At 42.9% G+C, this 69,188-nt stretch overlaps 1 protein-coding gene and 12 non-coding genes across 13 annotated transcripts; all 13 read left to right on the top strand.

Annotated features, from left to right (window-relative positions):
- The first annotated feature begins 16,458 nt into the window (after positions 1 to 16,458).
- spib (Spi-B transcription factor) lies at positions 16,459 to 30,297 on the top strand. The gene is given in 6 exon segments (NM_001145984.1): positions 16,459 to 16,500; positions 21,497 to 21,521; positions 22,205 to 22,292; positions 24,131 to 24,333; positions 25,047 to 25,209; positions 28,704 to 30,297. Coding segments are annotated over 6 exon segments (822 nt in total). The 5' UTR covers positions 16,459 to 16,477; the 3' UTR covers positions 29,024 to 30,297.
- A 1,897-nt stretch (positions 30,298 to 32,194) lies between these two features.
- trnac-gca lies at positions 32,195 to 32,266 on the top strand. Its single transcript has one exon. It is a non-coding gene; the product is annotated as a tRNA-Cys (tRNA).
- A 1,004-nt stretch (positions 32,267 to 33,270) lies between these two features.
- trnac-gca lies at positions 33,271 to 33,342 on the top strand. The gene has a single exon. It is a non-coding gene; the product is annotated as a tRNA-Cys (tRNA).
- A 327-nt stretch (positions 33,343 to 33,669) lies between these two features.
- On the top strand, positions 33,670 to 33,741 carry trnac-gca. Its single transcript has one exon. It is a non-coding gene; the product is annotated as a tRNA-Cys (tRNA).
- A 1,257-nt stretch (positions 33,742 to 34,998) lies between these two features.
- trnac-gca lies at positions 34,999 to 35,070 on the top strand. The gene has a single exon. It is a non-coding gene; the product is annotated as a tRNA-Cys (tRNA).
- A 5,050-nt stretch (positions 35,071 to 40,120) lies between these two features.
- On the top strand, positions 40,121 to 40,192 carry trnac-gca. Its single transcript has one exon. It is a non-coding gene; the product is annotated as a tRNA-Cys (tRNA).
- Positions 40,193 to 43,755: 3,563 nt separating this feature from the next.
- Positions 43,756 to 43,827, top strand: trnac-gca. Its single transcript has one exon. It is a non-coding gene; the product is annotated as a tRNA-Cys (tRNA).
- Positions 43,828 to 44,409: 582 nt separating this feature from the next.
- On the top strand, positions 44,410 to 44,481 carry trnac-gca. Its single transcript has one exon. It is a non-coding gene; the product is annotated as a tRNA-Cys (tRNA).
- A 3,042-nt stretch (positions 44,482 to 47,523) lies between these two features.
- On the top strand, positions 47,524 to 47,595 carry trnac-gca. Its single transcript has one exon. It is a non-coding gene; the product is annotated as a tRNA-Cys (tRNA).
- Positions 47,596 to 49,821: 2,226 nt separating this feature from the next.
- On the top strand, positions 49,822 to 49,893 carry trnac-gca. Its single transcript has one exon. It is a non-coding gene; the product is annotated as a tRNA-Cys (tRNA).
- Positions 49,894 to 50,466: 573 nt separating this feature from the next.
- On the top strand, positions 50,467 to 50,538 carry trnac-gca. The gene has a single exon. It is a non-coding gene; the product is annotated as a tRNA-Cys (tRNA).
- Positions 50,539 to 52,606: 2,068 nt separating this feature from the next.
- On the top strand, positions 52,607 to 52,678 carry trnac-gca. The gene has a single exon. It is a non-coding gene; the product is annotated as a tRNA-Cys (tRNA).
- A 4,411-nt stretch (positions 52,679 to 57,089) lies between these two features.
- trnac-aca lies at positions 57,090 to 57,161 on the top strand. The gene has a single exon. It is a non-coding gene; the product is annotated as a tRNA-Cys (tRNA).
- The last annotated feature ends 12,027 nt before the right edge of the window (positions 57,162 to 69,188 follow it).

The raw sequence follows: 69,188 nt of genomic DNA, 5'->3' as shown, positions 1-69,188 counted from the left end.
ATAGTGCCTGCGTATAGTGCCTGCGTATAGTGCCTGGGTATAGTGCCTGGGTATAGTGCCTGCGTATAGTGCCTGCGTATAGTGCCTGCGTATAGTGCCTGCGTATAGTGCCTGCGTATAGTACCTGGGTATAGTGCCTGGGTATAGTGCCTGCGTATAGTGCCTGCGTATAGTGCCTGCGTATAGTGCCTGCGTATAGTGCCTGGGTATAGTGCCTGCGTATAGTGCCTGCGTATAGTGCCTGCGTATAGTGCCTGGGTATAGTGCCTGGGTATAGTGCCTGCGTATAGTGCCTGGGTATAGTGCCTGGGTATAGTGCCTGGGTATAGTGCCTGGGTATAGTACCTGTGGGATGAAATCTGCAGCAAAAGTTGAGAGTTGGTTCTCAGGTAAAGTTACAGCTGCAGATTCTACTTTTCAGTCTTCATTTCTGTTTCCAGTTTACAAAATCTCCCGATCCCTGTGTGCATCTGTGCTCTGATTGGTCAATTTTACTGTCTGTCAAGGAAGCTGTGCTCTGATTGGAGAATCCACAAGAAGAAAGATCCAATCGGAGCACAGCAAAACGGGCTTGAGGAGACAGTGCAGAAAGGAGTAAGGTTTGGTTTTTTTTGCTACTTTTCCAGGGGGGGGCAAGTGCCCCCTCTTGCCCCCTTCTGTGGACGCCCATGATCGGTTGGGCTGTACTGCCAAAAGGGAATCTGGGCAAATGCAGACATATTTGGGGTTTATAGTATGTAGTAGAACTAATTCTAAAGCAACTGGACTTTCTGAGTCTGTACTTTATATACTGTACCAGTAATGATCCAGGACTTAATTGTTGTACACAGGACATATTTTTTGGGTCAGTGACACTGCACATGCTCAGTGCACTCCGGCAGCTGGTGAGAAGCTATGTTTTAGGGTTGATGGAAATTAGGTTCTTATGTCATAGAATATGTTGCTGCATCACTGATTATTACATTTGGGTGCAAACTTCACTGGTTCCTGAGCTACAGGTACCACACAATGTGAATCTGAATCAATCACTATTTAGCCTTATATTGTGCCATTTATACTCTATATATACAGTATATTGTGCCATTTATATTCTATATATACAGTATAGTGTGCCATTTATATTCTATATATACAGTATAGTGTGCCATTTATACTCTATATATACAGTATAGTGTGCCATTTATACTCTATATATACAGTATAGTGTGCCATTTATATTCTATATATACAGTATATTGTGCAATTTATACTCTATATATACAGTATAGTGTGCCATTTATACTCTATATATACAGTATAGTGTGCCATTTATACTCTATATATACAGTATAGTGTGCCATTTATATTCTATATATACAGTATATTGTGCAATTTATACTCTATATATACAGTATAGTGTGCCATTTATACTCTATATATACAGTATAGTGTGCCATTTATACTCTATATATACAGTATATTGTGCCATTTATACTCTATATATACAGTATAGTGTGCCATTTATATTCTATATATACAGTATATTGTGCAATTTATACTCTATATATACAGTATAGTGTGCCATTTATATTCTATATATACAGTATAGTGTGCCATTTATACTCTATATATACAGTATAGTGTGCCATTTATACTCTATATATACAGTATAGTGTGCCATTTATATTCTATATATACAGTATATTGTGCAATTTATACTCTATATATACAGTATAGTGTGCCATTTATACTCTATATATACAGTATAGTGTGCCATTTATACTCTATATATACAGTATATTGTGCCATTTATACTCTATATATACAGTATAGTGTGCCATTTATACTCTATATATACAGTATAGTGTGCCATTTATACTCTATATATACAGTATAGTGTGCCATTTATACTCTATATATACAGTATATTGTGCCATTTATACTCTATATATACAGTATAGTGTGCCATTTATATTCTATATATACAGTATAGTGTGCCATTTATACTCTATATATACAGTATAGTGTGCCATTTATACTCTATATATACAGTATAGTGTGCCATTTATACTCTATATATACAGTATAGTGTGCCATTTATACTCTATATATACAGTATAGTGTGCCATTTATACTCTATATATACAGTATAGTGTGCCATTTATACTCTATATATACAGTATAGTGTGACATTTATACTCTATATATACAGTATAGTGTGCCATTTATACTCTATATATACAGATCTTCCCTGCTAAAGGGCTGTGGCCCTTCTGGGCTAGTAAAGAACCCCAAAGCATAATGTGTAGTGGTTTTAGCCTACTTTAACTTTTAGTTCTCCTTTAACTTTCTATATTTAAAACACAATAGATATAAAGCCATAAATTACTTGTAAGCTATATGTTATGAATCCTGCTTTGTGGCGTTGTTTGTGTCACACAACTCTGAATCCTGTATATTATGAGAAATATTACACCCCTGATGTCACCTTAAACTTCTATGACCCTTATAAAAAATGTAGTTTGTGGCCTTTTAATTGTGGCGGATTTCTAATATCTTTCTAATTTACGACCAAGGGGTGGAACATATTCCCTATATAAAGTAGGACTGTCCAACCTATAGTCTTACAAGTACAAATAAAATAAAAAAGTCAAGAAATATATAAAGGGGCGTATTTATTATGTTGTGTAAAACTAATTCGCCGAAAAAATGGAGTAAAAAGCTGTGTAAAATAAATCGAAAGGATCGCCATCTGAACGCCGGATATTACGCTGTTATTTTCCATACGTTCCGGTGGAAGAAAAAACGTGTAAAACAATTAGGCGATTTTAAGCCTGGAGATGTGTGGGGAATTTTCTCGCCGTTTTTTACACAGCATAATAAATATGCCCCAAAATGTGTCTTTACGTTGTCCTGCTGCCTCCTCCTTGCTTTGCCATGCTTGCTCTCCCCCACTTTTCTGCAGGCCAAACCATGTGCGGGTCTTAGGGCAGGTTACATTTTACTTTTTTTTTTAAACTCTTAAAGGAGTGGTTCATCATTAACTTTTAAAGTGCTATAGAATGACAAATCCTAAGCAACTTTTCAATTGGTCTTCATTTTTTTATCTTTTATAGTTTTTTTAATTTTTTGCCTTCTTCTGCCTCTTTCCAGCTTTCAAATGACCCCGGCAGCCAAAAGCTATTGCTCTGTGAGGCTACAGTTTTATTGTTATTGTTACTTTTTATCACTTATCTTTCTATTCAGACCCTCTCCTATTCATATATCAGTCACTCTCTCAAACCAGTCCCTGGTTACTAAGGTAAATTGTACCCTAGCAACCAGAAAACTGCTGAAACTCCAAACTGGAAAGCTGTGTAACTAAAAGTAAAATAATTAAAAAAAAAAAACCCACCAATAATAAAAAATGAAGACCAACTGCAAATTGTCTCAGAATCTCTACATCATACAAAAAGTTAACTTAAGGGTAAAAAACCCCTTTAAAAATGTTCAGGTTAGGTTATACCAGGCAAACCTCAGTGACGTCTGGAAGTCGTTGTTTTAATCGAATTCCGGAGGTTCTACAGTGAAGAAGGGAAGGAAATCAGATTAAAGTGTATTTTAACTGGCCTAATAAACTGACAATGATGTCTTTTGAATACAGATCAGTGTGTGCACCATACCAATATATGTAAAGATGTGTGTAAAACATCTGAATTACATTACATTAACATTTATTTATTTATAAAGTGCCAACATATTCCGCAGTGCTGTACAATAAGTGGGTTACATACATTGGACATACAGACAGTGTCGGACTGGGACCCCAGAGGCCCACCAGAAACCTCAAGACCATGGGCCCACTCTCCAACATATTTTTTCCTCCTTTCCTCACCCAACCTCTTTATTATCCTATTATTTTTATTTACATTCTAGCATCTATTCTATCTATTTCTCCTCTTTGTTCCCATTCAGAAGTAGGGAATGACCATGAAGTAGGCCAAATGGTCAGAAGCAGGAGGGCCCACTGACCCCTGGGCCCACCGGGAGTTTTCCTGGTATCCTGGTGGGCCAGTCTGACACTGCATACAGAGTAACATATAGCAATCAGTAACCGATACAAGAGGTGAAGAGAGCCCTGCCCAAAAGAGCTTACAATCTGAATATAATCAGAAAGAATGTGAAGGAAAGCTTTGGACCATACCATTGCAGATGTGAGGTGGGGACCAATAAAGGAACACAACGTGGGGGGGATTAGGGTACTGCAGGCAGAATTAGGCACCCGCTGAGGAGGGTGCTGGGAGTTGCCCAACCGCAACAGGCCATTGGTTGCAGATAAATGATCTGTATAAATCACAGGGACCCATAAAATCTATTTCTTTTTTTGTCTTGGATCCTGTCACAACTCAGCCCAGCTATCACGTTATGAGGGACTGTGGTAGCAGAAAATATTTCTATGTGTATTATTCAAGGGTAATTCTAATTTCAGTGTGACTTGCACAGTGTTGGATCAAGGAAACTGATGCCCTGCTGAGACTCAGGTGAATTCCCTCCTGGGCCTGAAACTGGCTTTATAACGCCAGGTGTCCAACGGCTTGAGCAAACATTGTTGAGAGGCCCAGATATGTGCTGCAGTAAATCTCACCATTTTTCAAGTGTGCCATAAAAATCACTGAATGCGGCTGCACTGGAGTGATTTCTGGCTTTGAAAAGCAAAGGGTGCCTTGACCCCTGTGTGAATAACTGCCACTTTATGTAAAGCTTCAGCACACCGACTGCATGAAACCTATGCCCTTGGCAAACATGGAGGGGTGAGCTTCTCTCACAGATTTACAGAGGGGTCCAGTCTGTGTCTCCGGATGATCTGTAATGTGTAGCTGGGTAGAAGAAAGCCAATGGCCCCAACATTATTATAAAGGCAGAGCCATGACAATGTGTCCCAGTATAATACATGTATGAGGGCAGCACCATGTTGGCAACAGGGCACCATTAAGGTACAATGGACCTGGGCAAAATTTAATTGGTGTCCCCCCAAGAAATTCATGACAGAATAACCCTCAAGCACATGAAGTTAAATAGAGTAAGGCAGGCAGTGGTCAGCGCTTACTGAAGTAGGCATGATCCCCAGGTGTACAGCCCTGGGAGCAGAAAAATTATAAAAAGTTGATGCGATAAAAAAAGGCAAAGGATTTAAAAGAATCATGCTCTAAGCCCCTTCCAGTTGATGAGGTGTCTGTCATCCCTGCAGGATGCTTTTCTTAAAAGTTATCTTATATGAAAGGTAGGCTAGTGGGCAACCTATCCTGGTGGGCCCTGGGCAAGTGCCCCTTTTGCCCATTTAGCGAAAACATTGGGGTACAATGCATTGGGGTCATTGGCACTATTCAGCCTTTGTAATGTGCTGGGGACCAGGGCCATTTTAATAAAGAATTGTGAACAAATCAGCACTTTCTTGACGTGAAAACAATTATATATTTATTATAACATGGTGAAATACAAAAATCCGAAGTTTTGGTCTCACCTGGAGAAAAGGCCCCCAGGTAGAATGGAAACGTCGGATTTTTGTATTTCACCATGTTATAATAAATATATAATTGTTTTCACCTCGAAAGAGTGCTGATCCATTCACAACTCTATATCTATCTATCTATATATATATATATATATATATATATATAGATATATTGGTCAAAAAGATCGATTAATTTATTTATTAATTTATATAAAATTACTGCCAAAATTGCTTCCAAAAACAGATAGGCAAGTTATTGCTCCTCAGACTCCCGTGACCCTTTCACTAAGGGTGAAGACACACAGAGCTACTAGTAGCAGCTACTTGCAATGACTACTAAAATAGACAATGCTGATCTTTTACTGATAACTGTCTCTATGTGTGTTTTAGCAGAGGCAATTCTCAGTATTGTCAATGGCAGGGGATTTTCTGGAGTTCAGAAGCCATGAAAAATTAGCTGCTACTAGTAGCTCCGTGTGTCTTCACCCTAAAGCTGAACATTAACTCTTATTGGGTTGATGTCTCACCCCTTGAAAAATGCCCATGCATGGATACTTAGAAAGCTGCATTGTCTGCAACAGGCATTTCTATTGTGCGATTTAGTCAATGGATTCCGTATGTGGCCAGCATTAAAACAACATGCTTTCATCATCCTCGGTTAGTAAAGGGCACAACTGTAACACAAGGGGTCTTTCACCAACCCTGGGCAAATTTGAAGTGATTCATTTGGTTGCCATGGGTAACTACAGAGGTGCACACATGCCCAGTATTTTATAAATAAATCCCATTGTGCCTCAGCTTTCATGCTGAGTATGTGGTACATGTACCTTCCCTTCCTTGCTGCAGCCCTGCCTGACTTCCAGCTGCTGAAGTGACTGTAGGTCACCTGACTGGCACCGTAGTTGCCTTAAAAATGGCAGTGCTGGTCACATGATCAACACAATTCAGACAGGAGCCTTATAGGGTGGAAAATCAAAATGGTAGCATTCTATCCACCACCCTCAAGTAAATGAGCATTGGTGTACCTTAAAATAATTAACCTTTATTCAAGTATTTATTTAGTGACACAGAAAGCCCCTGTATTTCTCTTTTGCTGGATTTTATACAACACTTTCTTTGTTTGATTCCTGACTTCTCCTTTAGCCAGTGAGTCCCAAGTCATTGTGGCACTCTGCTTTGGATTTTGCAAGAACACAAAGTTTTATTTATGAAGAGAAAATGGGGGTTCTGTAACTACAGGAAGGCTAGGGCCCCCCTCTGAGAGGAAAATTCCACAAATCAGGGATCTGTAAGGTGCAGCCCTCCATTTACTGTTAGGCTACAGCTCCCAGCACCCCCTCCAGCTCTGGAACTTGTATGAGCTGCCAGCTAGAAGAACAATGAACCGATCAAGTCACCATACTGTAAAATGGCTGGGTAGTTACTGGACTTTGCCCACTGTGGGATTTTATATTAGTTATAAATAACACAGTCGCTTTTTATCTTACACACATAATCGATTCCCTCCGGCTTGTGAGTGCCAACGGATGCTGTGCCCTGGGCTTGATGGGAAGAAATGGGTGATTATCACCACTTAGTTAAAAGGCCTGTTTCCTTTAATAAGAAGACTATTGGGGAAAAAAATGAACATTATCTAAACAAGTGCAAAAAATGTGGGGCTTATGGTTTACAGGTATGGGATACCTTATCTGGAAACCCAATATCCAGAAAGCTCAGAATTATGGAAAGCCTATCTCCCATAGACCCCATTTTAATCAAATGATTTAGATTTTTAAAACTGATTTCCTTTTTCTCTGTGAAAATAAAACAGTGCTTTGTATTTGATCCCAACTAAAATATAATTAATCCTTACTGGATGTAAAATAATCCTATTGGATTTAATTAATGTTTTATTGATTTATTAGTAGATTTAAGGTATGAAGATCCAAATTACGGAAAGACCCCTAATCCGGAATACCCTTGGTCCCAAGCATTCTGGATAGGAATGAAATTTTGCTGCAGTTCTTATCCCCTATAGCCAGGACTGACAATTTGTGAATTCTGGCAAATGCCAGAGGGGCTGCTGTAAGATGCCATAGACAGTCACTATTTATTGGGCCTGTGGGGGCTGTTTGGGCCTCTATGTACTTGAAAGCCTCTGGGTCTGTTTTGAGTCCCACTCAAGGCCTGTCTATAGCAATCAGCAGAAGCATTTCCACGTCCCCTGATCAAAACCACACATCTTATTGTGCTATGGGCTATTGCACCTGGGTACATGCTTTTATTACATATGGAGGTTTACCTTTATGCAAACGCCAGTGCTAGTTAAACATTGGTAAAAATGAAATTTTATAAAAGAAATATGGAAATGATGTTGTGGCCGAGTCCATTAAAGGAATACTGTCAGGGGAAAACACATTTTTTTCAAAACACATCAGTTAATAGAGCTTCTCCAGCAGAACTGTGCATTGAAATCCATTTTTTAAAGGCACAAATAGATTTTTTTAATTTTCAAATCCAAGTCCTGCTTGGGACTCCTCCAGTTACATGGTACAGGTATAGGACCACTTATCCAGAATGCTCAAGACCAAGGGTATTCCGGATAAGGGATCTTTCCGTAATTTGGATCTCCATACCTTAAGTCTACTAAAAAAAATCAATAAAACATTAATAAAACCCAATAATGATTAATTATATCTTAGTTGGGATCAAGTACAGGTACTGTTTTATTATTACAGAGAAAAGGGAATCATTTAACCATGAAATAAACCCAATAGGACTGTTCTGCCCCAATAAGGGGTAATTATATCTTAGGTGGGATCAAGTACAGGTACTGTTTTATTATTACAGGGAAAAGGGAATCATTTAACCATGAAATAAACCCAATAGGACTGTTCTGCCCCCAATAAGGGGTAATTATATCTTAGTTGGGATCAAGTACAGGTACTGTTTTATTATTACAGGGAAAAGGGAATCATTTAACCATGAAATAAACCCAATAGGGCTGTTCTGCCCCCAATAAAGGGTAATTATATCTTAGGTGGGATCAAGTACAGGTACTGTTTTATTATTACAGAGAAAAAGGAAATCATTTTTAAAAATTAGAATTATTTGCTTATAATGGAGTCTATAGGAGATGCCCTTTCCTAATTTGGAACTTTCTGGATAACAGGTTTTCGGATAAGGGATCCCATACCTGTAGTAGGAGAAACAATACGTTACCTGAAAGCAGTTCTAATGTGTAGCACTGGCTTCTTCTGAAAGCTCTGACTTACACCAATATTACAACGAAAAAAATATATTTGTTGGTTCAAGAATAAAATTTTAAATGGCAGAGTGAATTATTTGCTATGTAACAGTGTAATTTAAAAGTAAAAAGTATACCATACAAATCATGACAGAATCCCTTTAAGATTTCCCCACTGCTCCAAGTAAGAACAGGATGGAGGGAGGCTGCTTATCTCTGCTCATTAGTGTGGCTGCCATGACAGGAAATTACAATTTAGGGCCTTAGTTTAATCACCAGCACAAGCTTAAGCTCTTGTGTAACTTATCATGTAGGTGCATGTGGCATTTGTGGTTGTTATCAATGATGTGGGCCAGTAGGTGCCTCAGTGGCCATTAATTATCTTGCCAGCAATGGTTTCCTCTCCCCCTTTGATGAAGGGCTACTTTTTGGGATTTGGCTCTTGTTTCAGTTTATCATTCCCCTGCCATAGTGCAGAAAGCATTCCCCCTAAGGATCACTCTCACCCCATGCCCCCGTAACACTTCAGCTGGCCGGGAATATTGTGGGGTTTTTCTAGTCTTGTGCCCACCAGTTTGTGATTGTGCTATTTAGAGAGGATGAGGTGGCAATAGATATAATAGGGGCCACAGGAGGAAAGCTCATCTATCACTCAGCCTGACACAAAACATATAAATACATATAAGACTAAAACTTTAGTGGTTGCCATGGGGTACAGGGCTCCCTGGTCGATCTGGTCCTGTCTCTAAAGGCCCCCATTCAGTCCCTTAGACCAATTCAGCAGCTTATCAGCCCTTGTAGGGGCACCAACGATGGGTCTGCCCAACTGACATATGGCCTAAAATCGTCCAGATATCAATCGGGCAGGTTAAAAGATTTAGTCGGATCGGGAATTGCATCTGCTCGTTGATGCGGTCCCAGAACCGACTGCGCCCACTGCCGTCATTTTAATTCGATCCTTTGGTCCCAGGGCCAAACGTCCGAATTAGCCTTGGCGAGGTCACCAAGCGAGCGGCTCTTCTCCTGATATCCCCATCTACGGGTGGGCAATATCGGGAGAAGGTCTGCTTGCTTGGCAACCTCGCCAAGTGAGTGGATCTTAACGTGTATGGCCACCTTAATTGTATAACTTTGCCTTAGGAGGTGCAGTAGGGAAAGCAAGGTCCTTTCATCACTGAGACCATTAGGTCTCATCTCATTTATAAACACTGGGCAAATTTGCACCTGGGCAGTAACTCATAGCAACCAATCACTCCGTTTTTTTTCAGGTAGCTGCAAGTTGAACATTGAAAGGAATCATCTGATTGTTTACCATGAATAACTGCCCAAGTGCAAATTTGCCCAGTGTTTATAAATGAGAACCAAACCTTGGACATCACTTTACCAGGAGGAATAAAGTTTAACTTTAATAGACAAACTTCCATTTTTTATACCTACATTCAGCTTGTGAAACAATTGCACTCTCTGCCAGTGGCATAACTACCATATAGTAGATCCTATGGAAGTTTGTCTCTTAAAGTGGTAGGAAAGTGATGCCCGAGGCATAGTTCTCATTTATAAGCAATGGGCAAAAACAATCAGATGATTACTTTCAATGTTCAACTTGCAGCTACCTGAAAAAAAAAAACTAATGACGGATTGGTTGCTATGGGTTACTGCCCAGGTGCAAATTTGCCCAGTGTTTATAAGGTGTTATACTTTACCAGGAGGGTTAAAGTTTAACTTTACGAGACAACTTCCATTTTTATTCTTAAATTAAGCTTGTGAAGCAATTGCACTCTCTGCCAGTGACATAACTGCCATATGGCAGATCCTGCAGCCGCAGGGGAGCATGGGAAACAGGCAACCAGTTATAAGGTAGTCCCCGAGCTGGGCAGGACCAGGGGCTGCAAGGAGTGACATGCTGAGACCCCCAAACATTTCTTGCTGATGTTGCCCAGTGCCTTCCGGTTATGCCACTGCTCTCTGCTATAGTGACACAGCCCCCCTCTAAGCATGTTGGGGCGAGGGTGGCAGAATCAGGGCTGCTCCCTCAGGTAGTTCTGGCCCCAATAAACCCCTGGCCATTGTAGGGAGCATGGCTGCTGCGCTTAGGGAGGAGAAACTGCACAAGGGCTTTATTGCAATGGTTGTTTAGCTTTTTTAGTTCCACTTGAAGTTATAACTTTGATATGCCCCCCCAACCTCTTATCTCATAAAATGAATATAGAACCTCTCTGTGCATCAGTCATTCAGCCACGAATATGAAGGACAGAAAATACATATTTACTCCATATCTCACCCTAACTGACCCTCAGGATGGACATTCAGGGCAGTGACATTAGTCAACAAATCTCCCTTGTTGCGGGCGACTAATCTCCCCACAATGCCATCCCACCAGCTAGAATGTAAATCGCCGGTGGGATGGCATACGTTTTGCTGAGATGTCCCAAATTTTCCTCTCAAGACGACTTTGGGCAACTGTGGGACATCACAGCGACGCGTATGCCATCCCACCGGCGATTTACATTCTAGCCGGTGGGATACATTGCGGGGAGATTAGTCGCTTGCGATAACGAAGATTTGTTGTGGGGCAACTAATCTCCCCGCGATCCACTGCCCTCAGATATACAGTGGTGTGAAAAACTATTTGCTCCCTTCCTGATTTCTTATTCTTTTGCATGTTTGTCACACTTAAATGTTTCTGCTCATCAAAAACCGTTAACTATTAGTCAAAGATAACATAATTGAACACAAAATGCAGTTTTTAAATGAAGGTTTACGTTATTAAGGGAGAAAAAAAACTCCAAATCTACATGGCCCTGTGTGAAAAAGATTGTTAAAAAATAACTTAACTGTGGTTTATCACACCTGAGTTCAATTTCTGTAGTCACCCCCAGGCCTGATTACTGCCACACCTGTTTCAATCAAGAAATCACTTAAATAGGAGCTACCTGACACAGAGAAGTAGCCCAAAAGCACCTCAAAAGCTAGACATCATGCCAAGATCCAAAGAAATTCAGGAACAAATGAGAACAAAAGTAATTGAGATCTATCAGTCTGGTAAAGGTTATAAAGCCATTTCTAAAGCGTTGGGACTCCAGCGAACCACAGTGAGAGCCATTATCCACAAATGGCAAAAACATGGAACAGTGGTGAACCTTCCCAGGAGTGGCCGGCCGACCAAAATTACCCCAAGAGCGCAGAGACAACTCATCCGAGAGGCCACAAAAGACCCCAGGACAACATCTAAAGAACTGCAGGCCTCACTTGCCTCAATTAAGGTCAGTGTTCACGACTCCACCATAAGAAAGAGACTGGGCAAAAACGGCATGCATGGCAGATTTCCAAGGTGCAAACCACTTTTAAGCAAAAAGAACATTATGGCTCGTCTCAATTTTGCTAAAAAACATCTCAATGATTGCCAAGACTTTTGGGAAAATACCTTGTGGACCGACGAGACAAAAGTTGAACTTTTTGGAAGGTGCGTGTCCCGTTACATCTGGCGTAAAAGTAACACAGCATTTCAGAAAAAGAACATCATACCAACAGTAAAATATGGTGGTGGTAGTGTGATGGTCTGGGGTTGTTTTGCTGCTTCAGGACCTGGAAGGCTTGCTGTGATAGATGGAACCATGAATTCTACTGTCTACCAAAAAATCCTGAAGGAGAATGTCCGGCCATCTGTTCGTCAACTCAAGCTGAAGCGATCTTGGGTGCTGCAGCAGGACAATGACCCAAAACACACCAGCAAATCCACCTCTGAATGGCTGAAGAAAAACAAAATGAAGACTTTGGAGTGGCCTAGTCAAAGTCCTGACCTGAATCCTATTGAGATGTTGTGGCATGACCTTAAAAAGGCGGTTCATGCTAGAAAACCCTCAAATAAAGCTGAATTACAACAATTCTGCAAAGATGAGTGGGCCAAAATTCCTCCAGAGCGCTGTAAAAGACTCGTTGCAAGTTATCGCAAACGCTTGATTGCAGTTATTGCTGCTAAGGGTGGCCCAACCAGTTATTAGGTTCAGGGGGCAATTACTTTTTCACACAGGGCCATGTAGGTTTGGATTTTTTTTTCTCCCTAAACAATAAAAACCCTCATTTAAAAACTGCATTTTGTGTTTACTTGTGTTATCTTTGACTAATAGTTAAATGTGTTTGATGATCAGAAACATTTTGTGTGACAAACATGCAAAAGAATAAGAAATCAGGAAGGGGGCAAATAGTTTTTCACACCACTGTATATAGGATTGCAAATAGCTGTTCTTTCCAGTTTTCAGGTGTCCCCACCCCCAGGCTTGCCACATCTCCTACACCCCCAGTCTCACAACCACTAGCTCTCCTGTATATACATGCACCATAATCTAGATCTGCTTTTATATATTATGTGAATGTAAATATTGTCTCATTAATGGTGGTATTTAGTTACATTTATTTGTAATATTCTAAAATAATATTTCTTTTTATATATATATATATATATATGTACTGATAAATATTTATCATACATGGGTGCCTCTATGACAATTAGAGGTATCTAAGCAGATCTCGCCCCCTCTTTGGGCATAAAGCAGTTTAAACCCAATAGTTTGAAATTCAAAATTACAGTCACCAGGAGGTCAGCATTTTCTAGGACCAACCACAAAATACATACTGTGTTGCAAAATGCCCGGCTGCAGAGGTGTTAACCTGCTAAATGGACTTCCTCTGTTAATAAGTTATTACAGCTTAATGCAATAGACAGGAGGATGGCACGCATTGGAGCAACTGAAGAACTCTACTTAGAATAGACTTGAGCAACTTTCTAAGAACAGTCAGTTCAAATGCTAAAATGGTCCCACTAATCCTGCCCTGACCTGAAGATAGATGATAACATAACTAAGAATTGTCCAATCTGCAGCCGTCTGGCTGAACTTACAGAATCCTGCCCCATCAGCCTTTGGCCCTACCTGACCAAAATGATACACATGGGCCATGTATACATAAATACATTGAGTATAACTGAGAGATCCCTGTCTGACAGTATCAGCGGGGAAAGGGGGTTTTGACTATTGCAGATGTTCAATGGAGGCCCAAAGCGGTCAAAAGCCATGTGGGCTCAATGGTCAACATTCTTCTCTTTGCTGGGAATGTTTATGAATGGTGCCGGTAGAATTGGATGTATAATTGCAATTAAAAGCAGCATGTGTACCTTTCTATTGTCTGCACTGCTTTCATATATGATCTGAGCTCACTAGGTAAGCAGCAGGCTTGATTCCAAGTACAGAGAGGTCCAAACAGCCCCCACAAGCCCAATAAATAGTGACTGTCTATGGCATCTTACAGCAGCCCCTCCAGCCTGGTAAGCAGTATGACAGTCCCAGTCATATATATAAAGCAGAAATGCTCTGAACACAAGTCTCATCTTTCATACATCACTGTTAAAGGAAATACTGCTTACAAACGGGGCAAATATTTGGCAGGTAAGCGGTAGAAGCAGGTCAGCATGGTTTGCGGGTTATGGGTAATGACATGTCGCAAAATAGACTTCTCTGACTCCCTCCCATCCTTGGATGAAGTAACATCCTGTTTTATGGTGGGTAATGGCTAGCTGGTTGGGTAAAGCTGTTGCGGGTTGGGTAAAGGTGCCAATACACGCACCGATATTATAGTACAAAATGAGGTATTGAGTGGGCGAATGGTGGGTTGGTGTGGAACCGTTGTCGGCAAAAACCTTCGACATAGGTTGTCCCCTTGATCGGCCAGGGTGCAACTAATGCCAACAGAGTTTGGTATTGTATTGTGTATGGTCCCCTTTACAGTGCCAGGGGGTAATTAAGTTATGGGTCTGGGATGAAGTTTGACAGTCAAGTGCAGGGTCCACTGGATTACACAAGAGCTATTCTAAAAATTAAATGTAAGTAATTATAGAATAGAAACTTATATTCACGATTCACATTCCTTCACTTTCCCTCCATGCCTTTATTTAGAGTTTGCTCATAGTTATTATTTTTTAAATACAAAGTGTAGGTTTTTTAATGCCCCAAGAATTCCAGGTATCTCTGGGTGCTCCGGTTCCTTCCCACAGCCCAAAATCATACAGGCAGGTTAATTGGCTCTTGATTAAACTGACCATAGTGAGTGTGAATGTAATAGGGGCCTTAAATTGCAAACTCCGGTGGGGCAGGGACTGATGGAAATGGGATAGGGACCTTACTGGGACAGGGACTGATAGGAATGGGGTAGGGACCTTAGATTGTAAGCTCTACCGGGGCAGGGACTGATGAGAATGGGATAGGGACCTTAGATTGAAAGCTCTACCGGGGCAGGGACTGATGGGAATGTGATAGGGACCTTAGATTGTAAGCTCCACCGGGGCAGGGACTGATAGGAATGGGATAGGGACCTTAGATTGTAAGCTCACTGGGGCAGGGACTGATAGGAATGGGATTGGGACCTTAGATTGTAAGCTCCACCGGGGCAGGGACCGATGGGAATGGGATAGGGACCTTAGATTGTAAGCTCTACTGGGGCAGGGACTGATGGAAATGGGATAGGGAACTTAGATTGTAAGCTCCACTGGGGCAGGGACTGATGGGAATGGGATAGGGACCTTAGATTGTAAGCTCCACAGGGTCAGGGGCTGATGGGAATGGGATAGGGACCTTAGATTGTAAGCTCCACTGGGACAGGGATTGATGGGAATGGGATAGGGACCTTAGATTGTAAGCTCCACTGGGGCAGGGGCTGATGGTAATGGGATAGGGACCTTAGATTGTAAGCTCCACTGGGGCAGGGACTGATGGGAATGGGATAGGGACCTTAGATTGTAAGCTCCACTGGGGCAGGGACTGATAGGAATGGGATAGGGACCTTAGATTGTAAGCTCCACTGGGGCAGGGACTGATGAGAATGTGATAGGGACCTTAGATTGTAAGCTCCACTGGGGCAGGGACTGATGGGAATGTGATAGGGACCTTAGATTGTAAGCCCCACTGGGGCAGGGACTGATGGGAATGGGATAGGGACCTTAGATTGTAAGCTCCACTGGGGCAGGGACTGATGGGAATGGGATAGGGACCTTAGACCTTGAACCTTAGTAAACTCTACCTGGACAGGGCCTAATAGGAATGGGATAGGGACCTTACTGGGCAGGGACTGATAGAAATGAAGCACGTTCTGCACGTTCTGCACTTAAGTCCAGAAAAGGATAGTTTCATTACTGTGGGGTGACCATGATCCCCTATAATACAGTAACATTTCTCAGTAAACAACAATCATTACAATAAAGTGCCTAATTAATTCAAAATTCATTGGGGGAAAAAAAAACAACTTTATTTGAGATGTTAAGATTCGCATAGGCCAAGCCAGGACCGGACAGACAATGAAACAAATGAAAAGATTTAAAAATAATTCCGTTTCAGCTGCAGACAGGAGAATCTTCTACACTGATAAGTCTCCAAATTCTTATCTAGCTCTATGAGTGCAAGGCAAACACAGTATTTAGTTAAGCAAACATAGCTGGGGCTTGGCTTAATCCACTAATAACTAGTAGGAGACCCCTAACCCAGCTGCTAGTAGCCTGAAACAGGTCCACATAGCATTTCTCAGGTTGACAAAGAAAAAATTTAAAAAAAGGCAGTCGCTTGTCCTATTGTGAAATCGCTGGCTCCGCCCATCATAGGGAAATTTTGAAATGAGCTCATGTGCCCTCCCCTGGGGGATGATTTAAAAAGCAGGCACACAAGCAGGGCAGAAAGGACTAAAGGGAACCCAGCTAAGGGTTAGAAGTGCATCATTTCAGGTGTCCCCCTGCCCACAAAATGCTCAGCTTGGACTCACTACGGTAAGTGATGGGCTTTAGTTTTTTTTGAGGGGGAAGTGGGTTTTACTATTTGGTGCGGAACTGTCTCCTAGAGAATAAAAAAGTTTTAGGGCAGAGCATGGAAGGGACCCCTGTGTGACAACAAATGCCAAAATGGCAATTTGTTTGCATATTGTTATATATTATCTGTTGTTAAACTACAACTCTCAGCATCCCTTCTTATTGCTTCCAAAATAATAAGTAATACAAGCAAGTTAAAGATTCAGGGGCACATTGTACGTTATATTCTAAAGGGGTAGGATAGTTGTGTGCATCATAAGGCGCTGGCACCCTGCTAATAGGAGATTAATGAATAACAGCATTAAATCCTTTTTATTTATATGATTATTATGTGTCCCCACAAAGAATAATATGTAAAGCCACAAATGTCATGACTGCAGGGAATCCAGTCCACTACAGCCACAGCCACAGCAATTCCCCCTATAATTCATTCATCCCTGCGGCCGGGGGGCTGCATTTCAGATGATGGCAAATGACAGTATTGCTCAGTGATTGGTCTAGATACGGCAGTTTTGTACATTCGGCATACAAGAGAGCCTGGAGCAAAACATCAAAATTGTCACTTTCTGGTCGTATGAGTTTGTATTTGTGATAAAAGCCGTGGGTTTTGCAGGACTTTAGAAATTAACCCTGTATATATCAGGGGCAGGCATACTGGTCTGGTGTTATTACACTGATCTTGGTAGAAGTAGTTCTTCGATACAGATATTGTGCGTGCATATGCGTGCGTGCATTTGTGTGTGTATGTGTGTGGGCTCCGACCTAAAGGATTCAGAAAGATAACACTGAATACTGGGTTTACTAGTAAGGTTTGCATTAAATGTGTTTGCTATTTGTCTATATTGCTTAACAGAACTCATAGTCATACGGAGACTACTGTATCTTGATGTCTATTTTTCTTTGTTTGAGCGTGAGCTACCACACTGCTCGCTCTGATATTTGTATATGCAGTCTAATCAATAGATCATGGATCTTCCCAGACTGTGGGACTAGCCCCATAGAAGGTCTAACATGAAGGCCACTTAGGGTGAAGACACACTGAGCTCCTAGAAGCAGCTACTTTTTCATGGCGACTAAACTCCAGAAAATCCCCTGCCATAGACATTATTGAAAATTGCTTCACACATAGAGACAATTATCAGTAAATGGTGTTTAGTAGCCACAAGTAGCTACTACTAGTAGCTTCGTATATCTCCACCCTTAAGTGTAGAGCCTACAGGTACCAGCCTGTTTGGGCATGGGTATGAGTGCAGGATTCTTGATCAAATGTTGGACTACAATAAGTGACATGAACCCAAACTCAGGTCTAACCAATGGTAGAACAATATGTAGGGGTCCCCTTGTTTTACTCAACAAAAATCCATGGCAAGTAATTTTAACCAATAATCAGTAGAATATGAATGAATGCTTTTGTCTCCATGGACATTGCTGGGTTGAGGTCTAATGGGCTACTGGTTTAGCTACTGTGGAAGGACAGTAGAGTTTGTACCACTATCCCCTCTCAGGGTATATGGCTTGTGCTGTTACTAATGGGGCCCATTGCTATAATGAGACTCTCAGTGCTGCTCAATAGTAGTCTATCAGAGCTGCTTTTAGGAATGGAATAAGTTGCCCCAATTGCCACAGAATGACATTACACTGCATTTGAATGTCTTAGCCTTTATGTCAGGGATGTTAAACCTGTACCCCCCAACCCAGATGCTGTTTAACAAAAACAGCTGGAGGGCAACTGGTTGGACACCCCAATGTATCTTTTAGTTTACACAAGACCCCTGTGTTGGGTACCTTTTTAGTGGATGATGGATGTGGTGGCTTTGGAAATGGCCCCTTTACACTTCAGCCTCTTTCCTCTTCTGGGGTGAAAGGTGTTTTTATTTGGGACCATGGGACTCCCAAAGTCGCTGGTGGGGGGAATCACTGCCCCTGCAACCCCGGTGGCTATACCTCTCAGTGTCAGTCAAGGACACTTTCAGCTGGGAACATCCCTGAGCCATTTTGGTTCCACTTAGTGAGTAATCTTCTCATTTGTGTCACCCTCTGACTGTTATATAGATAAAAATTACTTTATTTTGGGCCTGTATGGTAATTTTTTTTTGTTCTATTTGGTACTTTTATGCGGTAGAATAGTTCAGTCTCTCTCTCTCATGTTCTTACACTTTCCCTCTTATGCAAACATGGCCCCTTGGGAGATGAGGGTTTATAGATTGGGTTACATCTTGTGGGCGGCTGGAACTTTATGCCCCATGACTCTGAAGGGGAAGACAAGTCAATGACAAATACGTTAGTCTGGGGCAGACTGGACGTTATTGGGCTGGAACTTTCCATGTGGAAAAACATGTGAGGAGCTGCTCGGTTAGATGCTTGACTCCTTATTGACAGCGGTGCCTTCTGCAGAGAAGATGCTTAGACATGCACATTGCATTTGTATTCAGGGAAAAAGGAAACAGAAATGTAGAAGTGAGTAATGGAAACCTTAACCCTATGGGCACCACCAATCCCAAAATCTTTACAGGCTATTGACCCAAGGCACAGTAGATCTGTACAATAACCTATTTAAGTCACTGGTGCAGAGTATGAGACCATGGAAGGGCTCTCTTTATTGGTTGAAGGGCCCTGAGGTCAACGCAGCTTGTGATGGGCCATTGTTGGGTGCTGGGGAGTTGCAGGTCAGGCTGCAGCTTGGATGGACCTGCTATTAAATACTAATATGACTTCTGTTTTTTAATGTTTTGTGTACTTAGTGCAGCTTTCTGTTAGTAAACATATCCAAGTTCCATAACACAGTGTTGCTTCCTCTGTCTTGCTAAGCTTTCCTGCTTTAATCAGTAAGCTCATTAAGGGCTATGACCCAGCTGAAAAGCTCCAGAAATCATCTTATGCATTGTCTATTGACCTGGCTATTAGGTCTTTCCCTTTTAAGTCAAAAAGCTGAAAAGGAAATTGCAAGGAAAAAGCCAATGTCATTTTCAGACTTTTTGGGTTCATACACACCTTTGTCGTCCAACATTTGGCCAGGGACTGCCCTAGTTTACACTTCTACCCCCCCCCCCCCCCCCCCCCCCCCCCCACACACAGATCAGATACAGTGGGATTCAGATAATATCCGTAACCAGTCAGGCTGAAATGCTCTGTTATAAATAAAGCTAACATATCAGCCATAAAGCATGTCTGAACTGCTGCTTTGGGAGAAAAGGGAAGGAGACCTAACCATTTGCTCTTCCCTATATGAGCACAGAAGTAACTGTAGCTTTTAATGCACGCAAAGTAGCTGCTACTTTATCCCCCTAAATCCCCTTTATCCATTTTGCTGCCAAAGAGAAACAAGGAAAATGGAGAGTAAAGAGAAAAGAAAGATAAATGGCCCCTAGAATACAATGTAAGTAGCTGCTCACGCTGCAGTTGCTAAGTACAACCCAGTCTGCCCTACACATGCCCATTTCGGTGCCAGGATCACTGTCATGTGATTTTTGCCTGCCATACTCAACAAAGGCTGATGCCCATTCGGGTGCCAGGATCACTGTCATGTGATTAGGGCAAGTCATGCACAACAAAGACTGCACTTTTCATCACTTTACACAGTTTAACAAATTATGGTCTCAAGTTGCCTAGGACTGGTGACCCTGTCATTTTGGAAAACTATAATTACCCTCATCCTCTGATTGGCAGAAAAAGACTGGGAATGTGACTTCAGCAACCCCTGCGAGTCAGCAAGATCCCTGTCCTACAAACTACCTGTACCTGCACAGCCACTATGGCCTCTAATCTATACAAGTAGACATCTAACAGCCTTGTACTGGGTGGTATATTGCTTCTTATACAGGCAGTCTAACTATTATATAGAGCAGGGGTCCCCAACGTTTCTTACTCGAGAGCCATAGTCAAATATAAAAAGACTTGGGGAGCAACACAAGCACCATAAAAGTTCATGGAGGTGCCAAATAAGGGCTGTGATTGGCTATTAGGCAGCCTCTATGCACCCTATCAGCTTACAGGGGCTTTATTTGGTAGGAAATCTTGTTTTTATTCAACCAAAACTTGCCCCCAAGTCAGGAATTCAAAAATAACTCCCTGGTTTGGGGGCACTGAGAGCAACATCCAAGGGGTTGGGGAGCAACATGTTGCCCCGGAGCCACTGGTTGGGGATCACTGGTATAGAGCAATATCATCAGTTGTAATGGGTGCTTAGTAATGTCAATTGTGTCATTCAACTCATTGAAACTAAAACTAGTGTCTCCCCTGCTGAAAAAGCAACACACATAAAATCCTTATTGTTGGCAATAGGGGGTGCATGATTGCATGTTGAAATGACTGGATGCCTAGTACAGGGAACTGTTATCCAGAACGCTTGGGTCCTGAAGTTTTCTGGATAAGGGATCTTTCCGTAATTTGGATCTCCATACCTTAAGCCTGCTAAAAAACATTTAAATAGGATTGTTTTGCGTTCAATAAGGATTCATTATGTCTTAGTTGGGATCAAGTACAGGTACTGTTTTATTATTACAGAGAAAAGGGAATCATTTAACCATTAAATAAACCCAATAGGGCTGTTCTGCCCCCAATAAGGGGTAATTATATCTTAGTTGGGATCAAGTACAGGTACTGTTTTATTATTACAGAGAAAAGGGAATCATTTAACCATGAAATAAACCCAATAGGGCTGTTCTGCCCCAATAAGGGGTAATTATATCTTAGTTGGGATCAAGTACAGGTACTGTTTTATTATTACAGGCAAAAAGAAAATATTTTTTAACTTATTAAACTTGCTTATAATATAGTCTATGGGAGATGGCCTTTCCATAATTCTGGATAATGGGTTTCCAGATAAAGGATCCCATACAGTAGTATAAATAGCCATTGCCTAATGTGTTTCTATACCCATGTAGGAATCCCATGAGATGGAAACTCCTGTATCTCCCCTGCTCTAATTCTTGTTTTTCCCCATTTTATTCCCCATTAGGTTTGACAACTCTTTCGGCTGCCAGGTAGGTGTCAGCGAATTCCCCGCTGTGTGTTGTTTGTGCATGGATATCACTTTCTCTTTCTATTTGTTCTTTCAGTTCTATTTGCATGTCCCCTATTCCTTTATCTCTTGCTCCGTTACATTGTATCCCTTGGAGCCCAGGGTCCATTCCATATTTGCATGGGGGTCAGTTTGTGCCTCGATGTTGAACAGGACCTGGTGATCTGTTTCTTTCATTGGAAAGAAATGATAATTATTATGGTTAATTCACATTTGTCACCCTCCCCCCCCCCCCCATGTTAATCTTGTGAACCCGGGAGTGTGAGCTCAGTGTTGGGTGAGATAGGCATCTGGGCATGTGCTCTAACATGCAGGGGACGGTGAGAGACAGGAAGCGACAGCAAGATAATGTCAGCTCCATCCAGTCTCTCCGCCCATAACCTCCAGTGTCTCAGCTTTACTGTCACTTAATAACAAATCCGGTATAAACATATTCATCTGCAGGGGATTATATATACCCTATATATACCATATATATTATATGGACTCTTCGCAGTTAGCCAGCCAGTTTCTGGGGCTATACTGTATCTTTCACCCCACCCCTTTACTTTGCTGTTCACCCTCCTGGCAGATAAGTTTTTCCCATTTTTTGAGATTCTATTCATACAAACTGGTTCCTAACTGGTTCTCTTTCCCCCCTACCAGTATCCAGATGCAATACTCCAAGATCTGGAGGCATTCAATAAACATGGCAACAGCTACTCGCAGACCAGTGAGTCTGACACCCAAACAGGTACCTGTCCTGCATATCAAAAATCACATAGGAATGATTATGTGTTATACTGGGAAGGCATCTACTGCTGTTGGGATATTAAATGGCTACTGGCTACTCGTACACTGGAATATACACACCCTAACAATACTATGTGACTACAGGATAACACATTTATTATTATTAACATTAATTTATAAAGCACCAACATATTCTGCAGCGCTGTACATTTATATACTCGGGGCTGTACTTAGTAGCAAAGGGGGCACAATAATTCCCTGTGTCGGGCACCATAATGTATAAACCAACCAACATTTCTCCAGCTGGTATTGAACTACAGCTGCAGCCAAAGGTTGTAAGTGGATGCTGGGACTTCTAGTGCAACAACATACATATTAGCAGCAGTCAGAAGTCCTTAGGGCTGATATAAATGTCAGGCAGTCACTTACACCAATGAAACCAACAGCAGGGAGGGAATCTCTAAGAAACACGACTGTTAGCCAGGCACATGGAATTATTACTCATAGGCACATTTCTGATAAAGGGCCAAAAACTGGGAGAATTTTACTTTGAAAGCCTGCTTTATGAAGCAACTGACATAAAACATCAGGTTTTAAAGGACAGCTGCCGTCTCTATATGTCCCTTGATATGATTAATGGCAGCTAGGCCATGTTAGATTGCAGTGGTGGTGTTTCCCTTTTGCTTGCTAAGCTTCCTTTTCTTAGTTGTGCTGCAATGTCATATTGTGAATGGCTCCCAAATAACACCTCTGTGGTCCATACACTTGTTATCAAAGGTGCTAGAATCTCAGCCATAAAGCACAGCAGTCCTGCTGTTTTGTTATAGAAATAAAGGAAACATCTATTTTTCCAAAACAAAAATACAATGGCTAGATGAGCCTTTTCTTAATGTTTTATTTCCCTGTTCTGGCAGATAGCTTCCATGCTCATAGTCTATTCTCCTGCCTGAAACAAAGAGCTAGTGAGGACCATGCAAATAATCCACTGGGAAATTTGCAAGATGGGTGCAAGGAAAAAAGGGAGTCGGCCGTTAGATATGCAGTGACAAAGGTGCCACTGTCCAGCCCCCCCATATCTAGCCAGCCCCACACCCATATTTTACTATCTGCATTTTGTTAAGGAAATCCATCTCTGTGTTGCCATTGTCTTTTCTGTTCAGCACCTTTAACACGTCGCCTTCGTGTCCCATTAACCCACTGGGTGCTAGATGGGAAAGGAACACCCAGTGCCAAGCCCTTATACACCACCTTCCTCAGTTTATAGGCATGGGGATATATCTCAAAAAACCCCTCTTAAGGTGGCCATACACTGGTCCTTTAGACCAATTCGGCATCTTATCTGCCCCTGTATGGGCTGCGCCTACCCAGCATAAAATTGGCTAGATCTTGTTTGGGCAGGTTTGATTTTCCCGTTGGATCGGGGGCCACATCGGCTACGACGACCCATGTACCCGGCGTTTTCATTTAAGCTGATGTCCCACGGAGCGGGACCACTTCGAAATGCCTTTCCACTGAAATTTTTAGTCAGATTGGGGACTGCTTTGGCTCATTGATGTGGTCCCTGAACCGACGGACGCCCATACCCCAGGGCCAAACGACCAGATTGGCCCGAAATCACCCGCCCATTGGTGGGGATATCGGGAGAATGTATGGCCGCCTTTAGCCCATAAAAAATCTATGAAATGAATGCACACATATTTAGAATTCTTCTCGCAGGTGGAAATGTATCATTCTAAGAAACATAAATCAGCCCGGCAGTAATACCTGCTTGTGCCACTCATATGTAACATTAATCATCTCTGTAATGACAAGGTGCTGACTTTGGGTTTGGTCTTGCAGACCTCCTGTGGAGTTTGATAGAAGCAGAGGATCCTGGTTACGAGACATACGACAATATACAGTTGACCTCACTGCAGAATGTCCAGCTGCCCTATCTCCCGAGCACCTATCCCCAGTACTGCCTAGACACCTTGCAGGCTCTAGATGGAACAGTACAATGCCCAGCACAATGTCCACTGCCTGACGACCTATATATTGGCGAGGTAAGGAACCAATGAATGTAGCCTTAATATCCTAATATGCATCCTAATATGAACAATCAGTTATTTGATTAGCTTGAACCCATGTGGCATTTTGTTAGGGTGATTATAGGGTGATTGCCCAAACAAGGGTATCATTATTGGTGATGAAGAAGGTGGGGCTCCCCTACAGATGCATCCGAGACCTCATCCAAACAATGGCGGCAAACACCTGACTGACTGACTTCTATCTCATGAGATTTCTTGATGGTCTGTTTAAGGGGCAGTTAACTTTTAGTATGTTATAGACTGTCCTATTCCTAGCAACTTCACAATTGGTCTTCATTATTTATTTTTTTTATTGTTTTTGAATTATTTGCTTTCCTCTTGTACGTCTTTCAGATGGGGGTCACTGACCCTGGCAGCAAAAAAATGATTGCTCTTGAGGTTACAATTTTATTATTATTGTTACTTTGCATTCCTTATCGTTACATATATACTGTCCTATTCATATTCATGTCTCTCATTCAAACTGCTGCCTGGTTACTAAGGTAATCAAGACCCTAGCAACCAGATAGCTGCTGAAATTCCAAGCTGGAGAGCTGCTGAAGAGAAAGCAAAATAACTGAAAACCACAAATAATAAAAAAATGAAAACCAATTGGAAATTGTCTCAGAATATATGTTCCTTATAAAGATTGCTTTGGCTTACCTATAATGCTCTGTCTCTTTCTCCAGCCATATCCCCCCTATGCCACGTACCCAATGCCTGGTAATGTGCCCAGCCCACCCCTTTCCGAGGAGGAAGATTTTCGCCACGCAGAGAGCCCACCCCTAGAAGTGTCGGACAGTGACTCAGATGAGAACTTCTCTCCGGGGGAATGCATTGGTTATGATCCAGGTACTGTCTCAATTAAAGAGTTAAACATATAGACATATAGGACAGTGCAGAGACAACCCTTCCCAGGCTCTATCTGTTGGGACTTGCTGTTGTTTTGGGGTGTTCGGTGCAACTCTGCCAGTGCATATTCTGAGGGTCAATGCCTTTTATTTGCCAATATATGATAATCCTATATGTATGTAATACTGGGCCCCAGTGGAGCTTACAATCTAAGGCCCCTATCAGCAGGTGAGACTAAAAGTCTATCCCAAAATATTCTGAGTGAAGTATTGGAGTCTATGGCTCAGGGCACTGTAAGTAATGAGGCCCTTTCTGTATTGCAGTGTTGGGGTCTATGGCTCAGGGCACTGTAAGTAATGAGGCCCTTTCTGTCTTGCAGGGTTGGGGTCTATGGCTCAGGGCACTGTAAGTAATGAGGCCCTTTCTGTCTTGCAGTGTTTGGGTCTATGGCTCAGGGCACTGGAAGTAATGAGGCCCTTTCCGTCTTGCAGGGTTGGGGTCTATGGCTCAGGGCACTGTAAGTAATGAGGCCCTTTCCGTCTTGCAGGGTTGGGGTCTATGGCTCAGGGCACTGTAAGTAATGAGGCCCTTTCCGTCTTGCAGTGTTGGGGTCTATGGCTCAGGGCACTGTAAGTAATGAGGCATAGACCCCAACCCTGCAAGACAGAAAGGGCCTCATTACTTACAGTGCCCTGAGCCATAGTCCCCAACACTGCAAGACGGAAAGGGCCTCATTACTTCCAGTGCCCTGAGCCATAGTCCCCAACACTGCAAGACGGAAAGGGCCTCATTACTTCCAGTGCCCTGAGCCATAGACCCCAACCCTGCCCTGAGCATAGACCCCAACCCTGCTCAGGGCACTGTAAGTAATGAGGCATAGACCCCAACCCTGCAAGACAGAAAGGGCCTCATTACTTACAGTGCCCTGAGCCATAGACCCCAACCCTGCAAGACGGAAAGGGCCTCATTACTTACAGTGCCCTGAGCCATAGACCCCAACCCTGCAAGACGGAAAGGGCCTCATTACTTACAGTGCCCTGAGCCATAGACTCCAATACTTCACTCAGAATATTTTGGGATAGACTTTTAGTCTCACCTCATTAATTACATCAGAAATTGCAGTACGTGCCCAGGGGTAATAAACATGTTTATTTAAACGCCAAAAATATTTACCGAAATTAAAGAGGATAAACATCTATGAAACATTTGCAAAAAAAATGCAAAGTTCAACCAGGTCCCTTATCAGTGGGTGTGAATATAACAGGAAGATAAAGGACAGACCCAACCAAATTCCCAAACAGCCCTAAACTGGATGACTGCTGGCAATGGGGTGCTGCACGCAAGGCTGGGCAGCTGGAATAAGCAGGGACGCTAATTACATAAATAAATCAAGTGAAAGCAGGCAATATAAAGTTCACAAAAATCAGGATATAGATATATTGGGACCATAAAGCAATAGACAGATAGCCGGGCAAGGTCTTTCCACAGGAATGTGACGCACAGGATAAATAACCCCTCCTGCCTACCTGATGGGAAAACATGTTTTTTTTCAAAACACATCAGTTAATAGAGCTGCTCCCAATAGATATCAGAATAGCACTCAATAGTAAGACAGCCAAGTCCGGTTTGGGACTCCTCCAGTTACATGAAAGTAGGAGAAACAATAGGTTAGCTGAAAGCAGTTCTAATGTGTAGTGCTGACTGAAAGCTCAGACTCAGGCACAATGCACTGAGATGGCGCCTACACACCAACATTACAGCTACAAATACATTTATTGGTTCAAGAATAAAATTTTAAATGGTAGAGTGAATTATTTGCTATGTAATTATAAACAGTGTAATTTAGAAATAAAAAAGTGCTCCATAAAATGGGTAAAGACACACAGAGCTACTAGTAGCAGCTACTTGTAATGGCTACTAAGGGCTGTGACAAGGCAACTTCCACGACTTCTGCAAATCGCTGCACCGCGTATGCCATCCCACTGGCGATTTACATTCTCGCCGGTGGGGTGGCATTTTGGGGACATTAGTCGCCTGTGACAAGGGAGATTTGTTGCACGGCGACTAATCTCCCTGTCTGCGATAGCCCTAAAATACATTTACTGATAATTGTCTCTATATGTGTTTTAACAGAGGCAATTCTCAGTATTGTCTATGGCAGGGGATTTTCTGGCATTTAGTAGCTGTGACAAGTAGCTGCTACTAAGTAGCTCTGTGTGACTTCACCCTAACTAGTTCCAATCAGACTGGTCAGGTATAAATAACAGCAGTTGGGAAAAGCTTAATAATCTGTCCCAGTAAAGCAATAATAATAATAATAATAATAATAATAATAATAAATGTAACAAAAGGCACTCTGAATATTATCTGTGCTGTAACTTTATCAGCCCTCTCAGGAAGAAGAGGTTTAGTTTTAGGTGCTTTCTCAGGGCTGTTATCACTTTTTTGTCTTTGTGTCCTCAGCTTTGAAGTGGGCCAGGTTATGAACAAAAACATTCAGCCAACAAACCATAAAAACATTCCCAGAGCTTGGTCAGTGAGCAATAAACCGTTCTCCCCTTTATCAGACCCAACTACCTACTCCAGTGGGTACAATAACAATGTGTGGGAGGGCATGGACTCTGTGAGCCAATCCAGATAACTTCTAATTATTGGAATAGGCAATTTAAGCCACACCAGTCATTGCCAGTATAGGAGTTACTACATCATACTGTGATATTCTTGACAATTCCATGCTCCCTACTTTGTGGCAACAGTTTGGGGAAGGCTCTTTCATATTTCATCATAATAATGCCCCCTATGCACAAAGTAAAGGTGACCATACACAGGCAGACTCAAGCTGCCAAACTGAGTCCTTCAGATCTATTCAGCAGCTTACGTGCCTGTTCATAGGGCCTTCCGACCGATATGTGGCCGATGTCAATTGAGCAGGTTTGATTCTCCTGTCGGATCAAAGTCCGCGTTGGCTCATTGATGTGGTTCTCACTCTGACGGCTCCTATTCCTCTCATTGTAATGTGATCTTTTGGCTCTAGTACAATTTCCCCTCACCTTAGGTAGGCATATCAGGGGAAAGATCCTCTGGTTTGAGGACCTCACCAAACAATCTTATAGTGTATGGCCACCTTAAGGCCAATACAGATTTGGTTTGCCCAGATGGGATCTAAAGAGCTTGACTGGCCTGCACAAAGTCCTGACATCAAATATAAGATATGGTGGAGGGTGGTTCACAAAAGGCAAGTGTTATTTTCATTTATTGAAATGCACAAGAGCTTACAATCTTTGAAGGAAGAGAAACATGTAGGTGGAATAGAAGGATAATGGAATGGGAATTGACCAATGGAAGGAGAAGTGAGTAACCAGCTGGTATAGGGGGGATGTAGGACATTTAGCTTTCTAGTATGAAGTCACTGAGAACCTAAATATAATTCCATTTTCTACAATGAGCACAGTCAAATATACAATTAAATATAAATCTTCTCTTTGTTATTTCAGGTGTACGCAAGAAGGTGCGTCTGTACAAATTCCTGCTGGAACTTTTGCAGAACGGAGACATGAGGGATTGCATCTGGTGGTTGGACCGCGAGCGAGGGACCTTCCAGTTCTCCTCCAAACACAAAGAATTGCTGGCTCATCGTTGGGGCCAACAAAAAGGCAACCGCAAGAAAATGACCTACCAGAAAATGGCCCGTGCCCTGCGCAATTATGGCAAAACCGGCGAGATCCGCAAAGTGAAGAAGAAGCTGACATATCAGTTTGACAGCCTGCTGCTGGGGGAGAGGAGTGCTGAGCCAATGTTGCACGCTCTCTCCTAGACTTGCCCACCCTCTGGGTACATGAAACCAAAGACCCCCCCAAAGATTCTCTCTTATCATCAACTTTTGTTTTATCTTTTTTGAGATTGTGTGGGATGGGAGTGGGGCTACGTTTCATAATCTTGGCATAAGTATGCACTGAAGACTATGGAAAGGAGGTTGCAAAAACCACAAGAGTCGGCCATGACACTGCCAGAGAAGGCATCAGATCATTCACAATGGACCCTCGCGAGCTCCTCGTAAAGATGGCGGTGATGGAAGTTAAAGTGATGTTGGTAGAAAAGCATAGTTTAAGGGTTTAGCAAGTGAACACGGGGCAGAATGATGGGGCAGGTAGCATTCTGATGATGGACTGGAATCATGCAGGTCACATGACTATGTACTCGCGAGCTCATGATGTCACTAGGCCGATGCACTCTCCCAAGTCTGTAGGGATAGCATTTTGCCATCAGTTCTCTTATGCTTCTATTATTTTTTTTTTCTTCTTCTTTTATGAATTTGCTCTAATTATTCTTTTCTTCCATATTGGATAGACTAATGTAGAGATAAACCAATAGAGCAATATTATCAGTCGTTGTGAGTTTGGCGTTAGAAGGTGCTTATAGCACAGACTTCCAGGAGCCTTTATACGAACTCGGAAATAACGGTTGTTTTCTCGTACACAGAAAATGTTGTGGAATGTTCATTGTAACGATGGGGGACCTTCTGTTTGTTTCAGTTGCAGTGGGTGTGGCCATCTTGGGAAATACCATCCCTATCTCCAATAAAGGTTGTGCCCCGCTGCCTAACATAAGTAATCAAAGGGGGGTTCTGGGGGCTCTCTTCTACTTGTAATCCTTATTCCACATCATATACAGGGGTTGTTGTTTGCCACTGAAAATTATTTCTGAATTTGGCTTCAATTCCCTACAATGATTGCATTTTAAGCTTTTCTGTAGGTTTCCAACTCTCTCATTTAGCCATGTAGTAGGCATGGTAGTGACTAAAACATCTGTGACTGTGGGCGGGGCTTACTAACATGGCTGGATGGGGCAATGTTAGTAGGGCCCGCCCACAGCCACTGATGTTTTTTACCCCAGGGAAGGGCAGGCATCAAACACTAGCATGAAAGCTCTGCATATTATTGATTCAAATGGATGTTCAGATGTAGGCAGGGCCAGTTGGTATTGTGGGTGGGTGTGTCCCCCTGGCTTAGGGGCGGAGCATGGGTAATCCTAGAGGTGTCAGAAGGGTACAATCTTGAAAATGCTTGATTTAAAAAAAAAAAAAAAAAAGCAAAATCTTTATAATGATAAGAGCTGTTCATTATCAGACAGTTGCCCGAAGGTAAAACATCCCCTATTCAATTATGACCCCCCCCCAAACTAAATGCCCCTGGTTATGGAGCTTTATGTTCTTAGAATGTTTTATTTAATATCGGGGTCAAAACTGAGCACATTGTGCTCTAATGTAAAATCTAGTTAACAAATTCCAAATATAGGGGACTCTAAGATGTGCCATGGAGATTTGTTTCCCCTTTAAACAAATTATCTGCATATTATGGGCTGGTTATCCAATGCATCCCATTCTTTCCTATGCAGCCCATAGGCCTCCAGTTGGGCAGCCCTGAGCCAATGTATATATCTATATGTGCAGTGCCTGACCAATAAAAACTCATTCAATCAAAATGAAAATACCAATGAAATCGCAAGATATAAAACGCATGAAAGCTGGGACTTCTGGGAGCCAATAAGTCCAGCAACAGCCTTTCTATGACAAAAGACCATTGTTTGGGTCTGCAGTGAAACCCTTGGGGCAAACATATTGGGCTGGGGGGGCAGTGGTGTAACTACTCTGCAGCGGGGCCCCCTGCAAAAAAATCTTTTGGCTGCTGGGTAGCAAAAATAAAGTCCCTTATCAAACGTACATTCCTTGGAGAATCTGACTTTCACATATGAATTTCCCCCCTCCTGTGCCTTTAATTGCAAGATCGGTACGCTTGGGCTTCTAACAGTAAAGGGTTAATAGGCAATGTATCCATTCAGGTCAGGCAGAGGTTGTATGTACATAATTTTGTTGTTTGTGAAAAGAATGTTAATATATATATGTATAAACGGTTGTAAGTTAATATGCATTTATCCATTTTCGAAATAAAAAGAATGAAATCACGTTCTTTCTCTGACTTCTTGGGATATAGAACTAATAGAACTATATGTGTATTGTCTGCAAGGAGTTTGTATGTTCCCCCCCATGAGTGGGTTTGGTTGGGCCCAAATGAATTCACCTTTCTCATAATAATCATCCTACTGTGGTTCCAGGGGTTTCCAGGGCAGTAAATCAGTGTCCCCCCCCATATTATATAATGTTCATACAGGGTCACCTACCCACAGCCATGATCCTCTTTAGGAGGGACAGCCGTGCAGTTTGAAAGCTACTAAGGACGTATTAATATAAGATTTTCATTGGTTCTATTATTAATGGATAAGTAAACCTTAAAAAAGTGAAATTGCTCAGGGCCCTTTTGTACTTTATATCAATTTATTTTTTTAAGTTTCAGAGCTATTGAAGTTTTTATTAACTGCCAATATAAGGAATTTTGTAACAACAGCGCCACCTGCTGGTCAGTTCCTGTAACTGTACAGACAGAGAGATATCCCTTCAGAAGGGAAACAGAGAAGGGTTCTGATGTATCTCTGCTAAGTAAAAAGATCAGAAGCCTCTAGTCACATGGGGCAAAGCCTTGGCTGTGTTTTTGCTGCAGGCAGAGAGAAGCCGATGTGCTACCCACGTCTCTGCACCAACAGACAGTGTGGCCAGAGCGCAGACACATGGGTAGGATATTGGCATGAAATACAAACCTATGCATTTTCTTTTGTCTGCACACTGGCAGCACCATACTGGGCAGTACAGAGACAGCAAAGCGCATAGACTTCTCTCTACATGCAGAGATATGTAGGCAGAGAGAAGCTGTGACATTAGCCTTAGTGGCCTCTGTGTATCTGAATTGCCCGGGTTCTGTTTGAAACACAGGAGCGCCACAAACCCTGCAACTACATACTTGGCTACATGCAAAGTGAAACAACGGAAATGTTTATACTGAAAAATGGACAAACAAGGCTTTAAACTCTCTTTCCAATGTTTGGTTTCACCTCATATTCTACCTGTGTGGCGTAACTGGAACAAACCTGTGCGGGGGGTATAGCTCAGGGGTAGAGCATTTAACTGCAGATCAAGAGGTCCCTGGTTCAAATCCAGGTGCCCCCTTCTCAACATTATATTAAAAGGAATAAGAGACATGCTGACAACTGGCTAGTAAAAAGCTCCCCAAACACTCACTTCCCAACATTGTTACGGTTTACATACGCACGCGCCGATATTTAACCCCTTCCGATCCTAATCAGCATATGCGGATTCGGATTTGGTTCGGGATTCGGCTGAATCCTGCTGGGTGGGTTCGGAGGTTCGGCCAAACCCAAAAAAGTGGGTTCAGTGCATCCCTATAGAATACATAAATCAGCCTTATGAAATAATAATGGAGCCAACTGTCCATCATAAAAATGACCACTAAAATGATAAGTGGTGCAAATATAGAATATAGCTCAGTGATGGGGCATGTGACTGCAGATCAAGAGGCCACTGGTTCAATCCAGGTGCCCCTCCCTGAGTTTATACCATATGAGCCAATGTATATATCTATATGTGCAGTGTCTGACCAATAAAAACTCATTCAATCAAAATGAAAATTCCACTGAAATCGCAAGATATAAAATGCTTGTTGACAATAAGTCCAGTAACAGCCTTTTTATGACAAAAGACCATTGTTCGGGTCTGTAAGTTAATATGCATTTATCCATTTTCGAAATAAAAAGAATGAAATCACGTTCTTTCTCTGACTGCTTGGGATATAGAACTAATAGAACTATAGTGTATTGTCTGCAAGGAATTTGTATGTTCCCCCCCATGAGTGGGTTTGGTTGGGCCCAAATGAATTCACCTTTCTCATAATAATCATATTATATAATGTTCATACAGGGTCACCTACCCACAGCCGAGATCCTCTTCAGAAGGGACAGCCGTGCAGTTTGGAAGCCCTGCATTATATTAAACCAAAGAGAGCGATGTGACTACCAGTGCAGTGAGACAATCAGTGAGAAGCCCGTCTTTGTAATTCTTTAACCATTTAATGGCACAAAGTCTCTTTCCAATGATTGGTTTCACCTCACATTCTAAAACACACCTGTGTGGCGTAACTGTAACAAACCTGTGCTGGGGGTATAGCTCAGGGGTAGAGCATTTGACTGCAGATCAAGAGGTCCCCGGTTCAAATCCGGGTGCCCCCTTCTCATCCTCATCTTACATAGAATACATAAATCAGCCTTATGAGATAATAATGGAGCCAATTGTCCATCATAAAAATGACGTAACTAAAGTGTTAAGTGGCTTGAATGTAAGGATATATCTCAGTGATGGGGCATTTAACTGCAAATCAAGAGGTCTTTGGTTCAATCCGGGTGCCCCTCCCTGAATTTAAACCGTATATTTCAGCTTTAACCATTTAGTGGCACAAAGTCTCTTTTCAAAGATTGGTTTCACCTCACATTCTAAAACACACCTGTGTGGCGTAACTGTAACAAACCTGTGTGGCGTAACTATAACAAACCTGTGCAGGGGGTATAGCTCAGGGGTAGAGCATTTGACTGCAGATCAAGAGGTCCCTGGTTCAAATCCGGGTGCCCCCTTCTCATCCTCATCTTACATAGAAAACATAAATCAGCCATATGGAATAATAATGGAGCCACCTGTCCATCATAAAAATGACTTAACAATGGCGTTAAGTGGCTTGTATACAAGGCTGAATTTTTCAGCAAGCAGAAATATGAAAATTCAGCCCTACGCCTGCTACTTGTGCCTGCACCCAAATTAACGGAATACGCTTGGGTGCAGGCACGTGTAGCCGATATACACATGAAAACGCGAGAGAATGCAAAAGTGTTTTTCCGCTTGCCGAAAAAATCAACCCTACGCCACGTGTGGCATCAGACTAAAGGTCCCCATACACGGGCCGACTATAGCTGCCGATATGGGTCCCTTGGACCGATTCAGCAGCTAATCGGCCCGTGTATGGGCAGAACAGAGCGGCCTGGCCGACCAATATCTGGCCTGAAATTGCCATCGCCAAGCGAGCGGATATTATAGTGTAAGGGCACCTTAAGAATACAGCTCAGTGATTGGGCATTTGCCTGCAGATCAAGATGTCTCTGGTTCAATTCAGGGTCCCCCTCCCTGTGTTTATACCATATATTTGGGTTTGGTTGGGCCCAAATGAATTCACCTTTCTCATAATAATCATATTATATAATGTTCATACCATTGCAGGTACCCTGGGCTCTGGTTGAAGCACAGAAGCGCCACAAGTCCTGCAGTATATTGATATGTGACTACAAGCGCAGTGAGACAATCAGCAAGAAGCCTGTCTTGCTCTGTGGTAATGCATTTAACTGCAGATCAAGATTTCAAATCCCGGCACCCCCTTCCCATATTATTATTATCATTATATTACACAGAATATATAAATCAACCTTACAGTTGTCACAGAATATTAGAGCTAACTTGCAAACATAAAAAAAACTTACCTAAAGGGTTAACTGCTTTAAAGGTGGGGGTATAGCTCAGGGGAAGAGCATTTGACTGAGTGGTAAGAGGTCCCTGGTTCAAATCCACAAAGCCCCTTCTCGAGTTTATACCTCATATTTCAGCTTTAACCATTTAGTGGCCTCTGTGTATCTGAATTGCCCGGGTTCTGGTTGAAACACAGCAGCGCCACAAACCCTGCAACATATTAAATAGCGTGAGATCTGACAACATGAAAAGTGAAACTACGGGAATTTTTACACTAAAAAATGGACAAACAAGAACTTACACTCTCTTTCCAATGTTTGGTTTCACCTCATATTCTACAACACACCTGTGTGGCGTAACTGTAACAAACCTGTGCAGGGGGTATAGCTCAGGGGTAGAGCATTTGACTGCAGATCAAGAGGTCCCTGGTTCAAATCCAGGTGCCCCCTTCTCATCCCTATCTTACATAAAAAACATAAATCAGCCTTATGGAATAATAATGGAGCCAACTCTCCATCAAAAAAATGACTTTAAGTCATTTAGGGGTTTAGTGTTTAGGGGTTCAAATGTGAGGATATAGCTCAGTGATGGGGCATGTGACTACAAAAATTGATTCAAGGAGAGAGACGTGCTGACAGCTGGCTAGTAAAAAGCTCACCAAACACTCACTTCCCAACATTGTTACGTTTTACATACGCACGCGCCGATTTTTAACCCCTTCCGATCCTAATCAGCATATGCGGATTTGGTTCGGGATTCTGCCGAACCCAAAAAAGTGGGCTCAGTGCATCCCTATAGAATACATAAATCAGCCTTATGGAATAATAATGGAGCCAACTCTCCATCAAAAAAATCATTATATCAGCGTTTTTCAACCGCTGTTCCGCGGCACATGTTACCTGGTGTGCCGTAGGCAGGGCCGCAATTTTTACTTTCAAAGATACCTAGAGGCGTGGCTTAGAAAGTTGGCGGGATCAGGCTTACTAAGCAGTCAAGGCAAGGGCGGGCGTAACTTATTTTAAGCAAGCGGCGCTTAGGGCGTGGCCTTGCGATACAGGCGCCGATAGAGCGGAGGGGGTGGGGATAGGAGGCGGAGGGTTGGGAGGCGTGGCTTTGTGGGACTGGCGCCGATAGATCGGAGGGGGTGGGAGGCGTGGCCCTGTGGTACAGTCGCTGATAGAGCGGAGGGGGTGGGGATGGGAGGCGTGGCTCTCGGGTGTCAGGATGTCACGGAGCGCGGGATTTTTCAATCAGCCAGATGAACAGATGAATACGACGAAGAGCATGGAGGCAATTCTGGAATTCTTTGTGCTGTGTGATCCAAAGAAGCGGCCAGTCAGACTGAACCGGTAACCATAGCATTCGGGCTGATAATATTTCCTCCGCTAATGCTGTATTTATGTCTTTTCACAGCGCCATGCATACTGCACAGAATAGTATGGGCCTGCTCTGGCAACCTGCTGTCCTATTGCTCCATCTGTTTTATAACTTTGTAAAACCTTTGCTGGATTTTATTTGATTATATGCCTTATTTGGGGTTGCAGCAACTTTAAAGGAGAAAGTAACTTAAAGTTTTATCGGGGGTTTACTCTACTTCTCTCCCCTCCCTATTAAGACACAAGATGATATCCCCACTGAGCAGCTGAGATGCAAAATAACAGTGGCACCTGATATACAGTGATGCCCCAACAGGCCTAATAATGAGTGACTATGTCTATGGCAGCGTTTTTCAACCGCTGTTCCGCGGCACGAGATGTTGCCTGGTGTGCCGTAGGCAGGGCCGCAATTTTTACTTTCAAAGGGGGCCCGGCGATGCTACAGTTTTTCTTAGTAGCTCGGGCCCCCTTTAATAAAATCCGGGCCCTGTCATTGGTTGCGCCCCGTGTGTACGGGTGACGTCAGTACGCACGGGGCGCAACGTTATAAAAGGGCCTGTGTGCGGTCGCGTGTAGGCAGAAGTGCAGAGGCGGCGCGCGTGAGGGGAAGATGCTGCTGAAGCTGCCGAAGAGCAGAAGTAAAATGCTGTGGGCACCAATGTATTAGGGGGGGCCACGGGGCACACTGACTTATGGGGGCACTGCTGCTGGGCACCAATGTACTAGGGGGGCTGGCTCTTGGCACCAATGTACTGGGGGGCACTGCTGCTGGGCACCAATGTACTAGGGGGGCACTGCTCTTGGCACCAATGTACTAGGGGGGCACTGCTCTTGGCACCAATGTACTAGGGGGGCACTGCTCTTGGCACCAATGTACTAGGGGGGCACTGCTCTTGGCACCAATGTACTAGGGGGGCACTGCTGCTGGGCACCAATGTACTAGGGGGGCACTGCTCTTGGCACCAATGTACTAGGGGGGCACTGCTGCTGGGCACCAATGTACTAGGGGGGCACTGCTCTTGGCACCAATGTACTAGGGGGGCACTGCTGCTGGGCACCAATGTACTAGGGGGGCTGGCTCTTGGCACCAATGTACTAGGGGGGCACTGCTGCTGGGCACCAATGTACTAGGGGGGCACTGCTCTTGGCACCAATGTACTAGGGGGGCACTGCTGCTGGGCACCAGTGTACTAGGGGGGCACTGCTCTTGGCACCAATGTACTAGGGGGGCACTGCTGCTGGGCACCAATGTACTAGGGGGGCACTGCTCTTGGCACCAATGTACTAGGGGGGCACTGCTGCTGGGCACCAATGTACTAGGGGGGCACTGCTCTTGGCACCAATGTACTAGGGGGGCACTGCTGCTGGGCACCAATGTACTAGGGGGGCACTGCTCTTGGCACCAATGTACTAGGGGGGCACTGCTCTTGGCACCAATGTACTAGGGGGGCACTGCTGCTGGGCACCAGTGTACTAGGGGGGCACTGCTGCTGGGCACCAGTGTACTAGGGGGGCACTGCTGCTGGGCATAGAGTTAAATTTTTTAACATTTTCTAATGGTGGTGTGCCTGGGGATTTTTTTCATGAAACAAGTGTGCCTTTGCCCAAAAAAGGTTGAAAAACACTGCATTATATAATGTTCATACAGGGTCACCTACCCACAGCCGAGATCCTCTTCAGAAGGGACAGCCGTGCAGTTTGAAAGCTACTAAGGACGTATTAATAAGATTTTCATTTTTTTTTTATTAATGGATAAGTAAACCTTTAAAGTGAAATTGCTCAGGGCCCTTTTGTACTTTATTTCAATTTATTTTTTTAAGTTTCAGAGCTATTGAAGTCTTTATTAAAGGAACAGTAACACCAAAAAATGAAAGTGTTTTAAAGCAATTAAAATATAATGTACAGTTGCCCTGCACTGGTAAAACTGGTAAGTTTGCAACAGAAACGCTACTATAGTTTATATAAATGAGCTGCTGTGTCAACACGGGGGCAGCCATTGAAGCTGGGAAAAAGGAGAAAAGGCACAGGCACATAGCAGATAACAGATAAGCTTTGTAGAATATAATGGGGTTTTATCTGTTATCTGCCAAGTAACCTGTGCCTTTTCTCCTGTAAATGGCTGCCCCCATGGCTACACAGAAGCTTTATTTATATAAACTATAGTAGTCTTTCTAAGGAAAACACACCAGTTGTACCAGTACAGGGCAGCATTATATTATATAGTAATTACTTTTATACACTTTCATTTTTTGGTGTTACTGTCCCTTTAACTGCCAATATAATGAATTTTGTAACAACAGCACCACCTGCTGGTCAGTTCCTGTAACTGTACAGACAGAGAGATATCCCTTCAGAAGGGAAACAGAGAAGGGTTCTGATGTATCTCTGCTAAGGAAAAAGATCAGAAGCCTCTAGTCACATGGGGCAAAGCCTTGGCTGTGTTTTGTCTGCAGGCAGAGAGAAGCCGATGTGCTACCCACGTCTCTGCACCAAAAGACAGTGTGTCCAGCGCGCAGACACATGGGTAGGATATTGGCATGAAATACAAACCTATACATTTTCTTGCCAATATCTGCTCTGTTTGTCTGCACACTGGCAGCACCATACTGGGCAGTGCAGAGACAGCAAAGCGCATAGACTTCTCTCTACATGCAGAGATAATGTAGGCAGAGAGAAGCTGTGACATTAGCCTTAGTGGCCTCTGTGTATTTAAATTGCCCGGGTTCTGTTTGAAACACAGGAGCGCCACAAACCCTGCAACATATTAAAAAGAGTGAAATATGACTACACGAAAAGTGAAACTACGGGAATTTTTACACTAAAAAATGGACAAACAAGAATTTACACTCTCTTTCCAATGTTTGGTTTCACCTCATATTCTACAACACACCTGTGTGGCGTAACTGTAACAAACCTGCACAGGGGGTATAGCTCAGGGGTAGAGCATTTGACTGCAGATAAAGAGGTCCCTGGTTCAAATCCGGGTGCCCCCTTCTCATCCCTATCTTACATAGAATACATAAATCAGCCTTATGGCCAACTCTCCATCATGAAAATGACTTCACTAAAGTGTTTAGGGGTTCAAATGTGAGGATATAGCTCAGGTATGTGGCATTTGACTACAGGGTGCCCCTCTCTGAGTTTATACCATATATTTCAGCTTTAACCATTTAGTGGCACAAACCATAGATGTGGAAACAACAGTCAGGTGAGCCCAATCACAACACAGGGGCCATGGTATAAGGGGGATGTAGGTAATAGTTGACTCTATAGCAGCCTTATAGGCTTCTCTCTGCCTGCAAAGACAACACAGCCAGAGAGAAGCTGCCCCCTGTGACATTAGCCTTAGTGGCCTCTGTGTATCTGAATTGCCCGGGTTCTGGTTGAAACGCAGGAGCGCCACAAACCCTGCAACAGAGTGAGATCTGACTACACGGAAAGTGAAACAACGGGAATGTTTACACTGAAAAATGGACAAACAAGGCTTTACACTCTCTTTTCCAATGTTTGGTTTTCCCTCACATTCTACAACACCTGTGTGGCGCAACTATAACAAACCTGTGCAGGGGGTATAGCTCAGGGGTAGAGCAATTAACTGCAGATCAAGAGGTCCCGGGTGCCCCCTTTCCATCCTTATCTTACATAGAATACATAAATCAGCCTTATTGGATAATAATGGAGCCCCCTGTCCATCATAAAAATGACTTAACTAAAGTGTTAAGTGGCACAAATGTGAGGATATAGCTCAGTGATGGGGCATGTGACTACAGGGTGCCCCGCCCTGAGTTTATACCATATATTTCAGCTTTAACCATTTAGTGGCACAAACCATAGATGTGGAAACAGCAGTCAGGTGAGCCCAATCACAACACAGGGGCACAAGCTGCCCCCTGTGACATTAGCCTTAGTGGCCTCTGTGTATCTGAATTGCCCGGGTTCTGTTGGAAACACAGGAGCGCCACAAACCCTGCAACTACATACTTGGCTACATGCAAAGTGAAACAACGGAAATGTTTATACTGAAAAATGGACAAACAAGGCTTTAAACTCTCTTTTCCAATGTTTGGTTTCCCCTCATGTTCTAACACACACCTGTGTGGCGTAACTGTAACAAACCTGTGCAGGGGGTATAGCTCAGGGGTAGAGCATTTGACTGCAGATCAAGAGGTCCCTGGTTCAAATCCGGGTGCCCCCTTCTCAACATTATATTAAAAGGAATATGTCATTCATATGCAAGCAATATGGTTATAGACTAACAATATATTAGAGTTAACTGTCAAAGATAAAAAATTGATTCAAGGAAAGAGACGCTGCTGACAGCTGGCTAGTAAAGAGCTCCCCAAGCACTCACTTCCCAACATTGTTACGTTTTACATACGCACGCGCCGATTTTTAACCCCTTCCGATCCTAATCAGCATATGCGGATTCAGATTTGGTTCGGGATTCGGCCGAACCCAAAAAAGTGGGTTCAGTGCATCCCTATAGAATACATAAATCAGCCTTATGGAATAATAATGGAGCCAACTGTCCATAAAAACGACTTCACTAAAATGATAAGTGGCACAAATGCGAGGATATAGCTCAGTGATGGGGCATGTGACTGCAGATCAAGAGGCCACTGGATCAATCCAGGTGCCCCTCCCTGAGTTTATACCATATGAGCCAATGTATATATCTATATACGCAGTGCCTGACCAATAAAAACTCATTCAATCAAAATGAAAATTCCACTGAAATCGCAAGATATAAAATGCTTGTTGACAATAAGTCCAGTAACAGCCTTTTTATGACAAAAGACCATTGTTCGGGTCTGTAAGTTAATATGCATTTATCCATTTTCGAAATAAAAAGAATGAAATCACGTTCTTTCTCTGACTGCTTGGGATATAGAACTAATAGAACTATAGTGTATTGTCTGCAAGGAGTTTGTATGTTCCCCCCCATGAGTGGGTTTGGTTGGGCCCAAATGAATTCACCTTTCTCATAATAATCATATTATATAATGTTCATACAGGGTCACCTACCCACAGCCGAGATCCTCTTCAGAAGGGACAGCCGTGCAGTTTGGAAGCCCTGCATTATATTAAACCAAAGAGAGCGATGTGACCACCAGTGCAGTGAGACAATCAGTGAGAAGCCCGTCTTTGTAATTCTTTAACCATTTAATGGCACAAAGTCTCTTTCCAATTATTGGTTTCACCTCACATTCTAACATACACCTGTGTGGCGTAACTGTAACAAACCCGTGTGGGGGGTATAGCTCAGGGGTAGAGTGTTTGACTGCAGATCAAGAGGTCCCTGCTTCAAATCCGGGTGCCCCCTTCTCATCCTCATCTTACATAGAATACATAAATCAGCCTTATGAGATAATAATGAAGCCAATTGTCCATCATAAAAATGACTTAACTAAAGTGTTAAGTGGCTTGAATGTAAGGCTATATCTCAGTGATGGGGCATTTAACTGCAAATCAAGAGGTCTTTGGTTCAATCCGGGTGCCCCTCCCTGAATTTAAACCGTATATTTCAGCTTTAACCATTTAGTGGCACAAAGTCTCTTTTCAAAGATTGGTTTCACCTCACATTCTAAAACACACCTGTGTGGCGTAACTGTAACAAACCTGTGTGGCGTAACTGTAACCAACCTGTGCAGGGGGTATAGCTCAGGGGTAGAGCATTTGACTGCAGATCAAGAGGTCCCTGGTTCAAATCGTCCTCATCTTACATAGAAAACATAAATCAGCCTTATGGAATAATAATGGAGCCACCTGTCCATCATAAAAATGACTTAACAATGGCGTTAAGTGGCTTGTATGCAAGGCGGATTTTTTTCGGCAAGCAGAAAAACGCTTGCCGAAAATTCAGCCCTACGCCTGCTACTTGTGCCTGCACCCAAATTAACGGAATACGCTTGGGTGCAGGCACATGTAGCCGATATACACATGAAAATGCGTGAGAATGCAAAAGTGTTTTTCCGCTTGCCAAAAAAATCAACCCTATGCCACGTGTGGCATCAGACTAAAGGTCCCCATACACGGGCCGACTATAGCTGCCGATATGGGTCCCTTGGACCGATTCGGCAACTAATCGGCCCGTGTATGGGCAGAACAGAGCGGCCTGGCCGACCAATATCTGGCCTGAAATTGGCCAGATCTCGATCGGCCAGGTTAGAAAATCCAGTCGGATCAGGGACCGCATCGGCTCGTTGATGTGGTCCCCGGACTGACTGCCCCATAACCACAAATGTAATCCGATCGTTTGGTGACATCGCCAAGCGAGCGGATCTTATAGCGTATGGGCACCTTAAGGATACAGCTCAGTGATTGGGCATTTGCCTGCAGATCAAGACGTCTCTGGTTCAATTCAGGGTCCCCCTCCCTGTGTTTATACCATATATTTGGGTTTGGTTGGGCCCAAATGAATTCACCTTTCTCATAATAATCATATTATATAATGTTCATACAGGGTCACCTACCCACAGCCGAGATCCTCTTCAGAAGGGACAGCCGTGCAGTTTGGAAGCTGTTAAGGAGGTATTAATATTACATTTTTATTGTTTCTTTAATTAAAGGATAAGTAAACCTTAAACAAAGTGAAATTGAGCTATTTCTAAGCATTTTTGTACTGTATGTCAAGTTCCAGAACAATTGAAGTTTTTATTAACTGGCAATATAATAATTTTGTAACAACAGCGCCACCTGCTGGTCAGTTCCTGTAACTGTACAGACAGAGAGATATACCTTCATAAGGGAAACAGAGAAGGGTTCTGATGTATCTCTGCTAAGGAAAAAGATCAGAAGCCTCAGAGGCCCTTTCCCATCTCCTTCCTCAGCAGAACAATATCAAAATACTAACACTAAGCCATTACATTTGTATCTATTGTATCTAAGTGCAGTTGTTGCTTGTTAAGATTTCTGGGCTCTCTGCCAAAAGCTACTTTTTAATTAAGTTTGAGAAACATTGTATCTTTTATGGCGTTCATTGCAGGAGAGCAAAGGGAAATGAGCGAGTTTCAGTAAGAATCCGGGACTGTGGGTTGAGCTTTTAAAAGAGGGACTGTCCCGTGAAAATCGGGACAGTTGGGAGGTATGAGATTCATAGACAATAAAGTAAATGGGTATATATTCTCAGCTATTATTGCAGGTATCCTGGGCTCTGGTTGAAGCACAGAAGCGCCACAAGTCCTGCAGTATATTGATATGTGACTACAAGCGCAGTGAGACAATCAGCAAGAAGCCTGTCTTGCTCTGTGGTAATGCATTTAACTGCAGATCAAGAGTTTGAATCCTGGCACCCCCTTCCCATATTATTATTATCATTATATTACACAGAATATATAAATCAACCTTACAGTTGTCACAGAATATTAGAGCTAACTTGCAAATATAAAAAAAACTTACCTAAAGGGTTAACTACTTTAAAGGTGGGGGTATAGCTCAGGGGAAGAGCATTTGACTGAGTGGTAAAAGGTCCCTGGTTCAAATCCACATACCCCCTTCTTGAGTTTATACCTCATATTTCAGCTTTAACCATTTAGTGGCCTCTGTGTATCTGAATTGCCCGGGTTCTGGTTGAAACACAGCAGCGCCACAAACCCTGCAACATATTAAAAAGAGTGAAATATGACTACATGAAAAGTGAAACTACGGGAATTTTTACACTAAAAAATGGACAAACAAGAATTTACACTCTCTTTCCAATGTTTGGTTTCACCTCATATTCTACACACCTGTGTGGCGTAACTGTAACAAACCTGCGCAGGGGGTATAGCTCAGGGGTAGAGCATTTGACTGCAGATCAAGAGGTCCCTGGTTCAAATCCGGGTGCCCCCTTCTCATCCCTATCTTACATAAAAAACATAAATCAGCCTTATGGAATAATAATGGAGCCAACTCTCCATCATAAAAAATGACTTCACTGAAGTGTTTAGGGGTTCAAATGTGAGGATATAGCTCAGTGATGGGGCATTTGACTACAGTGTGCCCCCGCCCTGAGTTCATACCATATATTTCAGCTTTAACCATTTAGTGGCACAAACCATAGATGTGGTAACAGCCACGTGAGCCCAATCACAACACAGGGGCCATGGTATAAGGGGGTGTAGGTAAAAGTTGACTCTATCGCTGCTTTATAGGCTTCTCTCTGCCTGCAAAGACAACACAGCCAGAGAGAAGCTGCCCCCTGTGACATTAGCCTTAGTGGCCTCTGTGTATCTGAATTGCCCGAGTTCTGTTGGAAACACAGGAGCGCCACAAACCCTGCAACTACATACTTGACTACATGCAAAGTGAAACAACGGGAAAGTTTACACTGAAAAATGGACAAACAAGGCTTTAAACTCTCTTTTCCAATGTTTGGTTTTACCTCACATTCTACAACACACCTGTGTGGCGTAACTGGAACAAACCTGTGCAGGGGGTATAGCTCAGGGGTAGAGCATTTGACTGCAGATCAAGAGGTCCCTGGTTCAAATCCGGGTGCCCCCTTCTCAATGTTATATTAAAAGGAATATGTCATTCATATGCAAGCAATATGGTTATAGACTAACAATATATTAGAGTTAACTGTCAGCTGCTGACAGCTGGCCAGTAAAAAGCTCCCCAAGCACTCACTTCCCAACATTGTTACGGTTTACATACGCACGCGCCGATTTTTAACCCCTTCCGATCCTAATCAGCATATGCGGATTTGGATTTGGTTCGGGATTCAGCCGAACCCAAAAAAGTGGGCTCAGTGCATCCCTATAGAATACATAAATCAGCCTTATGGAATAATAATGGAGCCAACAGTCCATCATAAAAACGACTTCACTAAAATGATAAGTGGCACAAATGCGAGGATATAGCTCAGTGATGGGGCATGTGACTGCAGATCAAGAGGCCACTGGTTCAATCCAGGTGCCCCTCCCTGAGTTTATACCATATGAGCCAATGTATATATATCTATATGTGCAGTGCCTGACCAATAAAAACTCATTCAATCAAAATGAAAATACCAATGAAATCGCAATATATAAAATGCTTGTTGACAATAAGTCCAGTAACAGCCTTTTTATGACAAAAAACCATTGTTTGGGTCTGTAAGTTAATATGCATTTATCCATTTTCGAAATAAAAAGAATGAAATCACGATCTTTCTCTGACTGCTTGGGATATAGAACTAATAGAACTATAGTGTATTGTCTGCAAGGAGTTTGTATGTTCCCCCCCATGAGTGGGTTTGGTTGGGCCCAAATGAATTCACCTTTCTCATAATAATCATATTATATAATGTTCATACAGGGTCACCTACCCACAGCCGAGATCCTCTTCAGGAGGGACAGCCGTGCAGTTTGGAAGCTGATAAGGAGGTATTAATATTACATTTTCATTGTTTCTTTTATTAAAGGATAAGTAAACCTTAAACAAAGTGAAATTGAGCTATTTCTAAGCATTTTTGTACTGTATATCAAGTTTCAGAACTATTGAAGTTTTTATTAACTGCCAATATAATGAATTTTGTAACAACAGCTCCACCTGCTGGTCAGTTCCTGTAACTGTACAGACAGAGAGATATACCTTCAGAAGGGAAACAGAGAAGGGTTCTGATGTTGCTCTGCTAAGGAAAAAGATCAGAAGCCTCAGAGGCCCTTTCCCATCTCCTTCCTGAGCAGAACAATATCAAAATATTAACACTAAGCCATTACATTTGTATCTATTGTATCTAGGTGCAGTTGTTGCTTGTTAAGAGTTCTGGGCTCTCTGCCAAAAGCTTCTTTTTAATTAAGTTTGAGAAACATTGTATCTTTTATGGCGTTCATTGCAGGAGAGCAAAGGGAAATGAGCGAGTTTCAGTAAGAATCCGGGACTGTGGGTTGAGCTTTTAAAAGAGGGACTGTCCCGTGAAAATCGGGACAGTTGGGAGGTATGAGATTCATAGACAATAAAGTAAATGGGTATATATTCTCAGCTATTATTGCAGGTATCCTGGGCTCTGGTTGAAGCACAGAAGCGCCACAAGTCCTGCAGTATATTGGTGCATTTAACTGCAGATCAAGAGTTCGAATCCCGGCACCCCCTTCCCATATTATTATTATATTACACAGAATATATAAATCAACCTTACAGTTGTCACAGAATATTAATGTATTAGAGCTAACTTGCAAACATAAAAAAAACTTACCTAAAGGGTTAACTACTTTAAAGGTGGGGGTATAGCTCAGGGGAAGAGCATTTGACTCAGTAGTAAAAGGTCCCTGGTTCAGATCCACATACCCCCTTCCTGAGTTTATACCTCATATTTCAGCTTTAACCATTTAGTGGCACAAATCATAACATCTACAGCAATACGTTTTGCCAGATTGCTTTGTTTATGGATAACTAAAACTTAAATGTCTGCTAACAAACTCATTTATGTTGTTAAAGTTACAGAAAAACTAAAGTGGGAAGGTTTATATGCATTAAAATGCAATATGTTATTACTTTGTATTACTATAAGCTGTTTGCTTCATAAGCTTCAGTATATAACGACTGCTGCATGCCTGGATAGGCAATCTGTAGAATCTGGCAAATTGCAAGGTTGCTGTAAGATCATTATAGTCACTATTAAGCCTCTAGTCACATGGGGCAAAGCCTTGGCTGTGTTTTGTCTGCAGGCAGAGAGAAGCCGATGTGCTACCCACGTCTCTGCACCAACAGACAGTGTGGCCAGCGCGCAGACACATGGGTAGGATATTGGCATGAAATACAAACCTATACATTTTCTTGCCAATATCTGCTCCGTTTGTCTGCACACTGACAGCACCATACTGGGCAGTAGAGAGACAGCAAAGCGCATAGACTTCTCTCTACATGCAGAGATAATGTAGGCAGAGAGAAGCTGTGACATTAGCCTTAGTGGCCTCTGTGTATCTGAATTGCCCGGGTTCTGGTTGAAACGCAGGAGCGCCACAAACTCTGAAACATATTAAAAAGAGGGAGATTTGACTACATGAAAAGTGAACCTACGGGAATTTTTACACTAAAAATTGAAGAATTTTTAAGAATTTACACTCTCTTTCCCAATGTTTGGTTTCACCTCATATTCTGCAACTCACCTGTGTGGCTTAAAGGAACAGTAACACTAAAAAATGAAAGAGCTTTAAAGTAATAAATATATAATGCACTGTTGCCCTGCACTGGTAAAACTGGTGTGTTTGCTACAGTAACACTACTATAATTTATATAATAAGCTGCTGTGTAGCCACGGGGGCAGCCATTCAAGCTGGAAAAAAGGAGAAAAGGCACAGGTTACATAGCAGATAACAGACAAGTTCTGTAGAATACAATAGTGTTTTATCTGTTATCTGCTATGTGCCTGTGCCTTTTCTCCTTTGAATGGCTGCCCCCATGGCTACATAGCAGCTTATTTATATAAATTATAGTAGACTTTCTGAAGTAAACACACAACTTTTACCAGTGCAGGGCAGCAGCACATTATATTTTAGTTACTTTTATACACTTTCATTTTTTGGTGTTACTGTTCCTTTAACTATACAAAAAACATGCGCAGGGGGTATAGCTCAGGGGTAGAGCATTTGACTGCAGATCAAGAGGTCCCTGGTTCAAATCCAGGTGCCCCCTTCTCAAGGTTATATTAAAAGGAATATGAAAGTCAACTTCATATCTAAGCAATATGGTTACAGACTAACAAGATATTGGAGGTAACTAACTAGGATACAAAGACTGACCCAAAGTCTGTATATAGAGAGACACTGCTGACAGCGGGCTAGTAAAAAGCTCATCAAATGCTCACTTTCCAACATCATGTAAACCAGGGAAGCTTCGCAGTAGGGGTTATAGCGTTTACCTGCAAATCAAAAGCTTTCTGGTTGAAATACAGGTACCACCCCCGTCAACATTAAGTAATGATATGGGCTTTACCTTCAGGGGTGGGGCATGTATCTGCAGATCAAGAGGTCCCTGGTTCAAGTCTAGGTGCCCCCCTCTTATCATTAGGGTTGCCCCCAGCTAGTGGCAGTATTATAAATCTGCTGGTAAATTTGTAAGGGCTGCAACCCTACCTTCACCCCCTTTGAAGTAGAGTTCCACCTCTGCCCTGCCCATTCCCCTTCCCAGCCCGCCCATTTCCCTTCCCGGCCCGCCCATTTCCCTTCCCGGCCGGCCCATTCCCCTTCCCGGCCCGCCCATTTCCCTTCCCGGCCCGCCCATTCCCCTTCCCAGCCCGCCCATTTCCCTTCCCGGCCCGCCCATTTCCCTTCCCGGCCCGCCCATTCCCGGCCCGCCCATTCCCCTTCCCGGCCCGCCCATTCCCTTCCCAGCCCGCCTTATAACTTCCCAGCCCGCCCATTCCCCTTCCCAGCTTGCCCATTCCTCTTCCCAGCCCGCCCATTGCCCTTCCCGGCCCCCCCATTCCCCTTCCCAGCTTGCCCATTCCCCTTCCCAGCTTGCCCATTTCCCGGCCCGCCCACTCCCCTTCCCAGCCTGCCCATTCCCCTTCCCAGCCTGCCCATTCCCAGCCCACCCACTCCCCTTCCCAGCCCGCCCACTCCCCTTCCCAGCCCGCCCATTCCCCTTCCCGGCCCGCCCACTCCCCTTCCCAGCCCGCCCATTCCCCTTCCCAGCCGCCCATTCCCCTTCCCAGCCTGCCCACTCCCCTTCCCAGCCCGCCCACTCCCCTTCCCAGCCGCCCATTCCCCTTCCCAGCCCGCCCACTCCCCTTCCCAGCCCGCCCATTCCTCTTCCCAGCCCGCCCATTCCTCTTCCCAGCCCGCCCATTCCCCTTCCCAGCCCACCCACTCCCCTTCCCAGCCCGCCCATTCCCTTTCCCAGCCCGCCCATTCCCCTTCCCAGCCCAACCATTCCCCCACCCCATTACATCAACCAGCCTCCAAGTCCCATCACTGCCCACCCCCCAAACCCAATAGGTGAGGAAAGGTGCCAACCCTACTCATGTTAAAGGGAAAATATAACCCTTTTTGATATTTTGGAGTTCATTGAATTGGGCTCATGTATAAAACTGTAAAGATTTCCATAAACATGTTTAAGTTTTTTTTACACAGACAGATGATCCCTCAGACTGAAGGAAATCCATGATAGTCTGACTCACATGGGCCATTTCCCCCTTTTAATATGACAGCACCCTATAGCCCCTCCCTCACCTTGTTCCAAAAAATCCATTAAGATAGTTTTGCCACCAATATGGATTTATGCAGCTCAGTTACAGCCAAGTACCAGGTTCTGCCTTATCCCTTCCCGGCCCCTTCCTCTCTCACAGGAGCTCATTCAGTTGGGCTTATGCAGGAAAGGTGGATAAACACTCTGATTTGCCAGAAATAATTCTTTTTTGCCTGATTCCACAGATTAGAAGGAAACCAATGGACATGCTCAGCCAGAATTGAATTCCCTACAGACTGGCGGTTTCAATACTGACTTGGATTTAGCTGCCTTTGGCTAATAGGCAATTAGTACAGTATTACTGGCAGGGCCATATTTTCTATATAGACCCCTCAGTAACGTGTTTCTTTATCCAACCTAAATTACTATTTTGCTATATCTATATAAAGACATTATAAAAATTGTATATATATATATATAAATACTCACCTCTTAATGCAAGTAGCCCGGGTTCTGGTTGAAACACAGCAGCGCCACAAACCCTGCAACTTATTTAAAAGAGAGTGAGATTTGGCTACACGCAAAGTGAAACAACGGGAAAGTTTACACTGAAAAATGCACAAACAAGGATTTACACTCTCTTTCCAATGTTTGGTTTCACCTCATGTTATACACACCTGTGCGGCGTAACTGTAACAAACCTGTGCGGCGTAACTGTAACAAACCTGTGCGGGGGGTATAGCTCAGGGGTAGAGCATTTGACTGCAGATCAAGAGGTCCCTGGTTCAAATCCGGGTGCCCCCTTCCCATCCCTATCTTACATAGAATACATAAATCAGCCTTATGGAATAATAATTGTCCATCATAAAAATGACTTAACTAAAGTGTTTAGGGGTTCAAATGTGAGGATATAGCTCAGTGATGGGGCATGTGACTACAGGGTGCCCCGCCCTGAATTTATACCATATATTTCAGCTTTAACCATTTAGTGGCACAAACCATAGATGTGGAAACAGCAGTCAGGTGAGCCCAATCACAACACAGGGGCCATGGTATAAGGGGGTGTAGGTAAAAGTTGACTCTATAGCTGCCTTATAGGCTTCTCTCTGCCTGCAAAGACAACACAGCCAGAGAGAAGCTGCCCCCTGTGACATTAGCCTTAGTGGCCTCTGTGTATCTGAATTGCCCGGGTTCTGTTGGAAACACAGGAGCGCCACAAACCCTGCAACTACATACTTGGCTACACGCAAAGTGAAACAACGGGAAAGTTTACACTGAAAAATGGACAAACAAGGCTTTAAACTCTCTTTCCAATGTTTGGGTTCCCCTCACATTCTACAACACACCTGTGTGGCGTAACTGTAACAAACCTGTGCAGGGGGTATAGCTCAGGGGTAGAGCATTTGACTGCAGATCAAGAGGTCCCTGGTTCAAATCCGGGTGCCCCCTTCTCAATCTTATATTAAAAGGGATATGTCATTCATATGCAAACAATACGGTTATAGACTAACAATATATTAGAGTTAACTCTCAAGGATAAAAAAAACTCACCCAAAGAGAGAGAGACATGCTGACAGTTAGCTAGAAAAAAGCTCCCCAAACACTCACTTCCCAACATTTATTTTCACTTGACATTAAAATGTAGTTTTACACACAGTACCTTACACTCACACAGGTAAGCCAGAGAAGCTGTACAGTAGGGGTTATAGCGTTTAACTGCAGATCAACATTTTTCTGGATTAAATACAGGTACCCCCCTTCAACATTAAATAACGATATACAGTGGCTTACAAAAGTATTCGGCCCCCTTGAACTTTTCCACATTTTGTCACATTACAGCCACAAACATGAATCAATTTTATTGGAATTCCACGTGAAAGACCAATACAAAGTGGTGTACACGTGAGAAGTGGAACGAAAATCATACATGATTCCAAACATTTTTTACAAATAAATAACTGCAAAGTGGGGTGTGCGTAATTATTCAGCCCCCTGAGTCAATACATTTTAGAACCACCTTTTGTTGCAATTCCAGCTGCCAGGCTTTTAGGGTATGTCTCTACCAGCTTTGCACATCTACAGACTGAAATCCTTGCCCATTCTTCTTTGCAAAACAGCTCCAGCTCAGTCAGATTAGATGGACAGCGTTTGTGAACAGCAGTTTTCAGATCTTGCCACAGATTCTCCATTGGATTTAGATCTGGACATTCTAACACATGGCTATGTTTTGGTTTAAACCATTCCATTGTTGCCCTGGCTTTATGTTTAGGGTCGTTGTCCTGCTGGAAGGTGAACCTCCGCCCCAGTCTCAAGTCTTTTGCAGACTCCAAGAGGTTTTCTTCCAAGATTTCCCTGTATTTGGCTCCATCCATCTTCCCATCAACTCTGACCAGCTTCCCTGTCCCTGCTGAAGAGAAGCACCCCCAGAGCATGATGCTGCCCCCCCATATGTGACAGTGGGGATGGTGTGTTCAGAGTGATGTGCAGTGTTAGTTTTCCGCCACACATAGCGTTTTGCATTTTGGCCAAAAAGTTCCATTTTGGTCTCATCTGACCAGAGCACCTTCTTCCACATGTTTGCTGTGTCCCCCACATGGCTTGTGGCAAACTGCAAACGGGACTTCTTATGGTTTTCTGTTAACAATGGCTTTCTTCTTGCCACTCTCCCATAAAGGCCAACTTTGTGCAGTGCGCGACTAATAGTTGTCCTATGGACAGATTCCCCCACCTGAGCTGTAGATCTCTGCAGCTCCCCCAGAGTCACCATGGGCCTCTTGGCTGCCAGTCTGACTCACATGGGCCATTTCCCCCTTTTAATATGACAGCACCCTACAGCCCCTCCCTCACCTTGTTCCAAAAAATCCATTAAGATAGTTTTGCCACCAATATGGATTTATGCAGCTCAGTTACAGCCAAGTACCAGGTTCTGCCTTATCCCTTCCCGGCCCCTTCCTCTCTCACAGGAGCTCATTCAGTTGGGCTTATGCAGGAAAGGTGGATAAACACTCTGATTTGCCAGAAATAATTCTTTTATACCTGATTCCACAGATTAGAAGGAAACCAATGGACATACTCAGCCAGAATTGAATTCCCTACAGACTGGCGGTTTCAATACTGACTTGGATTTAGCTGCCTTTGGCTAATAGGCAATTAGTACAGTATTACTGGCAGGGCCATATTTTCTATATAGACCCCTCAGTAACGTGTTTCTTTATCCAACCTAAATTACTATTTTGCTATATCTATATAAAGACATTATAAAAATTGTATATATATATATATATATATAAATACTCACCCCTTAATGCAAGTAGCCCGGGTTCTGGTTGAAACACAGCAGCGCCACAAACCCTGCAACATATTTAAAAGAGAGTGAGATTTGGCTACACGCAAAGTGAAACAACGGGAAAGTTTACACTGAAAAATGCACAAACAAGGATTTACACTCTCTTTCCAATGTTTGGTTTCACCTCATGTTATACACACCTGTGCGGCGTAACTATAACAAACCTGTGCAGGGGGTATAGCTCAGGGGTAGAGCATTTGACTGCAGATCAAGAGGTCCCTGGTTCAAATCCGGGTGCCCCCTTCCCATCCTTATCTTACATAAATCAGCCTTATGGGATAATAATAGAGCCACCTGTCCATCATAAAAATGACTTCACTAAAGTGTTTAGGGGTTAAAATGTGAGGATATAGCTCAGTGATGGGGCATGTGACTACAGGGTGCCCCTCCCTGAGTTCATACCATATATTTCAGCTTTAACCATTTAGTGGCACAAACCATAGATGTGGAAACAACAGTCAGGTGAGCCCAATCACAACACAGGGGCCATGGTATAAGGGGGGTGTAGGTAAAAGTTGACTCTATAGCAGCCTTATAGGCTTCTCTCTGCCTGCAAAGACAACACAGCCAGAGAGAAGCTGCCTCCTGTGACATTAGCCTTAGTGGCCTCTATGTATCTGAATTGCCCGGGTTCTGTTTGAAACGCAGGAGCGCCACAAACCCTGCAACATATTAAAAAGAGTGAGATTTCATGACATGAAAAGTCAAATAACAGGAATGTTTACACTGAAAAATGGACAAACGAAGCTTTAACTTTCACTGCCAGCCATTTTGGACAAAATGGAACTTCTACTGCCAGACAGTTTTTGAACATTTTGCACTGTTTCACTTTAGGGGCCTTTCCTTGGGGGGACTTTTAGTTTACCCACGAAGACAAAATATTTTATTTTCAGGGCAACTGAAGCTTTTAAAATATGGTAGATTTTTTGTGTAATTCCATTTCTGTAACAAGATATAGGCTTCTAAATGTCTACAAAATGAAAAAAAATGTTTTTTCCATAATATAAACACATACACCAGTAACAAAAATTAGTTTATGCATGAAAATACAACTGATTTGGAAAGTGCCAATACCAAATATATATAGTTTTATGGAGATTTCTCACTTGTATAGGTCACAAACTCCCAGCAGTACACTAACAAATTCCCAAAGCACTGCTCCAGAAAGCTGCATACTTTAGATTTCAAGGACAAAATTTCCACTAACAGAAGGTTTATCCCAGAAAATTACACATTTCTGGAAAGAACAGATTCTGGGGAATACAGAATAGGCACAACTGTCTGTCTACTCCAAACTATCAAGTCGCAATGATTTCCTTAATTTATTGGTTTTTATCAAAATTTGTGAAATTTTTTAAAAATCGCTTCAAGGCTTCCAGTCTATAGTATCTTATCTCCTACAGGTCATAAAGTAACCAAATAAAACACCCTAAATATGAACGCCAGAGGTCCACTGAATAGTTTGATGCCCAATATGTATAGGTTTAGCTAAGTATGTGGCATGTAGGGGCCCCATTGGGAACATACCCCCATATGTACTGTCATTTCAGCTTCTGCAAAATCAACACATTTACATTATTTTATGTAGAATAAAGCTACAAAATGTATTCTCACTCCAGAAAGTCATATATTTATGGAAAGTACACATTCTCCTGAATTCAAAATGGGTGCCCATGTCTTTCTACTCCAAAGTACCAAGGTGCAAAGCTTTCCTAAAGTTGGCAATTTTGAAAACATTTCTAAAAATACTCTCAAAGCTTCCACTTTGCAGCATCTTATCTCCCACATAGCATTAGGCACCAAGATAAAACACCCTAAATTTGAACGCCAGGGGTCCACTGAACAGTTTGATACCCAATATGTATAGGTTGTAGGGGCTCCAATGTGAACACAGTGTCGGACTGGAATGACAGGGGCCCACCAGAAAACCAAAGACCATGGGCCCACTACCCAAACTATTTTTCATTCACTCCTAACTCAACCTCTATATTTTTTTAGTCTTTTATCTTTACATTCTATAATCTATTTAGTCTCTTTGTTCCCATAGAGAAATAGGGAATGACTATAAATTAGGCCAAATGGTAAGAGGCAGGAGGGCCCACTGAGATCTGGGCCAACCGGGAGTTTTCCTGGTATCCTGGTGGGCCAGTCCGACACTGTGTGAACATACCCCCATATGATATATCATTTCAGCTCCTGCAAAATCAACACATTTACATCATTTTATGTGGTATAATGCTGCAAAAAAGTACGCTCACCCCAGAAAGCCATATATTTTTGGAAAGTACACATTCCCCTGAATTCAAAATGGGTACCCATGTCTTTCTAGTCCAAAGTACCAAGCCGCACAGCTTTTCTAAAGTTGGCAATTTTCAAAAATCTCCTCAAAGCTTCCACTTTGCAGCATCTTATTTCCCACGTATCATTAGGTACCAAGATAAAACATAATAAACAATAGTTTGATGCCCAGTATGTATAGGTTTAAGTATGTGGCATGTAGGGGCCCAATATGAACATACCCCCATATGATCTATTATTTCTGTCATTTCAGCTCCTGCAAAATCAACACATTTACATGTTTTATGTGTGATAATGCTACAAAATAGTAAGCTCACCACAGGAAGTCATATATTTTTCGAAAGTACACATTCCCCTGAATCTATAATGGGTACCCATGTCTTTCTACTCCAAAGTACCAAGCCGCAAAACTTTCCTAAGTTGACGATTTTTATGACATTTGCAAAAATCACGTCAAAATTTCTAACATGCAGCATCTTATTTTCTACAGGTCATTAGGTACCAAAATAAAACACCCTAAATATGAACCCCAGAGGTCTACTGAGCAGTTTGATGCCCACTGTACATAGGTTTATCAAAGCACATGGCACTTAGAGACCCCAAAATATACCTTATGCACACTAATTTCATGGCTTATCTTTATCCAATTCATAAACCCATGGCAGTTTTATGAGGGGTAGAAGCTGCAGAAATGTAGGGTAACCCCTGAAAACCATATATTTTTGGAAAGTACACATTCTGACAAATCCAACATGGGAAAAGAGTCCTTTCTACACCAAAGTACCAATCTGCAAAGCTTCTCTAAAGTTAATGGTTTTTATGACTTTTCTGAAAAAAAGACTAAAATTGTTGCAATTTGCCACATTTATCTTACAACATTTCTTACATACAATGACACATCACCCTAAATATGAATCCCAGCTGTCTACTGAACAGTTTGATGCCCAATATGCAAAGATTTACCAAAGTTTGTGGTGTACAGAGGCACCCAAATGAAAATAGTGCATAGGAATTTTCTCAGCTGCCAACTCAATTTCTGCAAAAAAAGCCCAATGGCCGTGCATTATGTGCCATAAGACCCCATAACTGTACAGAAAAACCCAGAAAACCATATATTTTTGGAAAGTACACATTCTGACAAATCCAATATGGGTAAAGTGTCCTTTCTACCCCAAAGTACCAATCGGCAAAGCTTTCCTAAAGTTGGTGGTTTTTATGACATAAAAATGTTGCAATTTGCCGCATTTATCTCACACAATTTCTTGTGTACAAAGGCAAGTCACCCCAAATAGGAACACCAGAGGCCTACTGAACAGTTTGATGCCCAATATGCATAGATATACCAAAGTCTGCGGTAAGTACTGACCCCAAAATGAAAATAGCGCATATGGATTTCTCGCCTGCCAACTCAGCTTTTGCACACAGAGCCCCCTGTCAGCGTATTATGTGCCGTAACCCCCCTAACTATACAGAGACCCCTAGAAAACCATATATTTTTGGAAAGTACACATTCTGATTAATTCTTCTACACCAAAGTTACACATGGCAAAGCTGTGCTAAAAAATAGATTAGGAATACTAATACAGGGATAAAAATGCAATAAAACAAAAATTGTGTAAATTGATGAAACAACAAAATAAGTCACACAACAGCATAATTAGTGGTTAGAATATCTGATCCAATAGTCATGCTGCCAAAATAAAAATTTTAGGGAAAAAAACTAAAGACAAAGGGGTAAAAAAAAAAAAAATTTGTGTATACATGTGTGTACACATCTAAAATTTGTGTGACAGTGTGTAAGTGTGTATATAAGTATGCTAGAGTGTGCTAGAGTGTGCAAAATGGGAAAAAAAACAAAACCTGTGCTAAATTGTGTGTAAATGTGTGTATCAGGCAATAAAGAGCACTTACCAGTAGAAGGTCTCAGGGATCGCAGGCAGGGGTCCTCTCTGATGTCCATGCAGCACAGGAAGTGCGTGGGCGGCAAGGAGCAGGGGAAGACACAGGACAAGCAGCAGACGCGATCGCATCTGCTGCTTGTAGGTCGGCCCTGTGATGCCATCGCATCGCTGGACCAACTTATCAGCCGCCTTGGCTCGTTGCTGAAGGGTTTGGGGGCACAACTGACTTTTGCTGCCAGTGCAGAGAGAATTGCATTAGTACCAATAACGTAGGTGCTACGTTGTTGGCACATAACTCCTTTTTTTTTTTTTAAAACAACATAGTAAGTACGTTGTTGGCAGGGAAAAGGTTAAACTCTCTTTTCCAATGTTTGGTTTTACCTCACATTCTAAAACACACCTGTGTGGCGTAACTGTAACAAACCTGTGTGGCTTGTCTGTAACAGAAGTGCGCAGGGGGTATAGCTCAGGGGTAGAGCATTTGACTACAGATCAAGAGGTCCCTGGTTCAAATCCGGGTGCCCCCTTCTCATCCTTATCTTACATAGAATACATAAATCAACTTTATTGAATAATAATGGAGCCAACTGTCCATCATAAAAAAGAGTTAAGTGGCACAAATGTGAGGATATAGATCAGTGATGGGGCATGTGACTACAGGGTGCCCCCTCCCTGAGTTTATACCATATATTTCAGCTTTAACCATTTAGTGGCACAAACCATAGATGTGGAAACAACAGTCAGGTGAGCCCAATCACAACACAGGGGCCATGGTATAAAGGGGATGTAGGTAAAAGTTGACTCTATCGCTGCCTTATAGGCTTCTCTCTGCCTGCAAAGACAACACAGCCAGAGAGAAGCTGCCCCCTGTGACATTAGCCTTAGTGGCCTCTGTGTATCTGAATTGCCCGCGTTCTGTTTGAAACACAGCAGCGCCACAAACCCTGCAACATATTAAGAAGAGTGAGATTTGGCTACACGCAAAGTGAAACAACGGGAAAGTTTACACTGAAAAATGGACAAACAAGGATATACACTCTCTTTTCCAATGTTTGGTTTCACCTCACATTCTACACACCTGTGTGGCGTAACTGTAACTAACCTGTGCAGGGGGTATAGCTCAGGGGTAGAGAATTTGACTGCAGATCAAGAGGTCCCTGGTTCAAATCTGGGTGCCCCCTTCTCAACATTATATTAAAAGGAATATGTCATTCATATGCAAGCAATATGGTTATAGACTAACAATATATTAGAGCTAACTGTCAAGGATAAAAAAATTGGGGTTGTTTTATGTGTTATTACAGTTTTGCTAATGAAGGTGAAATTGCCCTTTAAGCCGCAAATCTCAGTTCCCCCAAGAGACCTGTTAGGGCTCTGGCACACGGGGAGATTAGTCGCCCGCGGCAAAACTCCCTGTTCGCGGGCGACTAATCTCCCCGAGTTGCCTACCCCTGCCATCCCACCGGCAAACATGTAAGTCGCCGGCGGGATGGCAGACGCGGTGGCGCGATTTCGCGCAAATCGCCGAAAAAGACTCACGAGTCTTTACTTTACCTGCTTTACTAATAGCTGCAATTATCATTTATACGTATCAGGCCCAAATCTTGTGTATGTGCCAGAATGGGGGGCTCATGCCCAGGCCCATGTACTGGCTACACAGTTAGATGGTTCGGAGGGAGAGAGAAAGTGTGAGCTGAATTGAAAGTGAAAGTTCTTGTCTGCGTAAGGCATAGAGGCGGGGCAAGCAATATATTATTGACAGCTGGGAATTTGGATGTGGTAATATAAAAATGAATTTGGGTTTCTTGTTTAATAAGAAAAGGACTTTTATTATACAGCTTTTGTGACAGGTCCACTTGAAATCAATAGTTAATTTAAACATAGTTATTTGCTTAACTTTCAATGATATTTTAAATGTCATTTTTGTGGTCCCGGGAATTGTCCAACAATATTGATTTTCTTCAAATACACAGTTGTCAAAAACATGTTACGTGGCTTTTATAGCCATCATTAGTATATTATAGGCTGTTTAATTAATATACATTTATATAACAGGTGACGCTGCCTATTGGAGCTACAGTTTTATTACTGCTGCTGTTAGTTCTTCTATTAAAAATGAAAAACAAGAGCAGCGATGGCAGCCTAGAATCCAGCGATGGCAGCCCAGATAGCGGCTATGGCAGCCAAGACAGCGGCGACAACAGCCCAGATAGCGGCTACGACAGCCCAGAACAGCCCAGATAGCGGCTACAACAGACCAGATAGCGGCTACGACAGCCAAGAAAGTAACTCTGGAGGCAGCAATGGGACATCAACCAGCAGCAACAGCAATGCGCAATAAAATAGACGGAAATGTTCAAATAAAAGCATTAATCTTGCAGAGGTATATGTGTGGTTATTATATCCCTATAATACACTGTTAGGCTCTCGCTCAGTTATTATGTTGCCCCCCCTCCCTGATGCTCCCCCTCAGGGGCGATTAAATATGTGCCCCCCAGTGCTGGTAGTACAGGCTAAAGTCACTGCATCATCTTCTCTCATTTCCTTCTTCCCATCAAATATGGCTCTTACATTTTGTGGAGAATCTGGTAAAAGAGAAATGATATTTAGTATTGGGCAGCCATGGGGGTTGGGTGATGGTGTAGGGTGTATACCATTAGCACTACGTGTTACAACTACATACATGGGGCCCTGTTGTGATCTGGGAACTATGCAGCATATCCTCTAAAACTGCCCACTGATTCAACCTTTTCATGGACAAAATATGCAACATAATAAGCCAAACAATGGCAATAGATGTCCCAAACAATCCTGCGTACATTCTGTTGTTTCATGGGGACACCCCAGTCCCCTCCTTTATATGCAGCATTTTACCCCACCTGCTTAATAGTTACATAGGGTTGAAAAAAGACCAGAGTCCATCAAGTTCAACCCATCCAAGTAAACCCAGCACCCACAACCCACACCTTCCAATCTATACACTCACATACATAAACTATAAATACAACCACTAGTACTAACTGTAGATATTAGTATCACAATAGCCTTGGGTATTCTGATTGATCAAGAATTCATCCAGGCCCCTCTTATAGGCATTAACAGAATCTGCCATTACCCCATCACTAGGAAGGGCATTCCCCAACCTCACTGCCCTCACCGTGAGGAACCCCCTACCCAACATCCCCCGGCAGGGCATTCCCCAACCCCCTCACTGCCCTCACCATGAGGAACCCCCTACCCAACATCCCCCGGCAGGGCATTCCCCAACCTCACTGCCCTCACCATGAGGAACCCCCTACGCTGCTTCAAATGGAAGCTCCGTTCCTCTAATCTAAAGGGGGGGCCTCTGGTGCGCTGATTGTTTTTATGGGAAAAAAGAACATCCCCCAACTGCCTATAATCCCCTCTAATGTACTTGTACAGAGTAATCATGTCCCCTCGCAAGCGCCTCTTTTCCAGAGAAAACAACCCCAACCTCGACAGTCTCACCTCATAGTTTAACCCTTTCATCCCCTTTACCAGTTTAGTTGCAGTCTCTGCACTCTCTCCAGCTCATTAATATCCTTCTTAAGGACTGGAGCCCAAAACTGCCCCCATACTCAAGGTGAGGCCTTACCAGGGACCTATAAAGGGGCAAAATTATGTTTTCATCCCTTGAGTCAATGCCCTTTTTATACAAGACAGCCCTTTATTTGCTGTAGTAGCCACAGAATGACACTGCCTGGAATTAGACAACTTGTTATCAACAAAAACCCCTAGATCCTTCTCCATTAAGGAAACCCCCAACACACTCCCATTCAGTAGATAGTTTGCGTTTATATTATTTCTACCAAAATGCATAACTTTGCACTTATCAACATTGAACCTCATTTTCCAGTTTGCTGCCCAGTTTTCCAATTTTTTAAAAATCCCTCTTCAGCATCCTGCATGGTCAATTTTACTGCCTGTCAAGAAAGCTGTGCTCTGATTGGAGAATCCACAAGAAGAAATATCCAATCAGAGCACAGCTGATTTCTGCAGAACCTGGAGAAGATTTTCAGGACAGTGCAGAAACGGAGCCAGGTTTTAAGGTGCCAAAGCAGGTTTGGGGAGGCTTAGCCTCTAGCCTTATTGAAAATCCGCCTATGACTATGGCAGCATAGGGATTCCCCTTAAGCACAATTCAGCAGGAAAATGTTAGGATATAATGAGTGAAGAATAAAAACTTTGCTTTTCCTTGAACAATCTCTCATTCACACTAGAGAATACCAAAGCTTAAATAAGCTGCATAATGAGTTCTACATTTATTATTTTACTTTATTTGGCTTTTTGTGTAATTATTCTATGTTAGTATTATAACCACAGTACATACCAGCCTTCATCTCATGTCCAGCCTCTTCCTGTGAGAGAGGATATAACAGCGCGGGTGCCTTGGTACTGTATATAGCACATAATGTTCATTTAATCACATGATACTTCCCCTCCGGGGGTTGGTGTGAATATATCTGATACATATTTGGATACACAAACTGTCACGCTACCTAGCAGGCAGCTAGCAATAGAACTCACACGGCTTATGAAGAAAATGTAAAAAAAAAATCTGAAATTTTTAGAACATAAGACCTGCATTTTTATTACTGTACCTTTGTATATTTTTTAAATAGAAGTCCTTTCTCTTTATTTTGCCATCCATGTGAGACACATAGCAGGTTGTTCTGATTTCTCTGTTACCCCAATACATATATAGATTGCTTGTATTACTGTATGGCTTCCCATTGGGCTCTCCAGAGCTGGTCGGGATCTGGTGTGTTTTTCTGGAATAGAGGGGGGGCAAGTGATTTACAAGGGATCTGGAATTCACAGAAATGTGTCGGTACCACTTGTAAAGTCACACTGACACTTCTCCCACCTTCTCTAACCAACCACCCAGTCAGGTGCGTCATTGTGTGTGCTGGGGATGGCACAATCCTGCCCAGAGTACACAAATAAACAGGACCTCAGCCTGTAGCAGGCCCTTCTGTAACATACTAAGGGGCTGATTCACAAAGGGTCGAAAAAACAAGTGTTATTGTTAGCATGCGTTAAATATATTATCACTTCTTATATATGGAGAATTAACAATCGATTCACAAAAAGGACTTGTCTGAATTAAGAAGAGATTTTATCTTCATTATTTATCTTGCGATGAAATATTTTTAAGCGATATTTTCAACCATGTGTAGGGACCCCAAAGAATTGGGCCCCTCCAGGATTAGTTCCCCTTTAGACAGGCACCATGAGGGTGGCCTTATGAGATTTGGACACCTAAAGGTGGTCCTAGGTGTTTTATGTGTGAAAAGGGAGTTTCCCTGCAAGTTAACAGCAACCACTAGATGTCGCTGTGCTAAAAGTATAAAAGGGAATGACTCCCATGTACAGCAGGTCTTTCTGCCTGGGACCCCCTCTGTAATGAGGTCAGCAACAGGCTTGTGTTCTAGTACAGGAGGTACTGTAATAGGTCACTCTAGAAGTGACAGGCAGGCTAGAGAGAACGGGCAGTGATAGCCCCGACAGGAGAGAGAGGGGTTAAGATCCCCCAGCACTCATGGCTGGAGTTAAGGGCCTGTAGTGTGCAGTAAGGGGAGCCAAGTCAGCACCTGGGAGTGTTCCCAGTGAAGGGGCCCTACGCGTGGACCGGGGTGAGTTCCTAGGTGGAAGCATCCGGCGGGAGTACCGGGGGTAGCCCAAAGAGAGAGTGTGTGACTTGAGCCGTCTGTGTGACATCCTCTGAAGTGTTCTGCCTGCATCAATAAACAAGTTCATCTGGTTCACCATTTTAACCAGTGTCTTGGCTGTTCATATACTGAGGATCCTCAACTGCCTGGTAAGCAGCTACCCCAAGGGAGGGGCAAGGTACCGGGAGTTGCTGGGAGTCCGGGTCCAAGGAGGACCCCATTGAGTTTTCCCAGGGAGGAGACATATAGTTCTACCTATACCTACCCTGGGTGGAGGCACACCATTTATATCATACCTGTCTCCCATAAATAAGCGGGGGCTCAGGGCTTCTGTAGCGCCACACGCAGGTGATTGCGTGTTAAAAGTACAACCGTAGCCAAAATAGGGTTACACATGCAATATGTTTATGCGTTATTTCATGATTTCAAAATCAGCATATAATCCGGACTGCTTTCAGGTGTAAGAATCCTGTGAAGAGCCTTGTAGATTGTAAGCTCTTTTGGGCAGGGCACCTCTTGTATCGGTTATTGATTGCTTTATATGTTACTCTGTATGTCCAATGTATGAAACCCACTTATTGTACAGCGCTGTGGAATATGTTGGCGCTTTATAAATAAATGTTAATAATAATAATAATAGTGTCACACACGACTTGGAGCTTCAGGGAATGGTCATTTTTGCGATTCCGGAAAATATGTTCTTTGTCTAGTGGGGGATTAAATGCCACATGGGTGCAGTCTATGGCACCTAAGACATTAGAGATGCCACTCAAACAATAGAACTCTTTTTATAATGTTCCATTCATTTCTATTGACGGGAAACTTTATATAATTCCCAGACACTGAGCATCTTGCATCCAGGACCTGGCCAAGGCAACATGAAAATGTGGGCTGTGACACTCCCCCATATATCCCTCCAACTTTCTGAAAACTACCCTTTCCGAAAAAATGAAGGGAGCACAGAAGTTTGACAATGCCAGGAGCAGCATGGTGAGTGACTGGCGTTAGGGACATGTTCCCCAAACCCACCCTGTACCCCTCTGAAGTACAGGACCCTTACCCCTATACCCAAAGCCTCTATTCAAATTTCCTGTGCCCTCTGGAATTCCCGCTCTGTCTGCAACAAACTCACCTCCATCCATGACCTTTTCATCGCTAAATCGCTTAACTTGCTTTCCCCTACTGACACTGCCTCACCTGCTGCCCTGTCCTTTGGGGGGCTACACCTTACTCACACTCCCAGGCCTGGAAACAGGGCAGGGGGTGGGGTAGGGCTCCTTCTCTCTCCCCGCTATTCATTTAAAGTCCTTCCACCTCCTCCTTCTCTTTCATTTTCCTCATTTGAGGTTCACTCTATTAAGCTCTTCGCCCCTGTTTCGCTTCGCATTGCGGTCATATACCGACCTCCTGGACCGACCTCACAATTCTTTGACAACTTTTCTGCCTGGCTTCCTTACTTCCTTTCCTCTGACTCCCCATCCATTGTACTAGGTGACTTTAACATACCTGTTAACAATCCTAATGCCCCTGCTACCTCTAAACTCCTTTCACTAACATCCTCCTTTGGGTTATCTCTGTACTCTGACTCCCCCTCTCACTCCAATGGAAACTCCCTGGATCTTATATTTACAAAATGTTGTTCTACCTCCAACTTCACTAACTCCCCTTTCCCCCTCTCTGATCACAATCTGCTCACATTTCAACTCTCGCTAACTCCCTCTACACCCTTTGGTGTCCCCCCAAACATACACATATCGAGACCTGCAATCCCTAAACACGTCACATCTCTCTTCTACCTTTGACTCTCTTCATTCTAACATCCTAACTGTCTCTTGTCCTAACCAGGCTACCTCTGTCTACTACAGCGCACTCGCCACTGCCCTCGCCAATGAGCTTGCTCCTGCCAATACAGAACGCATGAGGCCCAAACCACTCCAACCCTGGCACACTGCTCATACCAAATCCCTCCAAAAACAGTCACGTGCACTTGAGCGCCGCTGGCGCAAATCAAGGTCAGAGTCAGATTTCTGCAGCTACAAATCTGCTCTGCTCTCCTACAACACCACCCTCTGCCAAGCTAAACAAACCTACTTCACTGCACTTATTAACTCCCTCTCTAAAAAACCTGCACAACTCTTCTCTACCTTTAACTCTCTGCTGTCCCCTCCTCCGCCCCCTCCGTGTGCTTCAGTCACTGCTCAATCTATTGCTGAGCGCTTTAAAAATAAAATTGACACCATCCGAAGTGACATTGCACAACTAAATCCCCATAACCATTCCCCTCCCTCCCTACATGCTCCCCAGTCTCTTCTAGGCTCCTTCTCCCCAATGACTGAAGAGGAAGTCTCAAAACTCTTGTCTTCCTCTCACCCTACTACCTGCCCGCTTGATCCCATTCCTACCAAACTTCTACGTAATGCCAACCCCTGTCTTATCAAAGCCTTTAACTCATCTATTCAATCTCTCGCTCTCTACTGGAATCTTTCCCTCCCAACTGAAACATGCACTTGTAACCCCTATTCTGAAAAAACCCTCCCTTGATCCCTCCAATCCTACTAACCTCCGACCTATCGCTCTGCTCCCATTCATCTCCAAACTGCTTGAGCGCCTAGTATACAATCGACTGGCGCTATTCCTCTCTGACAATAACCTCCTGGATCCCCTACAATCTGGTTTTAGACAACAACACTCCACCGAAACTGCTCTAACCCGACTAACAAATGACCTCCTTTCGGCTAAAGCCAAAAAACACTACTCGCTACTAATACTTCTCGATCTCTCTGCTGCTTTTGACACTGTGGATCACCCTCTTCTCCTCCAGACTCTCCGCTCTCTTGGCCTTCGTGACACTGCCTTATCCTGGTTTTCATCTTATCTCTCAGATCGATCCTTCAGTGTCACTTACTATGGGGAATCATCTTCTCCCTTGCCTCTTTCTGTCGGGGTTCCTCAAGGCTCTGTCCTGGGCCCCTTACTATTTTCTCTCTATACCTCCTCACTTGGCAAACTAATCAATTCTTTTGGCTTTCAGTACCACCTCTATGCTGACGATACTCAGATCTATCTTTCCTCTCCTGATCTCAACCCAGAGCTTCTAACTCGCGTCTCTTCCTGCCTGTCCGCTATCTCCACTTGGATGTCCCGACGTTACCTTAAACTAAACCTCTCTAAGACTGAACTGGTTCTCTTTCCCCCATCCAACGCCCACATTGTTCCCGAGGTATCTATAACGGTTAATAATTCTACCATCACCCCATCTTCCCAAGGCCGGTGCCTTGGGGTTATCCTTGATTCTGCCCTGTCCTTCACCCCTCATATCCAATCACTTATCAAATCATGTCACTTTCACCTAAGAAATATCTCCAAAATCCGATCATTTATCACCCAAGATGCTGCCAAAATTCTTATTCACTCTCTTATAATATCTCGCCTGGACTACTGTAACTCCCTATTAATTGGCCTTCCCCTCCAAAGACGGTCCCCTCTCCAGTCCATAATGAATACTGCTGCCCGGCTCATACACCTCTCCAACCGCTCCTCCCCTGCCGTGCCACTCTGCCAATCCCTGCACTGGCTTCCCCTACCATCCAGGATAAAATTCAAGCTATTGACCCTCACATTTAAAGCAGTTCATAACTCTGCCCCACCCTACATCTCTGAACTCATCCCTAGGTACCATCCAACCCGCTTGTTACGCTCCTCTACTGACCTGCTCCTCAACTCCTCTCTCATTCCCTCCTCACACGCTCGCATTCAAGACTTTGCAAGGGCTGCCCCCCTTCTCTGGAATTCGCTCCCACAAACTGTCAGGCTTTCTCCCAATCTCTCTGCCTTCAAGAAATCTCTAAAAACACATTTATTTAGAGAAGCTTACCCTAATCTAGTTTAGCAATACCCTGTGCCCCACCTCTCACAACTCTGGTCATGCCCATTCCCACACCTTGTGTCTCAACCCTTTCTCCTTGTAGATTGTAAGCTCTTTTGGGCAGGGCTCTCTTCACCTCTTGTATTGGTTATTGATTGCTTTATATGTTACTCTGTATGTCCAATGTATGAAACCCACTTATTGTACAGCGCTGCGGAATATGTTGGCTCTTTATAAATAAATGTTAATGTAATGTTAATGTAATGTACAGTATTAACCCTGTATATATCCGTGTGCCGCGCAGCGCTGAACCTTATGTAAGGGGCTGATTCACTCCAGTATCGTCCTGCTGAGGAGCAGCTGTATCTGTGTGCCCTCTGTACTCTGTGTATATATATATATATTCAGAAATGTGCGTGCTACTTGCCTCCCCCAGTAATGCAAAGACTGTCTTAAATTATTTCAGTTTCATTTGCCAAAGAATAACTTTACATGGGTGTTTACCCCCCACCCCATTCATAGAATACTTATGCTTGGATGCTATTATTTTCTGAGGGAAAAGCATATTGTTTGCAGGGGAACTACTGTCTATTGTTTCCATGCATACAGTATTAACCAAAATAAAGGCTGCATTATAATACATGTAGTATAATTATAAGGTATGATTATGTGATGAATGAAGAGAAAGAGAAGACAAGCAAGTTCATTTTTATAGTTATTTCCTTCTATTCCTGTTGTTTAGTGCCTCTTATATTCTATTTGTTCTGACCCCTAATAAGTGTTTAAAAAGGTAATTGAAATAAATACCAGCTGCATACTATGTTAGAATTCTGCACATTATGTGCTATATCAAAGGTGAACATTTGCCACCATAATGTTTCCTGACTTGCAGCAAGAATTAAACGCCATGCAATGCCTGTGGCACTTTCTCAGACAGTTGTCTGAGCTAAAATATACACATTTGTTTCTTGGGAGATGTTCGGAGTACATTATGTGCTTTAGTTTTAATTAGCCACTGTAGTACATAAGTTGAAGCGTTTTCAGCTACTACTGCACCTGCAGGTTTCCGTTATCAGCTGTTTTATATAGACTGGGCCCCCTAAGGCTGATGCCAGACGTGGTGTAGGGCTGATATTTTTGGCAAGCGGAAAAACGCTTGGCGAAAATTCAGCCCTACGCCTGCTACTTGTGCCTGCACCCGAATGGATGAGATACGCTCAGGTGCAGGCATATGTAGACGAGACTTTGCATTCTCTCACGTTTTCATGCGTATATCGCTACATGTGCCTGCACCCGAGCGTATTCCATTCATTCGGGTGCAGGCACAAGTAGCAGGCGTAGGGCTGTATTTTCGGCAAGCGTTTTTCCGCTTGCCGAAAATATCAGCCCTACACCACGTCTGGCATCAGCTTTAGGGGCAGATTTACTAATCCACAAACGGACCGAAAGCGTCCGAACGCGTTTTTTCGTAATGATCTGTATTTTTGTGACTTTTTCGTCGCCGCCGCGACTTTTTCGTATGTCCTGCAATTTTTTCGCTGCCGTTACGACTTTATAGTATATTTTCTGCGACTTTTTCGTCACCGTCGTGAAAAAATCGGATTGGTTTTTCTGCCGTTTACAATTGCTCAATACAAAAAATCGCGACGGCGACGAAAAAGTCACGCAAAATCCGAAAAAGTCGTGATGGCGACGAACAAATCGCTCAAAATACGAAAAAAAAACACGCCAGCGACGAAAAAGTCGCAAAATTTTTGTTTCCAATTCGATTTTTTCCCATTCAGGATTCGGATTCGGGGATTAGTAAATGTGCCCCTTAGTGTTCCACGGTTGGACTTGTGTAAGGACATTATAACACGACAGGAAGGCTACGTAAGTCATAAACCGGGGTTTTACTATAAAGCTGAAACACCTGTGGGTGGGAAGGAGAGAAGCCAGTCAAGGCAAAAGAGTAGGGCAGGCAAAGCAAAAGGAATATAATTGTACGCTTATTCAAATATTTGTTTAACAAATATACAGGGAGGTAACTACATGGCTCTTCTCTGGCTATTTCTATTCAGCACTGCAGAATATTTTGGCTCTTTATAAATAAAATGTTAATAATAATAATAATAATAATAATAATAATAATAATAATCTCCAACTGTAAGTAACAGCACCTTTGGCTTTATGGAATGCACATACTGTATCTATTTGCACCTGCATTATTTCTCATACTAGGCTATTTTAACTCTGTTGCTAAAACAGCCTGACAACTTTCATTTTCTCAAGCACCTCTGCCTGTTGTACCAGCACAGTCTGTAGGAGGAATATTGCTAATTAAAGTAGCCAACCTGCTCATAGAGACGCCAAATTATAATGGGGACATATTCCCATATGTATAACTGCATTTAAAATTGCTCAGATGATGATATTGGTAGTTTTTACACTGATTATATCAAATGCATAATGGGAGCATATACTGCTGTTCTCTCTGGGCCAAGCCAGGCAGTACTGCAAAAGCTGCCATACCGATGTGGGAACCATCTCCTAATGCTTCTCTGCACTGTTACAGCAGTGGTCATTCTATAATTAATGTTACTTATTTTTAATTAAAATAGCTATTATTGTATTACACAACTGCTTGTTATAGAGATGAGAATTAAATGAAGGTATACTTTGGACCAAAATCATTTTTATTTTTCTAATATAAATTTATATGCACCATTAAATAGAGATGTGGAGTTTTCTCTTAATTTTATAAACTAACTCTTTATTATGCATTTTTTTCGGCTTGCTTTTTAGGTTCTGTCTATAATTAGTATTATTACTTGCTGTTTGGTTGTTTCTAGATTGTCTTTTTTTATCAAAAATGACTAATGTTATGTTATAGAAAGTTCTATTACTTCCTAAATGTGGTGTAAGACAATTCTTGTAAGGTGTATGGGGATTTGCTTGGTATTGTTCCAAGTATTAAGGACATATCATATAATCCTTGTATTTTGCTATATTGCGAG

This window comes from Xenopus tropicalis, chromosome 7 (assembly GCF_000004195.4).
Source record: "Xenopus tropicalis strain Nigerian chromosome 7, UCB_Xtro_10.0, whole genome shotgun sequence".
NCBI classification, from domain to species: Eukaryota; Metazoa; Chordata; class Amphibia; order Anura; family Pipidae; genus Xenopus; species Xenopus tropicalis.
The sequence above is the reverse complement of the archived record's forward strand: the minus strand, read 5'-3'. Positions and strand labels throughout refer to the sequence as shown.